General features: G+C 52.8%; 6 protein-coding genes across 19 annotated transcripts in view; 1 reads left to right on the forward strand and 5 right to left on the reverse strand.

Moving 5' to 3' along the window:
• Window positions 1-1930: 1930 nt before the first annotated feature.
• Plxna3 (plexin A3) lies at window positions 1931-17556 on the reverse strand. Of its 2 annotated transcripts, XM_020172189.2 has the most exons (34): window positions 17410-17556; window positions 15867-16018; window positions 14962-15584; window positions 14055-14594; window positions 13419-13601; window positions 12817-12945; window positions 12646-12746; window positions 12170-12293; window positions 11935-12091; window positions 11754-11853; window positions 11367-11481; window positions 11012-11212; window positions 10695-10791; window positions 10368-10558; window positions 10121-10266; window positions 9932-10052; window positions 9675-9811; window positions 9389-9559; window positions 8977-9070; window positions 8655-8894; window positions 8424-8567; window positions 8106-8340; window positions 7872-8014; window positions 7530-7786; window positions 7327-7393; window positions 7086-7232; window positions 6852-7011; window positions 6611-6714; window positions 6318-6414; window positions 5860-6050; window positions 5413-5582; window positions 4672-4884; window positions 4344-4494; window positions 1931-3012 (listed from the first exon to the last, which is right to left on the reverse strand). In XM_020172189.2, exons 3-34 carry the CDS (start codon window positions 15556-15558, stop codon window positions 2917-2919), a joined length of 5619 nt encoding a protein of 1872 aa, XP_020027778.2. In that variant the 5' UTR covers window positions 15559-15584; window positions 15867-16018; window positions 17410-17556; the 3' UTR covers window positions 1931-2916. The 2 variants fall into 2 exon arrangements, with proteins under 2 accessions (XP_020027778.2, XP_073918559.1); XM_074062458.1 differs by lacking the exons at window positions 15867-16018; window positions 17410-17556 and having other exon boundaries at window positions 14055-14218; window positions 14962-15090.
• Window positions 17557-22457: 4901 nt separating this feature from the next.
• Fam50a (family with sequence similarity 50 member A) lies at window positions 22458-28435 on the reverse strand. The gene is made up of 13 exons (XM_020172188.2): window positions 28232-28435; window positions 26937-27021; window positions 26739-26838; window positions 26158-26303; window positions 24765-24841; window positions 24599-24665; window positions 24355-24416; window positions 24087-24163; window positions 23676-23730; window positions 23429-23477; window positions 23260-23330; window positions 23005-23115; window positions 22458-22660 (listed from the first exon to the last, which is right to left on the reverse strand). Exons 1-13 carry the CDS (start codon window positions 28340-28342, stop codon window positions 22652-22654), a joined length of 1020 nt encoding a protein of 339 aa, XP_020027777.1. The 5' UTR covers window positions 28343-28435; the 3' UTR covers window positions 22458-22651.
• Window positions 28436-29254: 819 nt separating this feature from the next.
• On the reverse strand, window positions 29255-35541 carry Gdi1 (GDP dissociation inhibitor 1). Its single transcript, XM_020172191.2, has 11 exons — window positions 35194-35541; window positions 33893-34000; window positions 33647-33746; window positions 33359-33493; window positions 32606-32804; window positions 32241-32372; window positions 31649-31748; window positions 30922-31093; window positions 30504-30648; window positions 30326-30380; window positions 29255-30241 (listed from the first exon to the last, which is right to left on the reverse strand). The coding sequence occupies exons 1-11, from the start codon at window positions 35236-35238 to the stop codon at window positions 30089-30091; spliced, it is 1344 nt and encodes a 447-aa protein (XP_020027780.1). The 5' UTR covers window positions 35239-35541; the 3' UTR covers window positions 29255-30088.
• A 373-nt stretch (window positions 35542-35914) lies between these two features.
• On the reverse strand, window positions 35915-43758 carry Atp6ap1 (ATPase H+ transporting accessory protein 1). The gene is made up of 10 exons (XM_020172190.2): window positions 43552-43758; window positions 43179-43305; window positions 40975-41049; window positions 39977-40170; window positions 39400-39440; window positions 38487-38572; window positions 37977-38215; window positions 37311-37358; window positions 36995-37226; window positions 35915-36779 (listed from the first exon to the last, which is right to left on the reverse strand). Exons 1-10 carry the CDS (start codon window positions 43701-43703, stop codon window positions 36570-36572), a joined length of 1404 nt encoding a protein of 467 aa, XP_020027779.2. The 5' UTR covers window positions 43704-43758; the 3' UTR covers window positions 35915-36569.
• Window positions 43759-51209: 7451 nt separating this feature from the next.
• Tafazzin (tafazzin, phospholipid-lysophospholipid transacylase) lies at window positions 51210-58996 on the reverse strand. 9 transcript variants are annotated; one of them, XM_074062456.1, is made up of 13 exons: window positions 58583-58996; window positions 58295-58423; window positions 57113-57158; window positions 56796-56881; window positions 56440-56442; window positions 55912-55985; window positions 53643-53658; window positions 53314-53391; window positions 53193-53234; window positions 52951-53013; window positions 52732-52784; window positions 52216-52293; window positions 51210-52097 (listed from the first exon to the last, which is right to left on the reverse strand). In XM_074062456.1, exons 1-13 carry the CDS (start codon window positions 58689-58691, stop codon window positions 51996-51998), a joined length of 879 nt encoding a protein of 292 aa, XP_073918557.1. In that variant the 5' UTR covers window positions 58692-58996; the 3' UTR covers window positions 51210-51995. The 9 variants fall into 9 exon arrangements, with proteins under 9 accessions (XP_073918557.1, XP_020040768.1, XP_020040767.1 ...); XM_020185179.2 differs by lacking the exons at window positions 53643-53658; window positions 55912-55985; window positions 56440-56442 and having other exon boundaries at window positions 53314-53394; XM_020185178.2 differs by lacking the exons at window positions 53643-53658; window positions 55912-55985; window positions 56440-56442 and having other exon boundaries at window positions 52216-52311; window positions 53314-53394.
• A 1102-nt stretch (window positions 58997-60098) lies between these two features.
• Window positions 60099-65551, forward strand: part of Dnase1l1 (deoxyribonuclease 1 like 1) — a 7683-nt gene continuing 2230 nt past the window's right edge. Inside the window, exons 1-5 of one of the 5 annotated variants that reach the window (XM_074064351.1) lie at window positions 60099-60419; window positions 60576-60645; window positions 63716-64006; window positions 64353-64441; window positions 64524-64610. In XM_074064351.1, coding sequence (XP_073920452.1) covers window positions 63824-64006; window positions 64353-64441; window positions 64524-64610 — 359 coding nt within the window. In that variant the 5' untranslated portion in view covers window positions 60099-60419; window positions 60576-60645; window positions 63716-63823. Of the gene's footprint in view, window positions 60420-60575; window positions 60646-63715; window positions 64007-64352; window positions 64442-64523; window positions 64611-65551 lie in introns of those variants that run through there. The other 4 variants (XM_020180124.2, XM_020180125.2, XM_074064353.1 and 1 more) reach the window with 4 other exon arrangements.

Consider the following 65551-nt stretch of genomic DNA (forward strand, 5'->3'; position numbering starts at 1 on the left):
AGAAGGAGGACGAGAGCCACTGTGCAAGGTGCTGGTGGCTGTGATGTGAGGACAGTGAAGACTGTCACTGAATGCACGCAGGGCTGCACTGACTACAGTAAAGCCTCCCCTTTTTTTTAAATTGCTTGGCAATACGGGGGTTTGACTCTGGGCTCGGCTTGCGTGTCAGGTGCTCTCCTGCTGAGCCTCACTTCCAGCCCTTTTGGATCTGGTCATTTTTCACATAGGGTCTCACATTTTCACCAGGCCATCCAGGATTTGAGCCTATATTTTTCAGTTCCCAACATCACTGGGGTGACAGGCACACACCAAAATGCCCATCTTTTGTCCATTGAGATGGGCTCTCTGAAATTTTTTGCCCAGGCAGCCCTGGAACCATGATCCTCCTGATGTCAGCCTGTCATGTAGCAGGGATGACAGACACCCAGCTCTTTTTCCTTCCTTTTGTCTCCTCCTTCTTCTCTTTCACTCTCTCTACCTCTTTTTTCTTTTTTTTTCTCTACTCTGTTTTCCTTCCTGACACCTATTTTATAGACATTATTTGTTGATGGCTAGAGGAGAAGTACCTGCTTTACAAGACTCCTGCTACCTCTGTTGCATCTCCTCCTCCCATTAAAATTCTAGTAGATTCTATTCATTTCTGAGAGATTCCACTCGGGAAAAATTTCCCTTGTTTTCATCTCTTTGCCTTAGTTTGTGTGATCTCGCAAGGGAATATGTTAAGTGATCTGCCTTGTCCTCTGTCGTCTTCTGTCACTCACTGTGTCTTTCTGGACTGACAGACTGCCCAGGCGCCATCCTAGGATTTGTCCTGAGCTGGACTCCCTGTCCAGCTTCACATGTAGTTCTTTCCACTTTTTTAACTTACCTCTGGGTTAACTCAGAATGTTCACACTCGGTGTAAAATTGACACAGTTTGGTGTAAAGTCCTGTGCAGGTCAGCAGGTCTGTGTAGCCGGTCAGCAGCACCACAATCTACTCGGCCCCATGAATGGGCTTGCAAGGCTGCCCAGTGGTTTTAAACTCAAGTCAGGTCCCCTCATGCTCCATTCTGAGCCCTCCTGTGATGGGCTCCCCTCTCAGTAAGTCAAAGCAAAGCTGTGAGGCTGCGCTGTATGCAGCTCAGTGGTAGAGTGCCAGCCTAGCGATCATCCTGAGACCCTGGGTTTCACACCCAGCACAGCACAGTGGCCTGCGGAGTCCTCTGTGATCAGGCCTGCTCCCTCTCAGGCCTTCTCTGCTCCCATCCAGTTTATGCAGTCTGAGCAGGCCATACTAGTTCCCTTACCCTCCATAAACCACACCAGGTCCACTCCTGCCTCAGGGCCTTTGCACCAGCTTTGGTCTCTGCAGCTGTCTTCCCCAGCTTTCCCTCTGCCTCACTGAAGTGTCCCCCTCAGCAAAGGCTTGCTAGGCCACCCTATTTAAATCGCACACTACCTACTCCCCTCCTGCATCACTTACAAGTGTGAGGGTTAAGGTGTAGTTAGGTGCACCATGACGGGCGTTACGGACCAAACAGTAAGTGGATGCCAGGCCTTAAGAAATCTGTGTGCGGTGGAAACCACTGGGGGGCCTTGAGCACAGTGGGTACATCCTATGCCTTATACCTCCACAGGACCCCACTGCCTCCCACACCAACGATAGCTGAAGGGGGCCAGGGCAGAAGGAGAGGCTGGCATCCAGGGAAGAGGTAAATGGCACCTCGTGTCTGCGTGAGGACAGTGGAAACAAGAGGAAGTGAGCAGATTCTGCTAGAGCCACCAGGATTCACTGATGGATTGGTCCTGGCCTTGGTTCCTCTCAAATCCTCAGAAACCCTGTAAAGAGTTACCTTTTCCCCCAAAATAGAAGACCAGCTCATTGAAAGCCTAGCAGGTTTACCCACCTGTCCCAGTAACAAAACTGCACACTGGCCCCATTCCCCCAACATTTAATTATGAAATAAAATTACACAAACCAACAAACAAACAAACAAAAAAAACTCATGCAACAAAAGAAGAGAGAGGTGGGGGTCTGGGGACCATGAGACAGGGCCAGATTGCTCATCGGAGGCAGAAGACACAAGGCAGTAAGGCACTGCCACCTCAGCCCCTCAGGGCAGGTGTACAATAGGACAGCTGAGACTGAGGGGCTCCAGGGCAAGTGCAGACAACACTGAGGAAGTTTGGCAATCGGGCTGAAAGAAGGAGCCTTCCAGAGCAGGACCCCCAGCCCCAGGTCAGGCCCCAGCACAAGTCTGCTTCCAGTTCTCTGGGTGCTCAGAGAAGAGGTCCCCATGAGAGATTAGTCTTGAGTCCTGACACATTTGGAGAGGGACACTGGGCTGGGTTGTGACAGACAGTCTGAGGGCAGCTTCTGATGCACAGACCCACCCCAAGTGCTGCTGGTACCCAGGCCCCCTTCTTGGGATGGGTGGGATCAGTCAGTGCAAAGGCAAAGACCCAGAGCCTGGGCCAAGGCTGGCAATGTCACAGAGGAGCCAGGACAGGTGGCAGGGCCAAGAACGGCTCCAGGAGAGGAAGGTCAGTGAGGCTGACAACATCCCATGGGGGACACATATTTACAGCTCGAGATCGAGGTGGAGTTAAATTTAATAAATAAGTGGTCGGGGTATACATAGCAAGGAGGCAGGGGCTCTCCCAACACATGGGCACAAGGGCAGGAGGGTGGGGGTATTGCTGCTGCTGCTTGGGGCGGGGCTTGGTCCTGTGGCCCGCTCCCCCTGCAGGGCCCAAAGCAAGGCACTAATGAAGGGGGCCCGGGTGTGCTGGGGGCATCTTGGCCCACTGACCTCCCCCCTGACACTTGATCTTGGGCTCAGCCCCAGGGACCCAGGCTGTAGCTGCCGGCCACTCCCCTTGATGGGAGGACCATGAGGACCAAGCAGCCCCCTCCTCACCGATTGCACCACCCTCAGCTGTTGCTGGACACCAGGCTAACGATCTGCTCCAGCTTCTGACGCAACTTGTGTTTCCGACAAGAGGCATCTCGGTCCAGGGCAGTGAGGATCTGGGGAAGAAGGGTCCCTTGGTGCCCAGGTTCATGGGAGGGCCGGTCCACTTCTGCGCAAAGCCCTCAATTCCCAGGTAGGCTCTTTCCGTCCACTGCCTTCGTCCCAACCCCTTGCTCCCACGCTGCTCCTGTGTGCAGCTAATGGTTCAAAATTTTCACCTCTGAGCAAATGCTTCCCCCAGTCCTGCTTTCTTTAAATTCCAATCCCAACTACAGAACTGTCTTCCCCATGGCTGGCAGGCAGCCAAAGGGTGGTGTACACTTACTGCACCAATCACCCCTTCCTGTTCCTTCTCAACCCCCACCTCTTCCACGCAAATCTCTCCTGTTCAGGGCTCAGTGATCCCCTTGCCAGACCTTGCAAGCATGGCTTCCTTGACCAGCAGCATGGAACAGAACTGGCCACTTCTTCCTCCTTGACCTGTGAGGGGTCCTCACTCATGCTGCAAGACTCCACCAGGACTCTTGGGTTCCCTCCCACCTCTCTGCCAGCTCCTTCTCTTCTCTATGACCTCTGAGGGGCCCATGGGTCATGTGTCCCTGTATACCTACTTAGACTCCCTTTTGATGCTCACTCAGACCCCGGAGCTTTAAATGAAATCTACTGGCTCAGAAAGAGGTAGCTCCATCCCAGACTTTTCCCCAAACTCGATTCCTATTTCCAGCTGCCTCCTTGTCATTTTAGGTCTAGTTAGCTGTACAATGGTACTTGATCTTGACCTTCCCAGCCCCAATCCAAACTACCTTGGCACCACCCCTCCCAAGGGGCTCTGAGTTTTACCCAGGGCGTTACTACTTTTCATGGAAGGCCTGAGTGGTTCCGAAGAACTCCTGGTCTCTGTCCCCTAACACTCAGGACCGTTTCACGCATACCTTTCCTATCTATGTTTATGGCAATGGACTCCCTTCTGCCAGCTGCTTAGGCAAGGAACCCTGCAGTTATCCTTGATTCCTGCCGTGCCCCACACCCAATATCTCAGATGATAATAAATCCTGAAGTCCATGGACCCTGTGTTCACCTGCCATCTCCAATCATAACCATCACAGGCCCTGCAAATGACTGGTTCCACCAATCTCTGGCCCCGCCACACACCCCTTAGCCCATCCCTCCCTGTGCTCCAGCCAGTGACTTCTCTCCTGTGCGTCAAAGCCCGGCATCTAGAAGAGCGCATCACCTGTGCTGCTCCACAGTGCGGCGCAGGGGAGGAACTATAAACAATCTAAGATACATACGCTCTGTGTCCCCTGTCCTGTCCGCAGGGCCCAACCCCCATCAGCTCTCCAGCCTTTGTCCTTAGCTGCGCCCTCAGGGCTCAGCGTCAACACACCTCCTGACGGTACTTGGTGACATAGAAGTAGAGCTCGCTGAGTGCACTCAGGACACTGAAGTCATTGGCATGAAGGCGGGACTGCTCCACCAGATAGGCATCCATGTCCTGGTCACTGATGGATGCCATCTTTGCAATGTCTCTGTAGTACCTGTTGGGGCCTTGAATAAGTCAACCGAGCAGTTGTCACAAAAATCCAAATCCCTGCCCTCGGTGCCCAGCCAGCCTCTAGGGCTTTTTCCTGTAGCTGGCCAACCTCAGACAGGCTGCCCAGGGTAGGGCAGCTCCTGACTGCTGTCATGCACAGCAGTCTCCACTCAGGGCCCACCTCTCCACCCAGCTCTTGTAGTTGGGGATGTCCTTGGCATAGAGCAGCTTGTTGGAAGGTGAGTCCTTGCCCAGGCGGTGCTCAGATGTAGAGCAGGAGTCCATGAAGGTCTGGGCCACCACCGACAGGCAGGCGTCCGTGATACTGTTCTTGTGGATGTCAAACACGAACTGCGGGTTCTTGATCACATTCACCCAGAAGCGCAGAGGCAGGCTGAACAAGAGGGACACACACCCAAGACTCCCTAGTGGCCCTGTGGGCCCCCTCCCACCACTGCCCTCCTTTACACCTTGTTCCTATCTGGCCAGCTCATATCTTGTCCTGAGGTGGCAAGAGAGACACATCTAGGGTAAGTGACCTTTAAGCTTCTGTTGGACTTCAGGCAGTGAGAAATATGAATAAAATGGCCCTTCTGTTCTCCTATTATTTCAATCCCCTCTGCTGCTTCCACTGTCACCACCTGTGCCAAGCCACCAGCATCTCTACCCTGTGCAAGACCCCGGAGAGAAAAGGACCATGTCCCAGTGCTGGCCCCAACATCCACATCCCACCTGCCAGCAGCATCTACCTGCAGACTCACAGCTAGCCCCAGGCCATGCCACTGTCCTTCCCTACTTGGATGACTTCTCTAGCCCCAGCTCGTCACCCTGCTTCCAGAGCCCTGGACAGTGGCAAAGCAACCAGCCTCTTCTGCCCACTCATCCCCAGAGGGGCCAACAGAAGCCAGCCACAGGGCAGTACCAGTTACTCTTCCAGGTGTGGCGCACATCAGGGTCACTGATCTGGTGCTGGTCAGCTTGCTCATCCAGGAAGTCGAACATGTACTTGATGGCCAAGGGGAGGGCTGAGCCCCGGTGGGCTGTGCTGAACACAGTTTCAAAGAGGTCATCCACAAACTTCTGCAGTGTGCCCTATGGGAGACAGTGAGGGTACAAACAAACTATGAGAGAATTGGGCCAAGATGTTCTAAGACCTAACAGACAGGGTCAGAAAGGCTCAGTAAAGTGGGGCTTCCCTATAGGGCCAACTCTAAAATGGACCCAGCCTCAATCTCAGGACCAGGTATCTTATCGAAAAGGCTCTGAGAAAGTGGTCCCTGCCCTGGCAAAGCCAGGCCAGCCTCAGGGCGAAGGCCAGACCAGAAGATACTTGTGCAGAAAACCAAGATAGCATGAGGCAGGCACACACCTTGGTGGCCAGCAGCCGTGTCAGGTAGATCTCTGAGACCATCTTACTGCCACGGTCCCCCTCTCGGTGGTCAGCATGGTCATGGTTCTTCACCAGGTGCCACAGTTTGGTGCCCGTCTCCTGGTCAGGCGTGATCATGGGTGCCCGTGAGCGAAGGCTATCAGGGCTGCTGGCAGTACGGAGCAAGCTCTCTGGGACAGAGGACAGGCATGCCCCTTAGGCCACCGGGGCTGCTAGCCACTGCCCAGCCTCTTGCCCTACTCTCTTCCAGGAGCCCAGCAGCTCATCTGCTCTTGCTGACCCACCCTACTTCTAAGTGATACAGAACTAGAGACCTCCCCCCATGCACAACCCAGGAAGGCCTCCAGGCCAAGCCAGCTACTTGAGGCTTCCCAGAATGACTCACGTAGCCCTAAAGGCACAGGGCCGGCAGAGGCCGCCGTGCTCATGACACTTACCATAGCGGCTGAGGGAGCGGGTGAAGGTGAAGGAGTTGACCATGTTATAAGCAGACACTTGTTTGGGCACCAGTGCTACTAAGGAACCATCTGTCACCTGGAGGTCCCAGAGACAGAGAAGGGGCAGTACAGGAAGCCAGGGGCCCATCACCCACCCAGACCATTCGGTGTATACATGAGTAGCACCCAAGGCCCTCTGAGGAGGGCCTATGAGTTCAGGGATGAGAGCTGGGAGGAGCCCGGGCCACTGCTCCCAGGTTGCCCTGGGGGTGAATGGGTTCCCAGTCCCTTACCTGGTAGTGGGCCAGGGAGTTGACCCTCTTCCAGTCACACTCGATCTTGGTAGTGACATCCTCATCCTGGAGGATGATACGAGCCATACGGCCCTGGCGCCATTCTGTGGGCCACAGTCAGCTCTTAAGAACATCCCCCAAGACTTCACGCCCACTCCTCTCCAGGAACAGAGCTCAGGTGGAAAGCATGAGAGCCCCCTTGCAGTACTGGGGGGCAAGAGGAGACGGAGGGGGGCCTCACCTAAGTCCATGTCTTCAGCTTTGGGGCGCTGGGAGTACGGGATGCCTTTGTACACAGTATCCAGCAGCTTGTCCTTGGCCTGGGTGATACTGTCACAGTTGAGAACCTTCACTGGGACCTGAGTGCCACCCTCACTCTCTGGGCACACGCAGTGCAGGGTCTAAGGGTGAAAGGACCCAGTGTTAGTCTGGGGCAAGGCCTCTCCCACACACCACTGCTTCTGCCCATGCTCACTAGTGTCTTGTAGTCGATCTGCTGCCGGATAAGCTTGTCCTCACTCAGAGAGTAGCGGGCCTCGCCCGTGATGGCATCAATTGGGCCCTTCTCCATCTGTTGCTTGATGGCGCAGTACAGCAGGAAAAGTGGCTCCCCCGCACACTCCTGCAGCCAGGGGTTGGAGGCACAGCTTGCTGCCTGCCTGACAGCTAGCTATCCCCAACATCACTTCCCCTAGTGCCCAGACTACCAAGCGCACCTTCAAAAACTTATGCAGCAGAAATGTGAACCAGTTGGTAAGCATCTTCTCAGCCACTGATTCTGTCCTAGGACAGGAGAAGAATGCTCAGGTCTGGTAAGGGCAGGGCTGTGACAATGGGCAGGGTCAGCAGTGTGGCATGGAGCTGAGTGGGGCCTGGTCAGGGGCAAAGCAGAGGTGGGGCCAAGTGGGACAGTACATACCTGCGCAATAGTAACTTTGGGTGATTCTTGCTCTCTAGGTTTTTCTCTATAAGGTCTGCCAGCAGCTGTTTGAGAAGCCCAGTGGCATAGTCGAGCCGGCTCTGCAGGGCCACCATGGTCAGGGAAGCCACGGTGCCGCGGTCACGCATGGAGAAGCTGCTCTGGGCCTCCAGTGTGTGGATGAAGGTAAGCACAAAGGCACGGCTGTGTAGCAACTGCCCAAAAAGGCGCAGAGCCTTCTCAACATTGGGGGGAGTCTGTGGGGAACAGGGAGTCTCAGAAGGTGTGGTGGGGGTGGCCCTGTGGGAAATGAGGAGTGGACAGGCTTGGGGGGCAGCTCACATCCGGCTCCTTGAGCACTGGGTGGGCCTCAATGCCAGGGAAGAGAACGCGCACGGCGTAGGTCCGGTAGTCCAGGAAAGGGATCTGAACACCATCCATGTGGTTCGTCAGCTCGTTAATGTCTGTCTGCAGCTCTGCAAAAGCTAGGAAGAGGCAAAGCAGAGGAGTGAGCCGAGCAGACGGAAGACAGGCACCAGTTGTCACCCACTGCACCACAGCCCCGGCCTCAGGCACCTTCCTTGCACTCCAGGGCCACGCGGGACTCCAGGTTGTCCATCTGCAGCTGGAGCCGCTTGAGCGTGCGGTCAGCGTCCTGAGTCTTGCGCTTGTAGGCGACCAGCACAGCGGTGATGGCCAGCAGCAAGAGCCCTCCCCCTGAGGCTAGCCCCACCATGGCCGGCAGGGTTAGTGCCCGCTCGGCCGTGATGTGCAGTGTGCCCAACCAGAACTCCAGGCCGCCCACCAGCACCTGTGAGGACAGGCCTGAGGTGAGCCGACTCTCATGCCCACCCCAGCCTGTCCTGGTGGCCTCCCCCTGCCACACACACCCACCATGACAGGCTGCCGGCCAGTCTGACCGGGTGAGTCGCACAGGAGTTGTGTGTCTGAGACAGTGAGTGCACACGGCTGGCCTCCAATCAGCACTGTGTAGTTAAGGCGGGAGTTGCCAGCTGCTGCAGGGATCAGGTTCTTGCCCTGGAGGTGGAGGGCACGTGATCAGCCCAGTGCTCCCCACTCTCTGCCCCTCCCCTCCTCCGCGCTCCCTCCTTGCCCCACCGGCACCTTCAGCACAACATGGGAGCCAGGTTTGACGTCCAGCACACCAGAGGGCCCCAGTGGCTCAAAGCTGGGGTCAGGGTAGTACGTAAAGGAGGAACGGTTGAGGGAGCGGGCTGTCTGCACGTGGTCCAGCAGGAAGCCAAACTCGTCAGGGTGTTCACCTTGGGCCCGTGGCTGAGGCCGCCCAGGGAAGATGCCAGGGGCCTTACACAGCATTGCGGTGTCATTGATCACCTGGCACGTCTGTGGGTAAAAGGGTGGGCGCCTCAGTGCACGAAGCCATGGGTTGTAAGGGTGGGATGTGGAAAGGGAAGCTGGTACTCACATTGGTGGTCTCAATACCACGGTATTTGGCCCGAACCCGTGGCTCCTGGACAGTCAGTAGGTGAGTCCCACTCACAGTAATGGCCGTGCTTCCACTGCAGAAGAGGAGTAAGGGACTTCAAGGCTCGCTCCCCCACCCAGCCCTGTGGAGTTTATCAAAGTTGACATGAGAGCCTAGAGGCTCCCTGACCCTGGTGCCAGGTACTGTGTGGTCAGGACTCACTCTGCTCCCTCTACCAATGGGGCTCAGACTCAAAGGAGGTATCACTTGATGCCCAAGGCCCCAGTTACCAGGTGAGGCCCCAGGAGAGAAGTTTAGTGAGTTGACTCTGCCCCAACCCCATTCTCCCAAAGATCTTATTTGCTTGTTTTGCATTGCTGAGGATGGGGTCCCCAGCCCCCCAGACTCTTACTTGATGATGCTCCAGGTGGGCTCAAGGTGAGTGACGGTGGGGTCTTGAGTGTAGGTGTAGATGACTCCAGGACTGGAAATGTTGGCATGGTCAATGGCAAGGGTGATAGGTGCCTGGCTGGGACCCAGGGTGGAGACAGGCGAGATGCACACGATCGCTTCAGCATCTCTTCTACACGGGCAAGCAGGGAACTTGAAGCAGGTGGCCCAGGCCTTCAGCCACCCTACTCCCATACTCCTCCTCCAAGCCCAGTGTTCAGCCAAAGGCTAGTTGGGCCCTGGCCTACCTCACAAACTGGCACTCTCCATCTCTCACAGTCACAGTAACTCTACTGCCAGCATCCAGAGAGCTGCCAGAGATGGTAAGCCGGGTGCCCCCTGAAGCTGGGCCCCGAGTGGGACTCACACGGTCAAACGCTGGGGTCTGGGGAAGAAGCAGGCCTGAGGGGATGGAAGGAACCAGCCCAGTACAGGGCCTGCCCCACCTTCCCCTCAAATATGGGAGGAAGGGCTGGGAAAGAGAAGAACATAGCAGGCCACGCACCACAAAGCTGTAGAGCTGCTGAGACTGTGTACGGAAGTCAGCAGAACAATCACCTACACAGAGCTCAGCAGGCCCTGGCAGTGGGCTGGGCACGAGCGACTCCTCCATCTCACATACGATCCTAGGGGTCAGAGAAGGTCAGGGCCGTGATGGCAGACAGGGACAGGGTGCCCACATGGCCACACTCACCTCTCAGCGCTAACATACTCAGTGGGGATGGAGTTGCAACGTACACCAGCCACTCGCAGGCCCACCTCTCGAGAGGCCAGTCCCAGGTTCTCACCCACAATGGTGACCCGGGTGCCTCCTTCCTTGGGCCCCATGAGCGGATGGATCTGCAGAGCAAGATAGGAGGTAAGAGGGTCAGCCCAGACTCATGAGTGCCCAAAAGGCAAGGTAAGGGTGGAAGAAGGTAAGGGTGGTGGGTGAGGCTGACCTGGGTGATGCGGGGATGGCTGCACCGGGCGCCCTTCTGGCTTGGGTGCATCCAGTTGCTCTTGGGGGATGGGCAGTGGGCCCGCAGCTGGCACCTGTGCTCTGAGATGCACCAGCCGCAGTTGAAGCGGGGATCGGCCTTGAGGCAGAGGCCACAGCTGGGCCGCTGAGCCCAGCACTTGTACAGGAGGGCTGTGGGCACAAGAAGCACTGCTGATGGAGTGGGCAGCAGCAGAGAAGTGGGGAGCATTAGGGCCTCCAGACTTGCCCCCAGCAGTGCCAACCCCGCCCTGGGAGGCAGGCTCCTTGGACCCAGGTCACCTCTCACCTCGGAAGCTGGGAGGCTTATCAATGGGGAAATCTCCATCCCAGACCACAGAGAAGTCCAGCTCAGTATCACCAAACTCATCACCTTCATAGGAGTACTAGGGAAAATGGAACCACACGACCACGGATAAGTAGGAAGAACCCTCCCAAGATTCTTGCCAATTATTCCTCCAACTCAGGAATCCCCAGCAAGAGACTCAGAAGGTTCCCTGCCAGAGCTACCTGAGGCTTCAAGACTAGCAAGCTGGGCATAGACAAGAACCATCCCTGTTATGCCCCAGCCTGGCCTCACAAGGGGAGGCCCAGGGAGGGCCTCACCGAGGCATTCTGGCACTGCACACTGCTGCTGTTGAAGCGCACAGCAGGTACCCGCTGCTGCCGCCCCTGCACCCGGACCACGCACTCATAATTCTTCTGGCCCGACTGAGGCTGTGGCAAGTTCTTAGCCCGCAGGGTGAGAGGTTGCATGACACCCACGGGAATCAGGAGGTCTCCTCGAGGCAGAATCTCAGGGCAGCCCTGCAGGGGTTGGAGGGAGCACCTGTCAGCGGCACACTGGGCTACCACCACTCTCCAGATTCAAAGAAACTAAGCAGACCAAACACAGAAAAGTGAGAGGCCAGCCCATGAGGAGGAGCCCAGCCCCCTCACACAGTACCGGCACCCGCCTCACCTCAGGGCTGTGGACCCTGCCCTCCTGGAAGGAGCACTCGTGGGGGTGGCTGGTACACACGTGGCGGTACTTACACCAGTGGCAGGGATAAGGGCTGCCAACGCAGGACATGCACCTGGCGGGGGAAGCAGCTTCAGAAATAACAGAGGCCACACCACCCTGCAACACCCTCCCACAGGACACACTGGAAAACAAAGGAATAAGGCAGCCAGGGCGTGCTCAAGGCCAGCACTGCGCCTCAGGAGCACAGAGAAGTGGAGTTGGGGATCAGGAAGGCCTGACAGCTTACCCTTGAAGCCCCAGAGACAGCCACTCTACAGGTCTTGCCTATCCCAGAACACCCTTCTGTCCCCAGGGGTAGGGACAGGTGCTGGGTCAGGTACTCACGACTGGAGGGCACTGCAGTTGTAGAAGACAAAGTCAGCTCCAGCAAACCTCACACCAGTCTCCTTGGAGAGTAGCTGCAGCCGTACAGTGCGGTTGGCCCCTATAGCAAGCCCAAGAGCAGTCATGAACTAGCCTGGGTCAAGGAGCCGCTTCCCACCCAACCCTGCCCCAGCCCACTGACCATGCCCCCTGGTAAGAGCCTGGAGCTCCTGGAGGGAGGGTGAGGGGCAGCGCAGCTCGCCAGAAGGCAGCAGGACAGCCTCGTTCTCTGTCACCTCCTCAAAGGCGCAGCTCACACCCGCACTGAGGTCTGGCACGTTGTGCATGGCTACGGTCAGCTAGGGGAGGCAGAAGGCTCAGAGTAGGTGCACCACAATGCAGCACACCCAGACCCAAGCATCATCCATGCCACTTACCTGCACCCCAGGTGATGTCACCGACACGTTGTTGGGTCGGACTCGCACCTGTACACACTTGCTCAGCTCTTCTGCAAAGCCACGTGGGGCAGAGGCACCTGGACAGGCCCCTTCTCGGCAGCACCTGCCCCAAAAGGGCCCAGGTAGGGGGTGCAGTGAGAGGCTGGAGGGACAGGGGACAGTCTACCCAGCTCACAGTGCCAGGCAACAGTGTGCCTTGGCCTCATCCCCTGGGATCCAAGGGACGTCACTCAGGGTAGAAGTTCTGCTCATTAGCTGCAGAAAGTGGAGGAGCAAGGGAGGGGGAGGCTCAAAGGCATAGGTGGGGAAGAAGTGGGCAGGCAGGTGAAGGCAGGCATGACAGGTGTGGCTGCCTTCTGCCCAGCTGGTGGGGCCCTCCTATGTCCCTCTGTCTCCCCAGATAATGGTCCCAATGAGCCCGTCGCTGCCTGCCACTCTGCACCCACTGCTCTCACCTGTGCTGCAGCACACACCAACCACAGTGTGGGTCCCCTGAGCCCAAGCAGGCTGCACAGCTCAGATACTGCTCACAGGTCTCCACCGGGAGCTGGCTCACCTGGGGACAGCCACATCAGGACCTAGTCCACCCCCGCCCCACCAGCCACCACCACCCACCTCGGGCCCACCTGCTTCTCACTCAGGAGGTAGATGTGCTGGTGGTCAGGGCTAAAGAGCAGGTCTCGGAGTATGGGGCTGCTATCCACCACAGGGACCGTCTCATACAGGTGGGCATCCTGAGAGCCATCAACCCGCACCTGAATGACAAGACCAGGGCAGAGAGATCATAGGGATTATAGGTCAGCCTGATTCCACCATAGTCCCCCTGCACCCAAGGCATCCTCTTTTCTTTCTTTTTTTTTATTTTTTTTTGTGGCAGTATTGGGGTTTGAACTCAGTGCTTCATGCTTATAAGGCCAAACGTCCAGCCTGGCATCCTCATCTTGCCAGGGACTTTCTAGGTTGTGGCTGAGCACTTGGCCTGAGGTTCCCACACCCTCAGTCCTGGGCCAGGAAAGCAGGGTGCAAAGGCTAACTCTGGAGTCAGCCAAAAAATGCTGGTGGGGGTAGGTGGCTGAGAGGCCACCTAAGGAGCTTGGCTGAGCTCTTGGGGATTAGCCTGGGCTGGGAAGTCACCATACCCTGCCCAAGGTGTCTCAGGGCTCATCTGCACATTCCCACTCCCACCCCTTCCCATAGCTCAGAGATAGGCCAAGGGTTTCGGGCCCACCTTCTTCAGATTCCCACTGCGTGTGCCAATGAAGACCACAGAGTGCTGATGGTAGGTGTAGGCAGCCACACTGGCCATGCCGTCAGTGCTATCAGCCAGCAAGGGTAGCCCCTCAATCACATGTAGGCCACCCAATGGTTGATTCAACACCAACCCACAGAAGTTTCCATTGATCTGCATGGGCTGGTGAAATAGGAGGGGTATATGAGAGTCCAAGCTGGACAGAGACCTTCAGATCTCATGTTCCACAAGGGAGAAGGATCTGAAAGCCACTGCCCTCCAGCCACATTTGATAGTTTGCCCTGGGACCCTACAGGAAACTGGGGGCTAGGGAGGGTGAGTAGGGAGAGAAGAACGAACCCTGGGCCTATAGGACTTGAGATGGAGTGAGGAGGAGTACGCTGGGAATAGGTAGAAGGGTAGGGAGAGGAAGGTGACAGAATGTAAAGAGGGCACTGGCAAAAGACAGTGAGAAGAGAGGAAGACAGAGGGTGGGGGTCTTGAGAAGGGAGAAATGGGTGTCACTCCCAAGGTCATTCCAAGCCAGAGACTGGATGGGCACCAGAAAAGGGGCAGAGGGCCAGCAGAGCTGTCAGGCCGGGCCTGGGGACAGCATGGGGTAGGAGAGGAGCTCACAGTGTTGATGCATGGTAGCTCCTTGTTCAGCAGCCAGGGCAGGGACAGTGTGCCCTCCCCACGATAGCACGACTGGATACGGCGCCGGATGTGGGCATTGATGTTGCTGAGGGTGAACAGGCAGAGGATGGTCTGCCGAGGAGGGCTGGCCCGGTTCTTCTGGCCTTGAGAGAAGATGGTGAAAAGGACATCTTCGTCAGCTGGCACACCCAGGGCCTGAGCCAGCAGCAGGCCAGGCTTGGCCAAGTGGGCACTCTGCACCAAGCGGTACTCTATGCCTCGCCAGGAGCAGCCGATGGGAAACTCTACATATGAGTAAAACTCTGAGTCTCCTGCACACATGCGCACAATCTTGGATGTGAAAAATTTTTCTCCTGCTGTGTCCAGCAGTGTCTGCTGGGTGTCCAGCTGTAGAGTCAGGAAGTACACGAAGGAGGCACTGACAAAGCCGTATATATAGTAGATGTCAAAGGCAGGGTACAAGGACAGTGTGTCTGAAGGGATCTTGATCTGAGAGGAAACAAACTCATCCTGGTACACCTGGGGAGCGGGGCGAAGTACACAAGTGTGGGATGAAACCTGGGGTCCAGTACCCACCCCACCTTCATCTCCCGACCCCGCTCCAACAATGCAGCCCACCGGGGGCTTCCCTCACAACCCCACACCTGCGCCACCTGGACAATCAAGGAATCTAGGCCAGAAAGGCCACAGAGAGCAGGGTGACCAACCCCCCTGAAACACTTCCCATCCTCCCATCTGTAGTAGTTTATCTACATCTCAGTGGCAGTGAGGGGTCTGTCAGACCAGGGCTCTCTCCCAAGAGGTAGATCCAGGACCGAATGAAGAGGAGCTAGGCTCATGAGAAGCAGGGGACGGAGGGCTGAACAGACGGGCACGGCTCACCTACCAGGCTGAACATGTCCGCACCGTCCTCGTCACCGATGAGCTTGCGGGAGCTCAAGGTAGGAAAGTACTCCGACTTGCCATCTACAGCAGTACCCACAAACAGCTTGCTGGGCCCCTGACCCTGCTCTACAATGACACCAGCCATAGAGTCAGGCTCCTGCGCCCCTGAAAGGTAGTGCTCCTTGCGGTGGTGGGGTTCCCCCAACTTAAAGAGGTCATCTAGGCGCAGGAACTGGCAGATGCCCTGCCAGATGCTGCCACAGGCCACGAGGCGACGAGCAGCGTAGTCTATGAGCAGCAGCTTATTCACGTTGTCTACAGGCACCAGGTGGTGGGCGCATACACGCATGCTGGGGGGTGGATAGCAGCGAGCGTTGTCCTCAACAGGTCCCGTGACATGGGCCCGCAGCTCAGTCAGGTTGGGAGCCAGCTTGAAGACTCGATTAACTGCACCCACAAACACCTCCCCAGTCACTCGGTGCACAGCCAGGTGGGTGAGTGTAGTGTCTGTCACCACAAAGGCACGGAAGGGCCTGCTGCTGCCCAGGCCCCCCCCCACAGCAAGGAAGAACAGCGGGAGGAGGCAGACAGCAGGCATGGCCAGCAGCTGCGCCAGGGACAGGCCTGAGGAGAGACAGCAAGTGGGAGTCAGAGGCCCCAGGCCCAAGCTGCCCACCCTCCTCCTGCCCTGCCTGGCCCAGGGTCCCTGGCAGGCTAGGCTCCATGCCATAGGGAGCCAGGGCCACTCACCCAACACCAAGACAGAGCCCCAGATGGTGACTGTGGCTGGGAGAGAGGAGGGGGCTCTGGCAGGACAAATGAGTGAGCGGCAAGCACCAAGCAGGCATGGGGGCCATCAATCATCCCCCCACTCCCCCATACTGGAAGGGAGTCAGGAGGTCTCACCTCAGCTGGGCCACGCCCAAGGGGCAGAAGAGCCAAATGCTTGGGAAGACAGGGTGAGAGGCCCTCCCAGGACTGAGGGCTGCCGGCCCCACGGGAGAGCAATCACAGGGAAGCTCCAGGCACCAGATACCCCATTCCTGAGCCAGGAAAGGCTGGGAGAGAACAAACACGAACCCAAGGAGAGGGTGGGGATGCCTGCCCAGAATGACACTGCCACCAGGAGCCCTGGGACAGAGCTCTGGGGCATCAACGCCTGAGGCTGGCTTCAGCTCTACCATCTCTCCCTGTCCTGGCCCCAGGTGCCTCCTCCCTCTGAGGGGGCCTTGGCTGACTGTCCAGGAGCCTGCCGTCTGGCCTCCCAGCTGCAACACAAAGCACCTTCCCCCACAGCCAGGCACGGAGACAGACATAACTCAAGCTTTGCTCAGGCACAGCCAGGCGGAGCCCAGGCAGGCCTATGTGGCTCTCCCTGCGATCCAGAGGCTAGCTGAGGAAGGGTAGGGACATGGGGGCCCAAAACCCACACCTGAGAGCCCCAGCAGCATTCTAGATGGGAAGCAACAACCCCAAATACAGTTGACACCTTGGGGAGATGGGGCAGGGGCCATAGGGACAGGGCCAAGGCTGGCACTTTGCCCCCAGGCCACACCCAGCCAGCCCCAGGCTTCAAAGACAGCAGAGCAGTGTTGTGGCCGCCAGTGGGGCAGAGCTCACTGCTACCCTCTCAGTGCCTAAGCCCCAAGGGAGACGGGAGGTACTCGGCATGGTGTGGGGTGACATGTTTGAAGGCACAGAGGAGAGAAAGGAAAACATGCATTTGCTAGAACAAGGAGCAAGCCCAGCTTGAAACTGCAAAGTTTCAGATCAGACTGATCATCTCTCTGGGGTTCTTTTGTCAGGTCTGCATCCTGGAGCCCTAATGCAACAGCCAGAGAAGAAAGGAAGGCAAAAGAGAAGAGGGGCTGCATCCTATCCTCATCCTCCACACCCTGCAGGAACAGGGGTCTAGGAACAGATCTGAGACAGGTTGGGAGGGAGACCTGAAGAGGCAGGATTTGCAACCCGAGACCCCACCCCAGCCCCTACTTCGAAGTGGGAACCTTGGGCATCACAGGCACACCCAATCCCTGTGTTACAGCTTTGTCAGCAGAGAGCACGATGCTAGGGAAAGCCCCACACAGACATGTGGGTCCAAAGCCCACTCCTCAAGGCCCTCCCCCGTGCTGCTGGCCCAGCTAGCCCTGCCCCCACCAGGGACACCCCTCAGTCGACCCGAGGAGACCTTAGTGGATGGAGGTGCTGCAGCAATGCTTGAAGGCGCTGCTCCTCCGCTACAAAGGGTCCTATATCGGGCAAGGGAGCTAGAGTCGGGGTGGCCGTCCCTAACTGTTGCTCAGGGCACAGAGGGCCTGGCAGGCCGGCATTCAAGAGGCAGGGGCAGGGCCTGATCCTCGAAAGGCCGAACTGGACTCCCAGGCTGCCTGAGTCCCGGACCACGGAGCAGGCTGTCCCCGCACGGGCGGCGGGGTTAGCGGCCACCTACCTGCCCCTCCGCCGCCGCTGGCTCCGGGTGGCCGCCCGCTGGCCACGTGGACGCGCCTCCGTACCCCACACGGGCTCCACTCGCGCGCCCCCGCAGCCTCGCCCCGCACACGGCGCGCGCTGCAGCCGCCGCCGCCCACACACTGGGCTGGCCCGCGGCCGCCGGGGCCTTTTAAACCCGGACCGTACCATCGCGCCGGGCGGGGGCGCCCAGGGAGGGCCGACCGGGGAGCCCGAGCAGCAGAGCGCACAGGAGGAGGGCCGCTCCTCCCCGGGATTGGGAACCCCAGTGAGCAGCGCCGGGGCCCCCATGAGCCGCCGGGGATCCCGCCCCGCAAGCAGACCCCCTTCGCTCAATGGCCGCGTCCGCGGCGCGCGCCTCCCAACACCCCGCTGCTCCCCGCCCGCAGCCTCCGGCAACCCTGGGAACCCGTGCGCGGCCGCGCCACACCCCCTGGCGCCTGGGGCGCGCGCCCGCTCCGCCCCGGCGTTCGGGGGCGCGCCCGGGGCCACCTGCTGCGGTACGCGATCTCCCTTGCCCTGGGGCTGGTCAAGTGCACATCTGCGAAGGATTCGCGGCCCGGGCTCAGGACGCTCCCCTGACTGTTCTAACCCGGAGGGCCTGTGGCTAATAAACTGACAAAACCCAGCACATGGACTCTAGAGGCTTACAGCCATTTACATCTGGCTCCTTCCCCAGCGGGCCACCACAATCCTGAATCACCTCCCTCGCTTTCTTTTTTCTTCTAAAGCAGCTTTATCGAGATCCAATTCATCTATCATATAAGTCACTCATTTCATGTATACATACAATTCAGTGGGTTTTTAGTATATTCACAACCACTACTAATTCCAGAATATTTTCATTACCCCCATAGGAAACCATCACTCTCCACTCCCCCCAGCCCCTGGCAACCACTCACCTACTTTCTTTTGTGTCTGTATGTACACATTTAGTTTTATTTTAACAAAATAACTTGGACACGTTTAACGTTTAAAACTAATCATCATCAACCAGGTGCCAGTGGCTCACATCTGTAATCCCAGCTAGCTACTTGGGAGGCAGAGATCAGGGCGATCATAGTTCAAGGTCAGCCTGGACAAATAGTTCGTGACACCCCCATCTCCAAAATAACCAGAGCAAAAATGGACTGGAGGTGTGGCTCGAGTGGTAGAGCACCTTCTTTGCTAGTTCAAAGCCCTGAGTTCAAACCCCAGTCCCACAAAAAAAAGAATTCTATTTTATTTATTTATTTGTTTGTTTGTTTGTTTGTTTAGTGGCACTGGGGGTTTGAACTCAGGGCCTACACCTTGAACCACCCCACCAGCCCTCTTTTGTAATGGATTTTTTTCTAGATAGGGTCTGGAGGATTATTTGCCTGGGCTGGCTTTGAACCACAATCCTCCTGATCTCTGCCTCCTGAGTAGCTAGGATTACAGGTGTGAGCCTGTGGCACCCGGCTTTTCTTTATAAATTTATATTTGGAAGGTGTTTCTGTTTCACTTGACCGATTTATCGCCTGGTTAAGGATCACATATGTGGTATACCTCCATATGTGGCTATTTTTATTATATGCTTGACATATGGCTATTGTGTAGTTGAGTGTCTGAATTTGTTGTCATCCTTAAAAGAGTGTTGGACTTTGACAGGTGCTTAAGGTACTTGGGGACCAGTGTGGTTCTCTGGCAGACTATTTTCAAGCTTCCTCAGGGCAAGATGAGAGAAGTCTTTACTGTACGGCTAGTGTAGCCTTATTGCTAGGGTGTGACCTTCTGGATTTTCATTGACCAACATCCTGGATTCTCACCCTGTGGGTTTGTAGCTTAGCACACAGCGTAAAACCCAAGGGGACTTCTATGCAGAGGTTTGTAACAGATACTCCGGAGTTATTGTTGGGTAACTACGGAGGAGTAAAACTGCTGGTCATAGATTCTGTGAATGCCCAGCGTTTTTATGTAAGTATAAGGTCAAAATACTATTGGCCACCCATCACACCGTTTCTTAGCTCCATTTGCCCCATCTCACCCATTCGCTCAAGAGATCCCCATGGTGATCTCTTCGAGTTCCAAAGCATCAAATAAAGTCTGTGTTGACGGCTCTGTAGTTTCTCTCCAGCCTTCTACAGTCTTGTGGGAACTGCAGGTTTTAGGTCCAAGCCTCTGCTTGGCAGCCCCACTGGCTAATCTACTAGGAGTTTCAATGTAATAAGTCCACAAACAGCTCATTGCTCACCCTAAACTTGCTTCTAATCACAAGTCCTCCATCTCCATGAAGAGTTCTTTTGGTCAAGAAAAAACCTTAGCGTTGTCCTCGATTCCTCCTTTCTCTCAACACCATGTCCAGTCCATTGACAAATCTTGTCAGCTCTCCCTTCAAAATCTCCCCAGGAGTTGAGCGCCTCTCCCTGCCTGGCCAAACCCCCGGCCTCTCATGTCAACCACTCCCTTTACAACGCCAAGCTGCAGAAGAACTAGGAAAGCACTTGCATTATATGGCATAAAAGGGTACTCTCATGTATGGAAAATACCCTAGATTCTAGATTTTAAAAAAATACAATTAATGAGCAAATAACAGGATTAGACAACTGAAAGAAGTACATATGGTTTTTAAATATATAAAAAGAGAAACACAGCCAGGTGCCAGTGACTCACACCTGTAATCCTAGCTACTCAGGAGGCAGGGATCAGAAGGATCATGGTTTGAAGCCAGCCCGTGCAAATAGTTCGAGACCCCATCACATCACAATAGTAGGGCTGGTGGAGTGGCTCATGGTTTAGGCCTTGAGTTCAAACCCCAGCACCACAAAAAAAAAAAATACTCAACACAAAAAAGGGCTGATGGAGTGACTCAAATGGTAGAGTACCTGCCTAGCAAGTGTGAGGTCCTGAGTTCAAACCCCAGTACCAAAAAAAAAAAAAAAAAGAGAGAGAAATGCAAATTAAAATCACACTGAGCTCAAACAAAAATGTGTACACAGTGTTCATAGCACCATTTACTTAGCTAAATAGTGAAAACTCTCCAGCAACAGAGGAATAGATAAACATGATGTGTTGTATCCCAACAATGGAATATTATTTAGTTATAAAAAGAAATGTGGAGCTGGAAGTGTGGCTCAAATGGTAGAGTGCCTACCTAAGCAAGCATCAGGCCTTGAGTTCAAATCCCAGTAACTCCCCCTCCAGAAAAAAAAAGAAATGTGGAAATGTGACTGAGGGTGTACCTCAGTGGTAGATGAACACTTGTGTAGCATGCACAAGGCCCTGGGTTCGACCAGCACTACAAGAAAAGGAATGAAATTCTGATGCATGCTACTACATGGACAAACCTCAAAAATATTAAGCTCAGGCCAGGTGTGGTGGCTCATACCTGTAGCCTAAGCGCTTGTGAGGAAAAGACAAAAGGATTGTGATTTTGAGGACAGCCTGTGTTACATAACGAGACCCTGTCTCCAAAAACCAAAATTAAGAAATAAATAAAACTTCACACTGAAAGGCATGTCTCCCATCTCAGGCACCCTGCGCGTGAGGCTCAGAGGAGCCCTCCCTCTTACACTGCTGGTGGGGCTGCACAATAGGACGGGCCCTGGGAAAAGGAGTTTGCCAGTACCTGCAGTTTTTATTCTGCGGCCTAGAAAAGAAGGACGAGTCTGTATGTGTGTGATAGTGACAGGCGGGGAGGATGTCCAGAGATCAAGTGGCGCTATGTAACCAGGTATAGAGCAGCATGCAAACAGGCTACGTTTTGTACAAAAAGATAAGAGGCAGAAGTATTCTTATGTGAGCTTGTCCTTGCAAAGAGAAACAGGACAGAGAACCAGGAGGTGAATAAAATGGGATCTTGGCTTGGGTCATTGTGGGAACATTGCCCTTTTCATGCTGATGTGTGAACTATGTGAATACAACAGGGCCTCTGCTGGACAGTTCAAGGCAAAAGAAAAGTACCATTCACCAGGTTGCCCTACCTCCCTCCCTCTCTTTCTCCTTTCCTCCTCCCCTCTGTCTTAGCCTCTCATCTCCAACCTGCTGTTTCCTCCACCTGGAATGTTCCCTCCTGCCTTGGAATGGCTGACTTCTTGTTCATTTGGACGACAGCATCAATGTGCCTCTGTACTAGAAAGGCTTCATCTTGCTTCATTTTTTTGTACTCTCTCTTTTACAGTACTGGAGATCAAACCCAGGACTTCATGCATATTAGGCAAATACTCAACAACTGAGCTACATCCTCAACCTTTCTCTCTCTTTTTGTCTACACACACACACACAGAGGAATGCGGGAATAGTGGGGGCCTGGGGACACAGCTCGGATACTGAGGAACTCTCTTCCCACCTGAGACCCACCATAGCCTCGCCATAAAGAACTGCTGCGCTACCTGAGTGCCCCAGGGAAAGCAGGGCTGGCTGTTTCAGCTAGGCCTTCCCTTGCAAATGCCCTTTCTCCCTTCAGACTCATGTTCCCACCCCATCCCCTTCCACTTCCCAGACACATAGGAAATGTGCAGAACAGGCCAATCCAGAAAGAGAAGTAGAGTAGGGATTGCCAGGGGCTGGGCAAAGGGGAGTGGCGAGTGGCGGCTAAATGGTGTTTGGGATAATGAAAATGTTCTGGAACTAGATGAAGGTGATGGTGATAGTTGCATGACATTTTGAGTACACTAAATGTAACTGAATTATATCGTTTCAAATGGTGGAATTGGGGGTTTGAACTCAGGGCTTCACACTTGCAAAGCAGGTGCTCTACCACTTGAGCCAAGACTCCAGTCCAGTTCTTGGGATCTCAAGAACTATTTGCCCAGGCTGGCCTTGAACCTCGATCCTCCTAATGGAGCTCAGCCTCCCAAGTATCGAGGATTACAGGCATGAGTCACCGGTGCCCAGCTGAGGAATTTTTTTGAGACAGGGCCTTGCTGTGTAGCCCAGGCTGTCCTCAGACTTGTGATCCTCCTGCCTCAGCCTCTGAAGCACTGGGATTACAGATGGATGAAATGAAGAATTTTATGTGAATTTTATCTCAAAGAGTTTATAAATAGAATCACTGTCGCACGATGCAGGTACTCCAGCTGTGACACGTACACTTCTTTATTGCAAAAGAAAAAAGCAGTAATGACAATGGCAGGAGGCCAGGTGGCGAGCAGCTACCATCTTCACAGAGTACTGTGGCACAATCCCAGGGGAGCTGGGCGCCTGCACTCCTGGAGATGTGGGGTGTGTAGGGGAGAGCTGAGGCCATGCCACCTCCTGGATGCTCACCGGATCTGGTATGAGGACAAGGGGGCACAGGGGACAAGGAAGAAAAGCCAGGAGATAAGCAGGGGCTGGATGGCATGTCATTTCTGGTTCTTTTCTTTATTCTGAGACAGGGTCGCCCTATGTAGACCAGGCTGGCCTCAAACTTGTGATTCTCCTACCTCAGCCTTCCAAGTGTTGGCATTATAGGCCTACACCACTACGCCTGGCTAGTCACCTCTGGTTCTCTAGCAGGACAGTCCTGCCCACTGAGAGTCAGGATGGCTCCCACTCCCTACCTTGGGCTGCCTGCCCCAGCACCAGGGCCACCATGGAGGGGTCTCCTGGTGGCCCAGCCTCCCCATCTTCTCACCGTGTACTTGTCCCACTTCTTCTCGGGGTCGTAGGGCTCCCAGCGGCTAGCAGGGAAGATGTGCTTATTCTTCTCATACCAGCTCCTCAGCACCACTTTGCCTGCATGGGACTGAGGAATTGAGAAGGCTGGGCCTTGCTGCTTGAAGCCAATCTGCCTGACCTCCCCTTCCTGAGACTTCTCCCCAGCCTAGGGACACCTGGCCTGCCAGGCTCAGGGCACCTTTCTCTGCCGAGTGCCCTGGGACCACCATACCTCATCCTTTTCCACAGTGGCATCACTCAGCAGCCGCACATCATCGTGAACATCAAAGTTAAAGAGTGGCCCTGCAGGGGTGAAGCAGTCATCCCAAAATCACGCTGCTGCCCCAGCCAAACATACTGGGGCAAGTTGGGTGTGGAGGGCCTAGGCTGGAAGCACTCACCACTCTTTCCTCGCGCCTTGGTGACGATGAAGTCGTAGAAGCTGTGATGCTAGGAGCCAAGGGGCAGGAAAGGTCAGCTTGATAGCCCACCTTAGCCTCTCACCCATCCCCCGCCCTCCCACCTGCAGGCTGGGTGCAGGCCCCTTTGTGCCCACTAGCCTCGGAAGAGCACAGAGTGCTGTGGGGACTCCTACAGAAACCCAGGGGTGTGGCACCTACTGCATGAGCCGGGGCTGAAGGAACTCACATGGGGGATGATTAAGTCCTCCTTGATGTACATGAGTTGCTCCACCCCTGCTGACCTAAGGGAGAAAGATAGGAGGGTATGGGCAAGCAGACAGCATGGGTAGCCCAGGCAGGAAGGAAGCAGCCAGTCACGGAGACTCAGCAGTAGGGGCTGGGAGGTGGCAACCACAATACTTTAGTTCTGTGGTTTAGCAAGCCTGGGACTGACATCCCACTGTCTGTCTTTGCGCCATGGCTCCAAGGCAGGGCACTCCCACCTAAGTGCTCGCTCTACAGCAAGAGGGGGCAAAAAGGAGACTGACGACTGTCTCCTCTCTAGGAAGCACAGTGCCCAGCATGCCACCTTCCTAGCTGGGGAGGAGCAGTGGGGCCATAGGCTGTGCTCATGTGGAGAGGCACACACGCCCGTTACCTGAGCTCACTGAAGTCTTTACGCAGGATCTCGAGTGCTTTCTGTAGGAACTGCTGCATCGTGTTACCCTTTTTCATCTATAGAAGTGGCCCAAGAGGTGGCATCCGGGAATCCAAGGAGTTAGGAAGAGAAGACAAGAAGTCTGAAGCAGCGCTCAATTAGGCAAAGGCCCAAAGGCCCTCGTTCTCCCTGCTGCCCTCAGAATCCCCAAGGACTTCCAAAGTCAGTTCTTTCCCACTGAACCCAAAGGAGGTCCCCCACTGCCTACCTTGACTGTTCGTCGGTGCCCAGAGCCATCCCAGTAACTGAAGGTGATTTCAATCTCCTCGCCTACAAAGCAGAGTTGCTTCTTGGGCTCCAGACCCAGTCCCCACCCCCAGGGCTTCCTCAGAGTGCGGCACAAGGCCAGGAGGACTGGTAGCACAATAGCTGCTCAGGCCTCAGCCCTGTGCTCTCCTAGGGCTCCAGGGTCCAGAGTCAAGCACCACTTGCCCAGCTCTGCCAGTACTCACTCTTGATCTTCTCCTGCTTGGCTTCCCACTCCTGCCGCAGCTCTTCCCGGAGCCGATTCTCTTCCTCCTGGGAGAGGAAATGGGTGAGGAAACGAGGCCCAGGGCTACTCAAAGAGCATGCAGAAGTTCAAGGCCAAGGTCAAGGTCAGGGCCAGGCAGCCTTTACCTCCCTGTCTCGGTCAGGCAAGAAGCTTGTATCCACGTCTGGGTTCTTCCCCAATTTCCTTTTCTTTGTGGTGATCTCTAGAGCGAAAGGAGTAAAGAATGCCTTAGTATTATTCTGAAAATGGTTTTGGCCTCGTGAACCCCTATAAGGGTCTCTCAGACTCCTGGGATCCCTATGGCAGACTTTGATAAACACTGACCTAGAAGAAGCATAAACAACAAAAACCAAAAAGATGCCAGGGTCCCATTGCTCAGGCCTCTAAAATGAAATCTCCAGAGGGAGGGAAAAGCCCATCAGACAGTGTTTTATAAAAGCCCCAGTGAGCATGCTGTACACCAGTGAACCCTCACAGTGAGGTTGACAACCTTTCCGCAGGCCTGTGAAGTCCAAAGCAGTAGCTCCTAGGACAAAGAGCCCTGAGCACCTGGGGCTCAACATGCAACTAACTCAACACAAGCTAAAATGGTAGTACTGTGGGTATGGTATCTGGGTTAAATACAATATATAAATTTATGGTGAAACTAATCAGAGTTCAAAATTCAGTGTTCAGTGGCTCCTTGCAGCAAACTGTTACCACCCTGAGCAGGGCAGACAGGAACATCTTCATTATTTCAAAAAGTTTGAGCAGCCAAGCCTGGTCCAGACTATCTTCTCTCCTCCCTCAACTACTACATGTACCGGTACCTCTACGGGAAGCTTCTGGATCCCTCTAGACCACAAGCCAGCTTCACTCTGACAGCCTCTCACACTGGTGGCTCCAGTCCAGGGACAGTAGGCCAGGCTCTGACTCAATTTGCCAATGACAGTGAGACCCCTGGCTTTCAAAATGGTTCAGTCCACCAGGATGCCTGTCATCCCAAGCTCCACAGTAGGTCAAGATTGGGAGGATTGCATTTCCAGGCCAGCCTGGGCAAAAAGGTTCTTGAGACCTTATCTCAACAGAAAAAAAACTGGGCAAGTGGAAGAGCACCTGCCTAGCAAGCATGAAGCCCTGAGTTCAAATCCCAATTACTGTCAAACAAACAAAAAGAACAAAAACAGTGCAGCTGGGCACAGGTGGCTCACACCTGTAATCCTAGCTACTTCGGAGGCTTAGATCAGGATGGTGGTTTGAGGCCAACCTGGGCAAGTAGTTGAAGAGACTCCATCTCCAAAATAACTAGAGCAAAATGAACTGGAGGCATGGCTCAAGCAGTAGAATGTCTGCTTTACAAGTGTGAGGTCCTGAGTTCAAGCCCCAACCCCACCAAAAAACAAAACAAAAGCTCCCTGTCTTCCTTCTTGCCCCAGGAGAGATCCAGGACCATGAGCATAGCCACTGAGGCTAGCTGGAGAATGTGCTTCTTCCTTTAGCCCAAAGTTAGGATGGAGCTCTGGTGGGCAGGGCCCTCACCTTCCCTTTCCAGTTCCTCCTCATACATGGCCATCTCTTCCTCCTCTTCACCTCCCTCCTCTTCTTCCTCCAAGGTGAAGGACAGGCTAGAGATCTTCCGCTTGGCCTCCTTCTTTCGCTCCTTCTCTCGAAGCTTCTCTAGCTTCCTACGAAGGCATGGGTGGTCATGATACCCCATGTCCCTTCCCCACCCTGTGTGATCAGTGTGGGGCCCACCCAGCACAGGCTGGATCTCTCCAGTACACCAGAGGGATCCTATTGCCCTGGGTCACTTCAAGCTCATGGACAGGGCTGATTACAACAGGTACAGAGGGACGCAGGGGTCACGGGACAGAGAGGAATGGGGACAATGCAGGCTTTTCAGGGCACAGAAAGGACTCACCACTTTTACAGAGGTACAAAAAGAAGAATAAACGGTGACGGTGAGAAAACTAGTGTGGATTCAAACTAATGCCACATCTGTTCCCAAAGGAGGAAGTGGTGTTACCCTATGGAGCAGGAACAGCCTGACTCCCCAGGGAGTCCCCATAGCTGCATCTTGAGGGGAGGGCTGCCCCCTGAGAGACAAAGGAGGAACCTACAGCTGCAGCTCCTTCGACTGCTCCTTCTTAGCCAGCTGCTTCTCTCGCTCCTTCACCAGGGCCTCCTGTTTGGCCTTCATATCATTCAGGGTCACGAGACCTGTGAGTTAAGGAGACCCGGGGGAAGGGTGGTCACCCAGGGCCAGTGAAGGAGCAGCCCCTGGGCCTGGGAGAGGGTGGCATGTGTGTCCTGCTCACCCACAGTGCTGGACTTGAGCTCCGCTTCCACGGCATCATAGTGTGCAGAGAACTTCTTGTCAATGTTGGATTTCATTATGTTCTCCTGCAGGGGAGGAGGCGCACCAGTGAGGGCCACCCACCACCCCATGATGGAAGTGACAGGCCAGCTGTTGGAGACCTGAGTTCTCGTTCTAGATTGACCCCTTTGCTTTGTAGGTAGAAGAATCCACGAGGCTGGGAGGGCACTGCCAGTGCTAAGGGAGCCAAGTGAGATCATTTCCCATGGATCCCTGCACCACTCTGGCCCCTGCAGTTCTCCTTCTGAGAACCAGAGCTCCCTCAATGGACTGCAGCCACAGTCCCTACCCACCACCTTTGTCCGTTTTCATGCCCCACCTTTACGCTGAAGCTCCTGAGACCCAAGTCAAGGGCTGTCAGGAGAGGATAAAGGAGAAAAGAATGGTTGGAGGGCCTTGCCCTTCCCAGAAGGGCTTCCCTCTCTTCAGCTCAGCCCCATCCCAATGGGTATCATGTAGTCCCGCGCTCCAAAGTCTCCAAAGTGGCCAGCAGAGAAATATACCTTCAGCTTGCCAGTGGAACCAGAGCTGGAAGACTCTGTGTCAAACACAAAGCATGAACCTGAACGCTGGTTTCTTAGGCCTGGCTTCCCACTTACCTGAGGTAGGAGCCTGATCTGCCCTGGAGCCCTAAGCCCCTGCTCTTCTGATGAGTCTCCCGCAAAGGGTCCAGCTGAGGGCTTCTTGGTCCTGCATCCTGAGCCAGCTAGCACTAGCCACTCACTGAAGCACTAGGGGAACCACTAGCAGCCCAGAAGCTTGCGCCTGCCCCTGTTGTGGGTGCAAAGGGTGCTGAGATGAGCCTCAGTGACCTGCCTCTGTGCCTCTCCTCTCCAGAGGAAGAGCTTGCCCTTTCCGGTATACATTGGATCTGAGCAGAGCCCTAGCTCTGAGGACTGAGAGCCTGAACCTGGAACCTCTGTGCTCAGGAGAGGCGCCAGGGAGGCCCGCTCACTCCAGTACCACCGACTAGAAACAATGACTGTGGCTCCCTTCTGCTGTCTCAGTCCCTGACACGGTCTGCCTCTGGGCCCATTTTACAGATGGACCGTCGCCAGCTTGCTTCTGTCAACTGCCAGAGGTCTGCAAGTAAGGGCTCCGCCCCCGGCGCGGGGCCCGCCCTCCAAGCGCTCAGCCAGTTGCCCGCTGCCCGGGATTTCCCAGAGCTGAGTGGAGCTGGGCCGCCAGGGGGCCCGCGCGGCACGCATGCTCCGAGGAGCCTGGGCCCTCCCGCACCTCTGCAATCCGCTGCTTCATCTGCTCCATCTGCTCGCGCTGCTTCTCCCGCTTCTTCATCAGGTGCATGGCGCGGCCCGCCTCACTCGCGGCGCCCTTATACTGAGCCATGGCGGCGGCGGTGGCGACAGCGACAGTGACAGCGACCTGGCTGAGTCTTGGCGGTGGCGGCCGTTCAGTCAGCTGACACGTGACGTCAGCCGCCAGGGAATGCGCGGGCGCCCGCCCCGCCCCACGGCCTCGGCACTGTCACGTGACTGCAGCTCGCTCCGCCCCACGGAGGCTGAACCCCCAGTCCCACGCACTGACGCCGGTGAGACGCCGGCAGGTTGGGCCTTATCTGCCTGCTAGATGGGCACAGACGCTGGGTGCCCCGGTGGCCTGCGCTTCGACGAGTTAACCTCGACCTCAAGCTGAGATTCCGGTTCCCCTACTTCCTTTTTCTTTTATTATTCATATGTGCATACAAGGCTTGGTTCATTTCTCCCCCGTGCCCCCACCCCCTTCCCCTACTTCCTCTTGACCCTAAGGCTAGACGCCGCTCCTCCACTTCCATGTTGAGCCGGCTCAAAGCCACACCCCAATTCCTGTGTCTCTTCTCCCCCCAACCCGAAGTTGAGCCTTGACCAGGACTCACCGATACCCCTCTTCGGCGGTACTCCGCTTTTGACTCTCACCTGGGGTTAGGGCCTGGGTCTCCTTTGCCGCCCAAGGCCCCGAGCTGGATGGACCCTGGTCTTTTTTTAACTTGAGGCAGTGTTGCCATATAGCTCAGGCTGGTCTCCTACCCACTCCGTACTGCTGGGATTTCAGGCGCACACCACTATACCGCACTGCCCCGTCCTCTGGATTCAAGAGGCTAGTGTGCACACTGACCTCCACGAATAGACCAGCTGCTCGTTCCCATACTTCTCTCCTGCATGGAACCCTGAGGATACAGCCCAGTGCCATAAGCTGGGCCAGAACCCCAACCCAGGCAACCAAGGCTCTACCAGGCACACAGCTTCTGGGAAATGAACCAGCTCAGGTTTCAACAGTTTTATTGGGAGGTTTTGTTTTCTGTGAAATACACTAGAGGTTGGGGAAGGAGACACAGTCACTTTGCAAGATAAGGGTTTCCCACCACTAAAGGAAAGGTATGGGGCGGGGCACACTGGGGTTTGGATCCATTTTCCCACCTCCTTCTGCTTTGCTTACATTTTTTTTCTCAGCAAGTACCAGAGAACACAAACACAAAGACAAGGAATAAAAACATAAAGATCAACCTCCAAGGGGCCACACCTGAACCTCTCCTTCCCTAGGCTTGGCTAGGGCTGGGAGGGCCCAGTGTGGCTCATTCTACAGCCTCCAGGCTACACCAGAAGGCTGTGGGCTCAGACAGGGTGGGCCAAAGTTAATAAATTAGAATAAATTAGGGGGGAGGAATGCAATTTTGTGCTGGGAGGGCCCCTTCTCTCCAACACGCAAGACTTGGTGGGGGAGGCAGGGAGCATCTCCAAAGGCCACTACAGTGGGGGTAAGAGCAGTGGGGGCAGAAGTCAGCTTTTCCTCCACGTCCTTCCCAAACTAGAGCAGAAGAATTGGGGGCGGGGGAAGAGACACACACAAGGAGAGGAATCCTCTTTTCCTAGGATAAGGAAGGGCCAAAAAAGAGGATGCTATCCAACTCCCATCTCCCAAACCATCGCTAAGGTTAAAGATTTGGTCAGTGAATCAATGAGGTGGGTGATGGGAATGTGGTGGGGGAAGCAGAGGATGCTGGAAAGAGGGGTGCCCAGCCATACCATCTCCCCAGCCCTTGAGAACAGACACAGGTCAGGGAGAGGGCAGCAGGGGCTGGGGGAGGGCAGTCAGCAATCACTGGTCAGCTTCTCCAAAGACATCATTCTGTTTACGCTTCATGTTCTCAAAGTCAAAGGCAGAGCCAGCCATGCGTTTATAGATGTCTTTGATGTCATTGCAGGTTGTCTCAAAGTGTGTGGTGGCATCATAGGAGCAGGAACAGAACACCTGGAAATAGAGCCAGAACCCAGGGCAAGTCAGGCAGGGACCCTGGGTGGGCAGCCAGAGCCAGGGCTGGGACAGGTTTCTTACCTGGCTCTCAGAACCATCGTCAATGGGCTCGTACAAGTCACTGATAGCCACAAACCTGAGGAGAAGATAGAAGGAAGGGGAAAGGAGAAGCCTCACAATGGGCCTTGCTCTTCCTGGTCTCCACCCCCACTTCAGGGGCTGGCTCACCACCCCCATCAGGTTCAGCCCATCCCCTCACTTCTGGTCAATGGGCTCCAGCAGCTCCAATGCCGGCTCAACTTCTTTTTCAGGCTCTGCAGTCTCCACTGTGGTGCTGGCAATGGCGATGTACTTGCCCTGTGCAGCTACATTGTGCGCATAGGAGATCATGCACACGTAGATGTCTGCTCACAGAAAGGGCGCCGTTAACGTGAGCCAGAGGGAATAGCTACATGTGAGAAGGTTCCTGGGGGCTGCACATGATTCTGGCCCACCTGCCCCTTCCCTGCCCCAAACAGCAGGCAGCATCCAAGCTGTCACCCACAAGGAGGTGAAAAGCTCAAGCCATCCAATCTCTAGGGACCCAAGCTGTGGTGACTACTACTAGTTCCCATTTGTTTCATGACAGGATAGCTCAGCAACCCCACAGGAAGTAGTCGTGTAGTAGCCTGGCCTACCTGACTTCCTATTGACCTGGTTCTGGGGGATGATGATTTGGCAGGAGTTGGCATCGCTGGTGCTCTTGATGGGGTGGCTGAGGATGCAGATGATACGGATGACCTGCCCAGCTTTCCGAACGCGGTCGGGGATGTAGCTGGGGTCACAGATCAGCTGCTTGCAGCGTGCCACCTGTGAAGGCACCAGAAGGTCTTGCCCCTGTCAGATCATTCTTTGTCCCAGGTGGTGGTGGGGTGGCCCTACAGTGAGGGCAGGCAGAGCTTCTGAACTGTTGCCACTGCCCCGCCCATAGTGCATGGCACTCCCTACAGCTCAGGGAGGTGAGCCCCAACACACAGAGCTGGGCAACTCTGCTACTCACACACATGATTAGGACCACTCCAGGTTTCTGTCTATTTTTACAACAGTGTCTAGCTATGTAGCCCATGCTGGCCTCAAAGTCATGATCCTCCTGCCTCAGCCTCCTGAGGGCACATGTACTATTTATACCCCACCTCATGAACACTTTCTGGACCATAGACAGCATGTGGCTTTTCAGGGATACCTTTTGCCAACAGGACTGGCTACGTAGACTTCTTTTGGAAACCCCAGTTTCCAGTTCTGAGGCCCTTGGGGCTGAGCAGCAGCAAATCCAGCAGCTTTCAGGCTCCCTGGGAACAGAGCCCCTAAGGAGCTGACCAAGCTCTGTCCTAACCACGGTAACCCCACGGCACAGGGAAGGCTTACCTCTCCCTCAGACTTCACGCCCACCACCTTGCCATTCTCCATGATGATGTCATCCACAGGTTTGTTCAGCATATATGTTCCCCCATAGATGGCACTCAATCTGTAGTAAGGAGAGGGAGGGTAAAGTCCCTCCTCCCAGGACAAATAGGGACGGACCAGTTCCACTGCATGCTCCCCAACCCACTGGGGTACAGAGAAGATTGCCCCAGGCAAGTGAAAGTCAGAGGATTCAACAGTTCATCCTAGTTCTAATAGTGCTATAAACTCAGGACCCATCTCAGCATGTTCCTTTCTTCTGCCCAGAATATTCTGCAAAGGGCTAGTGAGGGTAGTATGAAGGAGCAGCTCCACATAGAAGTGACCCAGTCCTGGTGCTGCCAGGAGTTGAGCAAGCCTTGCTCATGAAGATCTCATTTTTTGATTCCATACTTCAATGCACTAGAGCTTTGTCCCTATCACCCAGAGATGGAGCAAGGTAAATGAAGAGCACTGATAGCAAAGAAAGAAATGCTACAGAAACGCTCAAGGTAGCCATTTCCATTATTGGCCTGTCCTACCCAGTAATGCCAACTGAAAAAAGCCTTGTCCTCACCTTGCAAAGCCCTGGGGCAGCTCACCCAGGCCATAGAGTGGGTATAAATATGGACTCTTGCCATACCGGGCCAAGGACTCGCTGTATAACTTGATGCGATTGATAGTCTCGAGACAGGGCTGATCCAGGTAGCTGGGGGACAGAGATGAGAGAAGATGCTCTGACACCAGGATAGCCTTCCTACCACCCTCCGTATGGCCTGGGAAAGATATGGGTCAAATGCAGGGGAAGGACCAAAAGGCAACAGGTGAGCCTGTGGCTGAGTACAAGGGACATGCAAGGTGACAAAAAGGTACTACAGAAGTGTGGGGAGGGCAGGGTGTGGGTTAGGAAACAGGGCTCCCGCCACACCATCTTCCCCTCACTCATCAGTGCGGTAGAGTGCCAGGGCATGGCCAGTGAAATCGATAACATCCTGGCCCAGGTCAAACTTCCGGTAGACGTCACGCATGCTGGTAGTCTGGGGGTCAACACCCTCGAAGGTCTTGGGGTCATTCTCATCAAAGTTTGCCACAAACACCAGGAACTTGCGGAAGCGTCGTTTCTCAAACATGCCCATCAGATCTGAGGAAGGCGTCATGAGGAGACCCTTTGCACCACTGGAACACAAACTCCCCTTTCCACCTGAGTTCTGTCATGTAACTTGAAGTTAATCCCTCCATTCTTTTTTTTTTTGGCAGCACTGGGGTTTGAACTCAGGGCCCCGTGCTTCCTAGGTAGGTGCTCTTAACCACTTGAGACACTCCACCAGCTCCCTCTACCCTTCTTGGCCTGTTTCTCCATGTGTATGAAGAGATGATTGGGTAGGACAAGCTCTACCACTTGGGGATGTTTTGAGGGTCAAGTAGATCCTCTACCAAAAGCGAAAGTCTTTCAAAAAGGAGTGTTCCTTCATGCCCCCTCTACATATAGGCTTCCTTCATGGCAACCTGCTGTAATGGATGGCATGGGGCAACACAGGGACTACAAAACAAGTGGTCTCTGGCACTATAAGCAGAATGTGACCTTGAGCAAAGGGAAGCTCTGCTCTGAACAGCTACCTTGCCACCCATCCTGAAGACAGCCTGCCTTCCCCGCACCCACCCTGTCATTCTCTGTTTCAGGGGACCCACACTCACTAGAAGCCAAGGCCTCAGTCTCAGTGGATGGCACTTTGTAGATCTTTCCTCCCTTGTAGACAAAGCTGCCCTCAACCACCTTGAAGTCCAAGTAGCGAGTCACTTCTGTATACAGTAGCATCTTTACCAGCTGCCCTGTGGTAGGGAATGATACTGTATCAGCATGGCTCCCTGCAGAAGCTCCCGATGGTCTGGATGCCTTTGCTCTGGTCTGTGTATCCCACCACCCACTGCAGGCCATGCCCACACCTACAACACCCACACCCACACTATCTCCATGTCCCTCACCATTGGCCATGAGGAATTTGGGAATCAGGTCAACGTTCCAGTCTCGGCCCCGGCCCATTGATTCAGGGGGTCCCTCCAGCAACTGAAAGCGCTTATATAGCTGTAAGCAGAAGGGAAAGAAAGAAAAACCTCAAGGACTACCCCTCTCTCCCCCACCTTCCTGATAAGAACCTGGGGAGCTGCTTCCACCCTATGTCCCTCTGTGAGAGGCTAACTAACTAGGGGCCTGGGTCCAGGCAGCCTTACCTCCTCCAGAGGTGTGATGGAGGAGCTCTCACCCCCATAGTAGGGGTTCCGGTCCATGTGCAGCACCTTCTTCCCGTTCACAGACATGATGCCTGACAGGATGCATTCCTGCAGGAGGGGCAACAATTGCTGCTGCACTCCCACCTGCCCACACTTTCCACCAGCAGCCCTGATTTGTTTCTCACCCCAAACCTGCCAAATGGACAGTTCCTTTGACACCCTTCCCCAGCATGTTGCACTGCCTAAAATTGGGGGTGATGGCTTTATCTGACCACAGTCTCCTTTATAACCTTGCTGGGCAAAGAGGCAAGCAAGGAGAGAAATAATGGAAGCTCTGAGGGAGCCATGTCCAACAGACACAAGGACAGTCTGCAACCTGCCAAGAAACTCATGTATCACGAAAAGGCAGATAAGACACAATGAGCCATAGAGACTATCCAACTCTACCACCAAGGACATGTGAAAGGGAAGCAAAGGTTAACTCAATCCTTGTAAATGCAGGCCCCACCCTGGGTTGCTCTTTCTTCAAAGGGCAGAAGCCCCTGACTCTGAGCGTTGGCAGCTATATCCACAGAAAGGGTGTCTAGGTTCAGACTGAGGGAGATGAGTCTCAAGAGAGCAAGCCAATGGGGTTTGGACGAAGGGGGAAGATAAACACCCTCACCACTAACTGTCACTAGCCCAAGGACAAAGGCTGTAGATACTACTCAGCCTGAGATCTCCATAGGAAACCAGGGTGGGGTAGTGGGAATGTGGTCACTGCCCCCACTTCTGTTGCTTCTGGAACATTCCCTGCATCCCCTTTTCCCAAAAGTAGTCAGAGAGGCAAGATGAGGGCCCACCCCAGCAAGCCCCCCGAACCCCGTGACTTCGTACTTCATTTCTAGTGAGATTAACAAAAGATGGGAGGGGATGATGGGAAGGGATGCAGAGCGGGTGATGGGTGCAGGCGATGGGTGGGGGCTGGGTGGGCGGGGTCGGGGGGGGGCATCGGCTGGAGTGGGGGTTTTCCAGCTCATCGAGCCAAGGTAGGAAAGATGGGAGAAGGCTGGGGGTCGGGACCTGGCTTGGGGGAAGGGCAGAGACGAAGGGGACCCCCCTTCGGGGAGGCGGGGACATGACAGCTGAGCAAAGTAGGTATCTTAGTAGGGAAACAGTGGGGTGGTACGGGGCTGGTTTTTCCGGGACCGGAGAGGAACATAGCAACGACGGGAGGATGGGGCCGGTAGCCGGGGGCTGCATCACCGCAGGGGGTGGAGAAGGCATAATGCCGGGCCACGAGCATCCAAGGCCGCACTTACGGTAAGGCCGGTCCCCAGCACGATCACATCGTATTCCTCATCCATGGTCAGGCCTCGGTGCCAGCGCCCGCTCGGCTCCTCCTCCTCCTCCTCCTTCACCACAGCAGCAGCTACAGACGCTGCCGCCGCACTGAACCAAAGATGGCGGCGCCTGGCCGTCTTCTGACCCCTCCGCCGCGTCAAAGAGTCCCGCCCTATCCCCGCGCCCCACTACGTCCCGCTGGGGCCACCACTTTCCCGGATCGCCTCCCGAGAGAACTGCTGGCCACCAGTTTTCAGCCCCAGCTAGACTCCGCGGGCGACGCAGCTCGCAGAGGGCGCAGAGAGGTGCGGGGCGGGGCGGGTCGACGGTTAGTGCTGCGTCCTGCGAGAAATCCTTGCGCGGGAGCCGCGCGCGCCCCGCCCCGCCCCGCCCCGCCCCGCGCGCGCTCGTTCCGCCCCCCGGGAGGCTCGACACGGCCCCGTGGGCCGGGCGCGCGCCGCTGCAGCAGCGGGGAGAGGGGGAGGGGGGAAGAGCTGCCATTGTCACGATGAGCTCCTCCCGAAGCATCGAAGCACAACAGGAATGGACTCTGCCCCAACTGCCCCTCTGTATCTTAAGGGCTCAGGGTCTCAGCTTGATAAAAACCCTCCCAGCCTCTCCGCGCCTTGGTCTGGCTGGCCTATATCCAACGCCTCCTCCCTCAGTCAAGTGCAGAAATGAGCAACAAGAGGCCCAACGTATGGCGACCCGTCTTTATTATTTTATTAGGAAGGAAACGGAGCACTCCAGGCTCCTGCCAGGTACTCCTGGTGGGAACATGCCAGAAACCCAGTAAGCATATCCAGTCCACCTGTCATAAAGGTCTTTTCCTTCTAAGGACACAAAAATAAACCCCAGCGTACTGCTTATTCTTATCACATCACACACACACCAAAAAAAAAAAAAACCCACCACGGTGACAGTCAAGCTAGACAGACAGTTAAGTAATATTTTCCACCCAGTCCCAAACTCAAGAACCTCAAGCTCCTGGCTGCAGGGAGCTCCATAAAGCTTGGGGAGAGAGCATTTGCCACACAAAAGCTCTATAAACCGCAAGGAGTAATGGTGGAGAGACAAGAATAAATAAGGATAAAGGGGAGAAGGGGGACCCCTCACAATGACTAAGTCTGGGAGACTTGTCTACTATCTATGTAGAATATGTACACCTTGTTGGTAGAGATGTGGGGAGCAGCCCCAGGGAAGGCCCTTGCTGAGGAGGGACCAAGACAGGCTGAGGGGAATTTGGGTTTCATGCTATGGTAGGAAGAGGGGAAGCCCTTGGGTCCAGTGTGCCACAAGGTGGGAAAATGACAATCTGCACACCGTCACCCCCTCAAACCCTCACTGGCACAGGTTACACAATCTGGGTCAAAGAGATGCTGGGGCCCTTGTGGTCATCAAAGCGATCCATGGTCTTGAGGCTGAGTATCATGTGCAGGCCGTAGGTGAAGATGAAAAGCATGAAGAGGGAGGTGAGCAACCCCATCCAGATGCCCGGGGAGAAGAAGCCGGCACAGTCGCTAGCATAGGAGAACTGATCACCCATCACATTGAAAGCCTGGATCTGGAGGACACATGGACACAAGTCAGAAGGTACCACACAGCCCCACACAACAGGAGGCCCAGCAAGGGATAGGTAGCACAAGGACGGCCTCTCGACCACATGCCCAAGCCATGCTGAGACTTTTCGGGCCCTTCCTCCCTTTCCCTCTACCAGTACCCTGCTACCACCAACCTGGGTGGGTCCCACCAGAAGCTTAGCCCCTCCATGTTCCATACCTGGAAGTCCTGAAAGGTCATCTGCCAGAGGGAGGGCTGTGTGCCAGCCACAAGGAGATTGCCATTCTTGCTAAGAGTGCTGACATACTCGCAGTGGAAGGAGTAGATGCTTGGCCCTGTGACCTGGGACGCATTGAAGTAGGCAACAGAACCATTGCTGTGGATTTCGAGGCGCTCCATTGTGAACCAGTGTCGGGCAGACACCGGGTAGAAGTGGCTAGCCAGAATGAACCTGCAAGGATGGCAAGGATGTGAAGCAAGCAGGGGAAACTGGCCACAGCAGCCCACTCACACCTCAACCACCTTCAAGACTCACTTGAATGTCACTGTGGTACCAAAAAGCTGTTCGTAGGTCAGCGAAAGCCTGTGGAATGAGGCAAAGGTGTGTTGTCAGGCTCTGGGAGGGCCCTGAGTGGTAAGTAGTAAGTTCCTCACCTAAGCTTCCTTAGGTCCTCACAACCACCTTGCAGGGGCAGTATCCCCACTTGCCAGATGGGAAAACTGAGGTTCCTGTTATACTAAGCCAGGAACAGAGCTGGGAGCCATCACCCAGCTCCTGCAGCTCCAGCTTAGGTCTCCTTCTTCTGGTTCCCCGACTCCACTGCCCTTCCTTCTTGGAGCTACCTCTTGAGGTCAATGAGCTGCCTGGTTTGGGCTTTGGGGGTGAGGTCAAACAGGAGGATACAGGAGCCCCAGAACTGACTCTGGAAGCTGGTCTGGTATTCACCCATGTGCAGTCCCAAAGGTTGTGCTCAAGGGGGAAGTGATAGGTTCCCAAGGGCTAGGGAACATAGGAAGGCAGAACTCTGAGAATCTTCCCCACCAGCAGCCTCCAGCAGCACCACCCTGTGATACCACCTACATCTCACTGATGACCATATGCACACCCCATCCTACAGACTTGACTCCGGCTTCCAGCCTTGTCCCTGACCTACAGTAGCAACATGTGTTGGCATGGTCCTCCCTAGCCTAGTGCCCTTACCTAGCAATGGATTCATTCCAGGAAGAGCCAGTCAGGTTGAGCTTTGGCACCCCAAAGGTGAGAGAGGTCAGATCTTGCCACTGCTCCCTGTATGCCACAGAGAAGTTTTGGGCCCAGAACAGGATCCTTGGGGCAGTGTCATTGTAACTGACAGGAGGATGGATCACAGCTGATGCTGGCTGTTTTTGAAGCAGCTGGCGACCTAGCCCACCAGCCACCATGGCTACATCACGGGTCACCTGTGGAAACATCCAACAAGCCTTCTCTCAACAGCCCTGGGAACAAGGCCTGACCCACTGTCCCACCCTCCCTTCTCTTCCCACTGAGAAGCCTTCCACCAGCTGAAAGTCCCACCAGTCAGAAGAGACCCTTCCTCACAAAGCGAGATGGAAAGCTGTCCCTGCACGGACAAACAGGACTTGACTGCTCCTCTAATTCTCCCCAGAGATGCCCCATAGGAGTCCTCGCCTGTCCCCACGTGCCCCAGAGCCCTGCTGGAAGGGCGCATACCCTGGAAGGGCGGACTGCTGTGAGTGCTGCTGTGTAAGGGACATCTTCAGACTTGAATGTGCTCAGCACCTGCCCGATGACCTCATCTAAAGGGTGACAAAACAGAGAACCAGGTCACCAAGGAGCCCGCTTAAAGAAACACTCCCCACCACCTGCTTTAGAAACCTTCTAGACTGTGTGAAAAGCAGTGCTTTTAGTTTTCACTGAGGATCCCTAAAAATAGCTATTTCTCCTCCCACCCCCTCTACCTGCCTCCCTGGGCAAAAATGGCCTCAGTCATTGGTTCCCTAATGCCAAGTCCAACTTAAATGAGAAACATCTATAGAGAAAACTCTGGCTTATTGTTTTGTTTTGCGGTACTGGGGCCTGAAGTCAGGGCCTACACCACGAGCCACTCCACCAGCTCTTTTTTGTGATGAGTTTTTTCGAGATAGGGTCTCATGAACTATTTGCCTGGCTGGCTTCAAACTGTGATTCTCCCGATCTTTGCCTCCTGAGTAGCTAGGATTACAGGCGTGGGCCACCAGCGCCCAGCTTAAGGAGAAGACTCTATCTACCCAACTAACTTTCCATGGGGAATGACTGCCCTTTAGAGCAAAAGCAAGTCCTTTTAATTGTTTTTTCTCAATGTTATTGGTATATTAAGTCCAAAACTCTCAATGTTACTGATGTATTAAGTCAAAAACTCTGCATTCACTCAGCCTGAGCACAGACTGGATCCCTGGGCTCTTGCACAGTGGGACTCGTATGCCAGGTGGGGCTGGTTACAGCCATTTCCCTGCCCAGCTATCAGCTGCTCTCAGAAGCAGGGGTCCACCCTGGGAGTGAGGAGGGGCTAAAGAGCTGTGGGCCAGCTTTCTGGTCCTGGCCCAAGGGTGAGATGAGGACATGTATCCACCCTGACCCCACTCACCATTGCCTGTGAGGACTTCCCTGGGTGCCATCAGTCCAGAGCTATGGATGAGACAAAGCATTAGAACCTTGTTTGAGGCGCCACCCTCAAGTCCAAACAGTTGGTTTACAGGAGCTCTCCACAGCCTAGCAACCTTCCCTCAGTCCCTCCAGCTTCTCCTTCTCCACTATCCCCACTCACTGAGCTGGTGCTTTGACAGCCACGTAGGGACAAAGCTCAGCACTGTCACTTACCTCATCCCACTTCTCCCCTGGCTTTACAATCATGCTCAAGTCCCTGTTGCCTGCTTTGCGAACAGGACGTAGGTAATAAAGAGGCTCCCCACAAGTAGGGGCCATGTCTGCCTCATCTCTGGAGGCCCAACAGGCCTTGCTCAATGCTGGGCACCTACTCCTAGATCATAGCCTGGCAGGAGGTCCTTCCTACCTCTTTGGGGCATACAGGGAATCTTCTGGAAGGGTGTCAAGGTGGTGAATAAGGGAGTATGGTCATCTTTGGCTTAACTATGCCACCAGAGTTCAGAGCCCATCTGTGGATCCCAAGGCTAGAGGCTGTGGCTGGGCCACCCAAGCCATACCTGGCCGTGTAGGGCAGGCGGATGAGCAGCAGGGCAGGAAGGCTGGCATTGAGCTTCAGCTCCCGCAGGGTGGCCAGGTCCACATGTAGGGGACTGGCCCCAAGCTTCTCTTGCAGGTAGGTGGTCAGAGTGCTAACTGCATACCAATCAACAGCAGGTAGCACAAGTGAGGAGGGGGCCAGGTCCAGGGCATTCTGGGGGCAGGGTAGAGGCACAAGACTGAGTGAGCAAGAGACCAGAAAACCTGAGATAGCCCCCCAAATCTCCCTGGCAAGGGACACCCACACAGGGGTCTCACAGAGAGTCAGAAAGAAAATGTTCTCCCTTTGCCCAGCTCCTGACACTCAGGCCCTGGGCCCTTCTACCCTCAAAGCCAGCATCTCTGATCCTGAAGGGTACAGTTTCTTTATTCTTTTGCAGCACTGGTGACAAAACCTAGGACCTCACATATGCCAGGCAAGCACTCTACCACTTGAGCAACACCTCTTTCCTCTTTTTTTGTTGTTTCGTTTTGTCTGCGGTGCTGGCATTTGAACTCAGGGCCTACCCCTTGAGCCACTCCACCAGCCCTTTTTTGTGTTGGGTATTTTCAAGATAGGTCTCTCGAGCTATTTGCCTCAGCTGGCTTTGAATTACAATCCTTCTGATCTCTGCCTCCTGAGTAGCCAGGATTACAGGCATGAGCCACCAACGCTCAGCTTGTTTTGTTTTATTTTTGAGACAGAGCTGGCCTCAAACTCTCAATCCCCCTGCCTCTGTCTCCTAAGTAGTTGTGATTACAGGCATGTGCCATCACATCCAGCTCCAAAGGGTATAGTTTCTTTTCTTTTTTTTTTTTTTCCCCAGTGTTGGGGATCAAACCCAGAGCCCTGCACATGCTAGGCAAATGCTTTACCACCGAGTTACACCCCCAGCCCCAGGTACAGTTCTTATTTGGCTGGGAGAGGGGGCGCAGGATGTCCTGTTCCCAAGGCCTGGGACTGGGAGAGGACTCTTACCTCCAGGTTAGAAAAGGCGCTGTCCTGCTTATTTCCAAACACACCACCGTATGCTGTGAAATCCTCAATGCTTAGCTAATAGGGAAACAGAGGAGACATCTTAGGAGGTTGAGCAAGGAACAGAGGCCTGTGCATTCTCCCGGCCAGTAAAACCTCCTTTAGAGTCAGATGTGGTATAGGGGAGGAGGGTGAACTACAGGCATGTTTGTGTAGGGATGGGAGTGGAAAGTTCATTCTCCTCCAGCGCTCTCAGGGCAGGATGATAACCAGAAGGTAGTCATGGGTTGGGAGATTTGTGGGCAGCTGGCTTATGGTAACCTCAGAAAGAGTAGTCAGCCTGCAAAAGGAACTCGGGAGGGAAGAGGGAAGCTGGGGGAAGGGAAGTGGACAGGCAAGAACATTTACTGCATGTCTCTCGAGAAGAAAGTGGAAGTCAGAGCAAAGGAGAACCAGCTATGTCCAGTCTGGACAGGATCCTTTTCAAGGAGGTTGAGAAATCTCTACCCGACCATGTTTTGGTGGGAGGGGAGAGAGATGAAGATCTTGGAGTACTCTGGAGGAAGCACTGAAGTCTTTTACACTCTCAGGACCACAGTAACCCCACCCCAATCCACTTCCCTCTCCAACCTACATGTGTCCTTTAACTCCTGCCCTCCACCCCAACCCCCAGCTTCCTCTGGCTTCTCCCAGTTAGGCCCAGAGATGATCTGAATCAGCTTCCCTAACCTCATTCTGTTTACTACACACACTTGCCTAGCCTCCCCACCTTTCTGGGCAGGAATGCTGGCCATCTGGCTGCCTGTGCTGTATCTACTAGGTTTTCTTTAATCAAGATATCACACTACTCCCTGGTCCACATTACCCAAGGCTTTCTGTCATATTTGGAACTGCAACAGACTTTCCACCTCACAGCCTACACAGCCCTGCCTCATCTCCTGGCTACCTGGGAGACCATCTCCTAACCCTTCATCTTACTCATTATGCTCCAGCCACACCAGCACTTCCTTAAGCTCACCAAAAGCACTCCTTTCCCAGGGCCCTTGCACCTGCTGCTCCCCTGCCAGGAATGTGTTTTCCCCAAAGCCACATGGCTTCATCCCTCCCTTCCTCCCTCCATCAAGATGTCGCCTCCTAACTGAAGCCTTGCCCGATCACTCTTATCTAAAACAGTGTTCCCATTCACTCTGTCCCCTGTCAGCTTCCTTCTCCAGACCGTACTACTGATATATATCATACGCCAACTTACTATTTACCAGTTGCCCTCAAAAGAAGGCCAGCTTCCTAGGGTAGGGGTTTGGTTACCTAACACATGCTAAGCACTCCAATCTGACAAATGAATGAATGGAAGAATGTCCAAAGACTGGAGGTCTTATGTAGATTTCTTCTCACAGCCCTCTGACGTGGGTAAGTGTTCATTTTTCACTTGCATGTGTCCAAAAGTAGGACTGCGTTCCAGTCTGAGTACATTATTTACCACCTCCTGGAGGGACAACAGCATGGTCACCACCACCTACCGACACAGCAACCCACTGAGACCAGGCAGGCCACTAACGAGGCAGGGACAAGCAGAGGCTTGACAGCCTCCCAAACACCAATCCTGTGCTGCCTTAGAGTCTTCCTGTGGTCTCTACACCTACTTTGGGGGCAGAGGCCTGGAGAGGAGGGAAAATAGCATACTGGTTTTGAGCACAAACTGGGATGCAGGTCTAACAGACTCAAGTTGGAACCACTGTGCTGTCCCTAACCTTAGTTTCCATGGTCGTAAAACCAATTTAGCACAGTGCATATGGAACGCTAAATGACAGATCTCTTTCTAATTATTCAAGTTATGATCATTACTATTAGAATTACAACTCTGCCAACCATTAGCTGTGTGACCTTGAGCAAGTCACCTCCTCCAGCATCAGTCTTCTCATCTGCAGACAGGGATGATAATCCCCACCACAGCAGAGTAAGCCAGAGAGTATCTAAAGTGCTTGGTGCTTGGTAGGTTTGTGGCTTCTCACCCCTTGTTTCCCTCCAATCAAGTCGATGCTCTCACCATTCCCACTGAAGCTTCTCTTCAGTCCTTCCCAAGAACCCAGTCTCACCTCCCTACAATTGGGACAAGGTCACTGAAGCTTCTCCTGGGGAATGGTGTTGGGGCTGGGGGGAGTCTGCTTGCCTCCCGACGACCTGGACAGAGCAGGCTGAGGCGGGCGTACCTTGTCCTGCAGGAACAGCAGCACATTCCGGGGGCCCAGTTCCAGGGCGGGGTCTAAGTAGGTAGAAAGCTGCATGTCGCTGGTGATGTGACCCTCGTGCGTGTCGGCCACAGGAGCCCACAAGTCCCTGGCAGGGGACAGAAGAGGTGCTGTCATGCGGGGGCGCATGGCTTGAGATCGGAAGCCCGTGGGCTCCCAGCTTGATGCCCGCCGTCACGGAACGAGCTCCTGAGCAAGGGACAGTCCCCGTCCGGACCTCGCAGCCCCTCGCCCAGGACAACCCGGGAGTCGGGGAGAGGGCAAGTCAGCCGCTGCGGCGCGCACCGCAGCCCGCCCCAGCCCGGCCCTGCCCGCCCCGACCCGGCCAGCTCACCGGTCACTCGACCACAATACCAGCGGCACCTGCTGCTCTGCAGCCGCCGCCACTGCCACCAGCAGCATCAGCGGCAGCCACGGCATTCGGCAGAACGCCAGGGCCCACCGCGTCCCGGCTCGCACCAGAGCTACCATAGTCGCCGCCATCATAGCCTCAGCCTTCACTGCCTTGAAGGCGCTGCCGCCACCGATCAGATGACCATCGCCCCCGCCCGAGTCCCGCTCCGTCCCGCCCCACCCCACCATTGGCCCGGGAGCAGGCCGTCTCTCTAGAGTCGTCCGTGATTGAGCCAAGCACCTGGCACTCACGGGCACTCCTTTAGCCTGGTTGGCTGTGCGTGCCTCCGGGCGCTCACGCTACTGGTGAAAAACGAGGCGGGTCCAGCTCCACCAGCTCCGACCCGGCTGGGCTGGGCCCGGGGCCCACAGAGCCGCACGCCTCGCACCTCTGTTTTAATCATTTTTATTAAAATTGTAAAAGTGGTATCTTTTCCCTGCAGATAGGCCCTTCCTGATATAGGTGAGAAGAGAATGCGATCCCTTAGAGTGAGGAGAGGAGACGACCCAGGATAGCATCTGAGGAACACCAGCTCTTACAAAGCGCAAGAGGAACAGGACCAGAAAAGTAGATGCTAAAAAGCATCCGAAGAGAAGAATCAAAACCCACAGGGAAGCGTGGTTTCAAGGACATCACGACTAACAATGTCAGCGTCACCTGCCAATAAATGGCAAATAAGATGAGGACAGAAAACTATTCCTTGTACTTAGCAACAGCTGGTAACTTTGACAAGAGCGATCTCAGTGTGAGTTAGTTGGCGACACAGTAACGGGTTTATCGTTTCCTGTGATTTTGCCTTAAAGAGAGAAAAGAGAATAACAGCCAGAGTCAGAAAATGGAAACCAAAGCCTCCAAGGGCTCCTGTGGCCGATACGCACGAGGGTCGCTGCATCACGAGGGTCACATGCAGCGAGATTTTTTAAAATCTTTTTCTGTGTCATTTCTTATTTCTCAGATGGTGATCATTACAAACAAAATGATAAATGCAACCGAATCTTCAACTCTCTTCAGGATGTGTGTGCTGATTGATTTAGGAGGACGCAAACTGATGTCTGCAACTTACCTTGAAAAGCACCAAAAATAAAATGGAAAGAGGGTAGGTGCAAGGATCTAAAATGTTAATTAATGGCAGAATCTAAAGGAAGTTGGTATATACACATGTTCACTGTAATTTGGTGGGAGGAGTAGAACCCAGAGCCTCCTGCATGAGCTCTACGACTGACCTGCACCCTTACGCTTGTTAAACTTTTTTTTAAAACCTTGCTATATGCACTGTATTGAATGATGTCCTCCCCAAATTCATGTCCACCAAGAATCTGTAAATGCAGCTTTATTTGGAAATAGGGTCTTTGTAGATATAATCAAGTTGTGATAATGCCATACTGGACAAGTATGGGCCATAATCTAATGCATGGTGTCATTATAAGAAGAAGGAAATTTGGACACAGACGAACAGGGAAGGAGGCCAGGTGACAATGGAAACAGATTGTGGTGATGCAGCTGCAAGCCAAGGAAACCCAAGGATTGCTGGTGACACTGGAAGGTAAGAGAAAAGCCTGGAATGGATTCTCTCCTAGAGCTTTCAGAAGGAGCTTAGCCCTACCAACACCTTGGTTTTGGACTTGTAACCTCCAGAACTGAGAAAGAAGAGATTTCTGTTGTTTTAAGCTCCCTAGGAAACTAATACACTGTATGTTTGACATATATACAATAAAGGGAGAGGAAGGTTTGATGATGTCCCTTGTCAGCAAGGACGTTAGCAAATAGTGCCTCCAATTGGTACAGCCTTTTTGATTTTTGATACACATTTAAAATGTGTATGACTCTTAACCAAGCAGTTTCACTCTTATGAATTCCATTCAACCGAAACATTCGTTTGAGCTCAGTATACACATGTCCATTTGTAGTTGTGAAAACTTGAGAACTTAGCACTGGACACTGGGACACATGCCCAGCCACTGCTGCTGCCATACCTGCCCCTCACACCAGGATGTTTGTTCTTGAACCAGAAGGGTGCTGAAAAACCCAGCATCCTCAGGGATGTGCACCTCATTGGCAGAGTTTAATCTGCATCTTGTGCCCTGGGTGTGAGAGAGCCAGGGGAGCTGGAGGCTTGTCTTTTTCCTGCCTCTGCAGTGCAGGAAGGCACACCAGAAGGAGGTGGGAGGAGGCGTTAGGAGCCTCTGGCCTAGCTCTGTTGTCTGAACACAGCCCCATGCAGCTATAGTCTACTTAAAAATCCACTTGTCAGAGAAGCTAGTTATAAGGTTAGTCATAATTGTCATACATGTTTTTGACTGGGACAATGGCAGTTGACCTGAACAGTGGAAGTGGGCCTGTTAGGACAAGATAGTGGCCAAAGGTGGCTCTTAGGTCTCTGAGTTAGAGACTGGGAGATGAGTTCAGTTAGGGACATGTTAAGTTCAGGGTGCTTGTGGAACACCCCCCCCCCAAGAGCCAATGTCCAGGTCTGAGCTGTCTGACATGAGAGTTTTACTATCCTCAGAAACCATCAAGTGAGAGTTTTTAAGCCTTAGTGACGTGAGTGACAAGAGGAGCCAATACTCACAGGCAAATTCTGCAGAAGAAAGAGTCCAGAAAAACTTGGAAACATGTTTCTTGTGTTTAGGAATAGAAAAGCCACCATTTAAATAAAGTTTCAAGGCCAATACTTTCTCCCAAACTGGGGGTGGGCCTAAGGGTGTTAGCTCAATCCATGTGCTTAGTATGCACAAGGCCCTAGACTGGATCCCTAACACACACACAAAGAAACCCACTGTCTCCCAACTGTGATCCTGCTAGCCAGCATGTTTTTGCTGAGCTGCTCCTATCTGTGGGGAAGGAAACTGCCTGTGGCTGCTTTTATTCTTCCCTGAGTTGCCAGTGTTTCTTGAAGTGGTGACCCTGAGGCTTCCTGAAGCACTGAGTGACACTTGAACCCTGCCATGCCCCAAGTTCACAATAGGATCTAGGGGAAATGCAGGACAGCAAGTCACAATACAGAAAGATAGATGTTTTGAAAGGGAAAGACACAGGTCTGAGAGGAGGATGCAGAGAGGAGCACCACCTGAGGCCACTTTGACTGTGAGATGATGTCAAAGCTGCGTCTAACTGAAGGCTGACAGGACGTATGAGCACCTTCTGTCCTGGGACCTCAACTTTAAGGTACAAGCATTTTGTCATGAAAATCCTTGTGCGCCATCATCATCCCATGGCTTCTTAAATTATCCTCATGTACTATTGGACACATACCAAAAGGTGTGTAACTTTTAGTTCACATGTGCAAGGTGTATGTTACATGTGTGTTCACCTGTAGATGAGGTATGATCTTCCCGACAAGTAATTTCTATCCTGAATTTGGTGTTATCGTTATCTTTTTTGTTTGTTTGTTTAGCAAGTTGACTACCTATGTAATGTGCTTCTCAACAGTCTAATGTTTAGTTTGATTGTACTTGAGCTTTCTAAAATGGTGTCATCCTTCCAGAGACCTCTGCAGCCTGTGTGTTCACCCAGCAGATGAGGTGGGGGGTTATTTGCTCCTGCACTGTACCACAGCTTCAAATTCTAGCTTGTGTATGAGCCTACTACAATTGCTAGATCGTTCTGTTGGCAGACACTGGAATGGCTCCCATTGTTTGCCATGATTCAAAATGCAAAATGTCTCAGACACTGTAACAGACTGAATCATTGTTCGTCTCCTCTGTCCCTTTAAGAGCAATCCTCCTTGCCCATTGCCAGGCTGGAGACCGGGTAGAACAGGAAGTAGCTGTGATTCAGAGATCAGGAGACCTTCACAGCCACCATGGGAACCTTTCCACAGGTGCGAAATGAGTAACTAATACTGGAAATTCCAGCCCCTGCATGCACACTTCCTCCTGCCCCCGAAAAACCTTCTGTTGTATGTTATAATCCCTAAAAGACAAAACAAAGGTGAATAGCATAATGACATAAAGTAAACAGTCCTGTGGCATCACTAGGCCAAGAACTCAAGTGTCAGAGCTGGCCTGCAACTGGAGAGCCTTGGCTTCCCGAGTGCTGGGACTATAGGCATATACCCCATGCCTGGCCCCCATGCTGTCTTACTTACCACAGCATTGCTAGTAAACTTCGATAATTGGTAAAACAAATCCCCTCACCTTGTTCTTTTTCTCCTTCTCTGCCTCCTCCCTTCCTTCCTACCTCCCTTCCTGCCTATGCAGTGCTAGGATTCAAACCCAGGGCCTTGCACATGCTAGGCAAGTGCTCTACCACTGAGCTGTAGCCACAGCTCTGTTCTTAGGCTATTGTGCTTCCACATATATTTTAGAATCAACTTGTTTGGTTCTTCCAAAAACCTTAATTAGACTTTTTTGAATCATGGAAAAATATACATGAGCCCCGCCCCAGCCTTCTTGTTTTGTGCTTGATTTTTTTTTGAGGGTGTCCTGGGATTTGAACAAATGGCCTTGCATTTGCCAGGCAGATGCTCAACCTCATGAGTCTCACCCCCAGCACTTTTTGAATAGGGTCTTGCATTTATGCCTAGGCCAGCCAGGAATGTGATGCTCCTATTTACACTTCCTGAGTAGCTGGGATGACAGGTGTGCACCACCATGCCCACCTTGTTATTGGTTGAGATGGGCAGGCTGGCCTCGATCCTCCATCCTCCCAACCTCCACCTCCCAAGTAGTGTCCAGCCTGTTTAATTTTGAAATAGGGTCTTGCTAACTTTACCCAGGCTGTCCTCAAACTTGAGATTCTTCTGCTTCCACCTCCTGAATAGCTGGGATTACAGGTGTGAACCATCACACTAGGTTTATTTTTCTAACTTTTTAAGTTAAATGCACAGCTCATTAGCTCATTAATTTTTTTAGCCTTTCTTCTTTCCTAACATGAGCCTTAAGGCTATAAAATTGCACTTTGGAAGACAGTTTAGTGGCTTATTACAAAATTAAACACATTGTTGCCATATACTCTAGCAATCACTCCTTGGTATTTACTCAAATTAATTAAAAATTTACACCCATACAAAAACCTATACACAGATGTTCATAGCATCTTTATTCCTAATTGTCCAAACTTACAAGCAATTGAGATGTCCTTCAGTAGGTAAATGGATAAATGAACTGATACATTCTAACAATGGAATATGATTCAGCGCGAAAAAGAAACAAGCTATCAAGCCATAAAAACACATGGGAGAAACTTAAATACATATTGCTAAATGGAAAAAAATCTAAAAATGTTACAAGTCTGTACATGACATTCTAGAAAAGGCAAAACTATGGAAAGTGTAAAATCAGTGGTTGCCAGGGTTTGGTGGGAGGGATGAGTAGGGTGATGAAACATTTTGTACAATATAATACTGGTGGATACATGGCATTACACATCTGTCAAAATCCACAGTCCCTACTACACTGACAGTGACCCCTTAGTATAAGCAATTGACTCTGGGTGATAATGATGATTCAGTAGGTCCATTACTGTAGCAAACATACTGCTGTGGTGCAGGACTTTGGTGACAGGGGAAAAGGTATGTGTTGGTGGCAGAGGGCATATGGGAATTCTACTTTATACTCAATTTTTCTGTGAACTTAAAGACTGCCCTGAAAAATATAGCCTACATTTGAAGGCTGGGGTGTAGCTCAGTGGTACAGTGCTTGCCTAGCATGCAGTGCCTACGCGTACAGCCTATATTTTAAAAATCAAGTTGCAGATATACCTACAATGCATTATCATTTATGTAAAGTCTAAAAACCTGTGAAACAGGAACTGAGTGTATCTTGGTGGTAGAACATTTGACTCCCATGTGCAAAGCCCTGGGTTCCATCCCCAGCACTGAAAAGCAAAATACCTGCAAAATAATATTCATATATTTATAGAGACTACTATGTAGTAAAAAAAAAACATGAACATGAACAAATGGAAGTGTAACATAGGATATAAAATTAGAACTGTTCATGAACCACAGTTGAGGTTTGCTCAAATGGGTACAAAATAGATACATGAACGTGGAATGTTACACTTGCACCTGTGGTGCAAAGCGGCCAATGGTTAGCTAGTCACTTTGCACCTTGTATTTACTTACAAGTGATTTTTTCTCTTTTGGTAATTTATTTTTATTTATTTGTTTTTTGGTGGTGGAGTTTGAATCAGGACCTTAGGCTTACTAGGCACGCACTCTACCACTTGCCTTACTCTGCCAACCCATTTTTTTTTTTTTTTTGATACAGTGTCTTGCTATGTAGGCCCAGGCTGGCCTGGAATTCTCAATCCTCCTGCCTCAGCCTCCTGAGTGCTGGGATTATAGGTATGTACCAAGACACCTGGCCCTTTCGATAATTTTTTAAAAACCTTTGTTTTGTTTTGTTTTTTGGCAGTACTGGAGTTTGAACTCAGGGTTTTGCATTTGCTAGACAGGTGCTCCACTACTTGAGTAACACTTTCGGCTCTAAAACCTTTTATTTTGAATTAGATGCATATATAGTTGCAGTTCTGGTCTCTGAACATTCTCCTCTTGCTCCATATTGTTACAGTATTAATGTTGTATCTAACCTGTCCTTGTTCCTGCTGACCGAAATACAGCGATTTGTTTCTTTATATGTGTGGTGACTTTTTGTTTGTGGTATGGCATTTGAACTCAGAGCCTACACCTTGAGCCACTCCACAAAGCCCTTTTTTGTGATTTTTTTTTCAAGATAGGGTCTCCCGAACTGTTTGCCTGGGCTGGCTTTGAACCCTGATCCTCCTGATCTCTCCCTCCGGAGTAGCTAGGATTACAGGCGTGAGTCACCAGCACCTGGCTGTCTGGTGACTTTTGTGAGGTCTTTTTTTTTTTTCATTTTTCTTTTATTATTCATATGTGCATACAAGGCTTGGTTCATTTCTCCCCCCTGCCCCCACCCCCTCCCTTACCACCCACTCCACCCCCTCCCGCTCCCCCCCCCTCAATACCCAGCAGAAACTATTTTGCCCTTATCTCTAATTTTGTTGTAGAGAGAGTATAAGCAATAATAGGAAGGAACAAGGGGTTTTGCTGGTTGAGATAAGGATAGCTATACAGGGCATTGACTCACATTGATTTCCTGTGCGTGGGTGTTACCTTCTAGGTTATTTCTTTTTGATCTCACCTTTTCTCTAGTTCCTGGTCCCCTTTTGTGAGGTCTTTTTAAAATTTTAGTCTATGGACAGAGAGTAGGAGCATACTTTTCGCTACAGAGAATTTGCTTTTGCTTCAAGAAGCTCAGAAGTACTACCACCTTGGATCTACCTGATCCCACTTAGATCCTCAGCTCAATCTAGGTGTCCCCCTTCCTACCTCCTGATTACAGCACTCGATGCTCACAGTTGGCAGCACTCCACCGGCACCTGGCTTAGCTTTAGGTTTTGAAGCAAGTCTATTAGCCTCACACTGCCTCATTTGCAAAATTAATCTCCCCTTTTGCTAGGTTTTCATTTATTAGACAGTAACTGAAAACTTAAGTCACTAGTGCACAATGAGCACTCAATATCTATCTGCTTAAGTGATCTCAATGTGTCCAGGGCTCTAACAGTCTTGCTTTCTTGTCCAGTGGGTCACCTCCATCCCCATCTCTACAGAGAAGCCAGAGGTACAATGGTACAATACAGATGGTTTATTGTTTAAAAACATGAAAACCCAGACCCCATGACATGAGGGATGTCAAGGCAGAAAAGATGGAGAAGTGGGTAGGCCCTGGCATGGGGATGCATCAGGCCCTTGATGCAGGGTCTGTTCAGCTTGGCTTGACTGCTGGTCAAGGACTACTCTTCCTGCTTGTAAACCACCCAAGGATAGGCCCTGCTTAAGGGCAGGTCCTGCAATGGGGGAAGCTCAGGCAGAAGGAAGACATGGCTGACAGCCATCCCTGAGGAGGTAGTGAACAGCTCTTAGATTGGCAAGGGTGGGCAGGTAGGAGCCAGGCCAACAGGCCTTATGGCCTTCCAGCCACAGCTCTGGCCAGGCCACATGTCTCCCCACTCAACTAGTTGCTCACCTGCCTACTTTGCTCCCTTCCAGTGCCAGCTCTGGGAGAGAAAGTTAGAAGGCAGGAAGGAAGGAGGTCTTTCTAAGCTGCTTCCTGCCTTCTCAGACAAGTGAGAAGAATAGTTGAGGCCCTTCTTTTAACTGAAGAACCACAGAGGAGCTGATGCTCACCAACTAGAAAAGAGCATCCAGTAGGGTTATGAGCAAAAACCGTATCTGAGCTAAAAGCATCAGTCCATCCTCCAGCCCCAGCTTTGTACAAGACAAGAATCCAAAGGCAGCACTGAGATCCAACTGCGGTCGGCCTGAGGTCTCAGCACTGCCTCTTCTCCAAGCCTTAGGGGACCCAGCTGGTCCTTGGGGCTAAGGAAGCCAGGGCCAGGAGCTGGGTGGGGCAGACCTATCTCCCAGGCTCGAGGTGATTATGGAGCTGCTCCGCCTGGGTCTTCAAGTGCTGGAATTCCTCCTGAATGAAGTCTGTCAGAGCTTTGCGCATCTCCACCTGCAGACAAGGAGGGGGCTGGCCTGCACCCCTCATGGACCTTGGCCAAGGTGCCCTGGGAGTCAGAGGGGACTGGGAGGACTGAGGACAGCTTTGGGGAGTCAGGGAGGAAACTCACAGCTGACTTGTTCTCTGCCCGGAGCCGCTCAAGCACAGGCAGTGCACTGAAGGGTTTCCCAATTAGCACAGTGATTTTCTGTAGGAAGGCCAGCCGCTGAGGGTGACAAGGAGCAGGGGAGTGCCCACAGTCCCAGCCCAAGCAACCTGGGGAGCCAGAGCCAAGTCCTACCCCAATGTGCTACATGCCCCCTCAGGCCACTTCTCCCTCTTTAAAAAAGCAGTTGGACTTGCTGGCATCCAAGAGATCCATCCCAGTCCTGGGACCCATCCTATGGCTGACCTGTCGGATCACAACCACAGAGCCTGTCCCTGCCTCTGCCTGATTTCCTGTTCTTATTCTAAAGATCCTTGTGCCAGGAAGTCCTTTTCTGTGTTCCACTCAGTCCCCCTACTGCAGGCTCAAGCTCAGCTACTCCTGCCTCTGTCCTCTGTAGTGTAGAATGGGAGACACAGGGAAGATGGCAGGCAGGCAGGCAGGCAGGCAGGCAGACAGACAGACAGACAGACTACCCACCTGTCCAAAGCGGGGGAAGTAGGGTGGGCGGTTAGGAAGGACGTCATTCATTCCTGTAGCACAGTGGACAGAAGGCCAGCCATCGAGGGGAGCAGGGCAGCCTGGGACCACAGGGAGCCCCAAGCCCTCCACCCCATATGCCCTCTCTCTGCCACCCAGCAACCCCCCTCGTACAACATCTAGGGAAGCCCCTCTTCCTGCCCCCAGCTCAAGGCTCACCAACATGCCACAGTGGCAGAATGATGGGGTTCAGATGACATTCAGCAATCAGGCGCCCGATTCCTGTCCGGGGAGAGACAGAAGCATTGGTATGAACTAAATCAAGCTTCTCTGCCAGCCTCTGGCCAGTACCAACCCTGCTGTCTCCTAATTAAAGCTAGCTCACTCGACTAATCCTTACCTATCCCCTTCTCACTGCTCACAACACATACAGTCAGAGGGGAGGGGCCAGGAGCACTTACCCCACTTGAAGCGTAGGAATTCAGAACTCATGTTCACTTTCCCTAGTGAGAGAATACAGAGGCCAGGCTTGGGAGTTGTTCCCATACACACAGGGTCCTCCACCCAGTCAGCCCTACTGACCTTCTGGGAAGATGTGTACCCAGTCTCCATGGTTGAGCTTCTCTAAAATGAAGTCCATCCCCTTCTGGTAGACACCATCTCCTGCAGAGAAAGGTTTGTTCCCTTCTGTCTCCATTTTCTAGGGGAGGAGAGCCTGCCTTCAACACTCTCCAAACAAAACAGGCCCTTCTCCCTGAGGCTCATGCATTGGTGACTCCCCCCACCCCTGGGATCACCCTCATTGGAACAGAGGCAGTAGCTCAGGGTCTGACTCATCACTGCACCATCCACAGACACCCTCCAGTGACTATTTCCAGGACCTGTTCTATTTGGTTATGCTGGTCCTTGACTTCCTTTGTTCAATCTCTAAGTGCGTCTCACATACAAGGCAGCATCTTTTCAAACCATCTCCTACTGAAATTATGACTTTGGCCATTCCTCTGTTTCCCTATGCGCCCTGCCCTGCTCCCTTGCTGAGCTGTTCAGTAGCTCACACTTGTAATCCCTCACAGACTTCTAGGTTGGCTCCTGGAGCCTCTCCTCTTTGGCTGTGCTACCCTGCCCAGAAGGCACTGCTGCAACAAACTAAGTCTATTTGTGATATCCGCCCTTGCTTGAGCCCCAGATTCTGGGCGACTCTTCTTTGAGATCTTGGCCAGTTTCTGCAGCCACTCCTCACAGGGCAATGGCCTGAGGTCCCAGAACTTCACCATCTCTACCTCCTGCTCACCCCTTTCTCTTGGGTCTTCCTTGAAAATTAGACCCTCCCTTAGGGAGGCATCTTAGGAAAGATGGAATCAGCAAGTGGTTGGGGAAAAACTCAAACTCACTAGGCTAAAAATAGTGGAGCTGAGCTGCCTCTGATGATAGCAACTTTCCTTCTTGGGGATGTCCTGAGACCATGACACTGTACCCAAGAGAAGGCAATGCAAATCTAGACCCAGGTGGCTCAGCAGGCAGCCACAGCCCTGTTGTGAAGGCCAGCACTGTGTGCTGGCTTACAATATAGAATCTCCTGGACACAGTAAGAATCCCCTCAATCTCAATTATGGAAAAGTAACCATAGGGTGGACAGAACCAGGAAAGAGGCAGAGGGGCAAATATCCTCACCTTGTAAGGTGGGGAGTAAAGAAGTTCTGTCACAGAAGGAGACAGACAGATAGTGAGACTATCTATGGCCAATGCACTAAAAAATGGACTTTTAACTTTTTCTCTACAACTGGGTGCCAGCGGCTCAGGCCTATAATCCTAGCTACTGGGGAGGTGGAAATTGGGAGGAACACAATTTGAGGCCAGCCCACGAATAAAGTTCATAAGTCTCATCTCAACCAAAAGTTGGGTGCCGTGGTACATGCCTGTCATTACAGCTACATGAGAGGCTGATATCAGGAGGATCAAGGTTCTAGGCCCAGCCTAGGCAAAAAAAGTTCACGAGACCGTGCCTCAACAGAAAAAGCTGGGCATGATGGCATGCACCTGTCATCCCAGCTATGGTGGGAAACATAAAATAGGAGAATCAAGGTCCAGACTGGCCTGGGCAAAAAGTGAGACCCTACCTCAAAAACAGCCATAGCAAGCTGGGCACTGGTGGTTCACACCTATAATCCTAGCTACTACACAGGAGACAGAGATCAGGAGGATCGCAGTTCAAAGCCAGCCCAGGCAAACAGTTTGGGAGACCCTATCTTAAAAAAAACCCTTCACAAAAAAGGGCTGGTGGACTAGCTCAAGGTGTAGGCCCTGAGTTCAAACCCCAGCATCACACACGCATACAAAAAAGAGCTGGAAGCATGGCTTAGTAGTGGAGCACCTGCTTCTCATGATGTGAAACCCTGAATTGAAACCCCACTGTGGGGAGCAGGGGGACACTTGTTCTCTGCAAGGCTTGTTCTTTGGATGGTGCTCATTAGGGATCCGGGAGGCTCAAAACAACCTAAAAATGACGCAATCCAGCAGTTCACTCAGGGGTTACAGGTGGTGAGTGATTACCCACAGGTTTTCTCAGGGTAGAGAAAGAGCAGGAGTTTTCCTACTTGGGTTTGCAGTACACATCATAGGTCAAAGTGGTCATCATGGGTACCAGCTCCTTCTCTACCAAGATCAACTGGAGCAACCTATCCGTTGAGCTTGAAATTGGGATATAAAAATAAAACCAATATGCCTTTGGAGCAATATTGCACACTTTTTAGCTTTTGCAAATGCTATTTCTACTCACTTGTGTAACTTATGTAAAATCACTTCAGAACTTAAACATCATATTTAGAGTCTTATGCTTAGGGAAAAATGGAATTTTTTTTTAAAAACACAGAAGCAAAAAATATTCCAAATACTTCCTTTGCTTCAGTCATATGTAATTAGGTCTTTGCTATACTTGAGATTAAGATTTCACTTTCTGTTTTGCTTGGTGATGCAAGCAAAGCAGGTGCTATATCACTGAGTATACCCCCATCCATCACTTTCTGTTTTTAACTGCAATAAAGCTAGATGCAGAACAAAAAGAATGAACACAGGACTGGGAATGTAGCTCAGTGGTATAATGCATGCCTAGCATGTGTGAGGCCCTAGGTTTCGTCCCTAACACTGCAAAAAAAAAAATTGCTTACAACTAACATTTTCTACCTTTCCAGCATCTGGCACATGTTTGCTGGTGTTTAGAACACCTATCCCTTCATTCTCTGTTTGGAAAAATTCTGCTTTCCCAGAGGAAAAAGCAATCTGGACTTGAATCTTGAGTTTGCCACCTCACCTTATGACCTTGGGCCAGCAATTCATTCCCTCTGAGTCCTGTCTGGAGGATGGGGATCAAAGAGGCTCCTGCCTCCAGGGTTGTTTTTTTGTTTTGTTTTGTTTTTTTGGTGGAACTAGGGTTTGAATCCAGGACTTTGTGCTTGTAAAGCAAGTACTCTACTGCTTGAGTCACACCTCCACTCCATTTTGCTTTGGTTATTTTGGAGATGGGGTCTTGCAAACTATTTGTCCCGGCTGGCCTCAAACCAAGATCCTCCTGATCTCAGCCTCCCAAGTAGCTTCCTAGCTACTTGGTGTGAGCCACTGGCACCCACCCTCCAGGGGTTCTTGAGAGGTAGTGAGTAGTCAGTCTCAGATCTCTGACCCCCACAAGCCTGTTTGTTCTCCCAGAAGCAAAACCCTCTGGCCTTCCAGGATACATCACTGCCATCATAAAATGATGGCAACTCACTGCTATCAGTGAATCTGTATCCACATCCCTGAGAGAAGGGGCCGTGGGTAATGCCTCCTTGAATTCTCATGCCAGAGTTCTGGGTACACACAATCTTTGGGCAGCTGCAGATAATCAAGCTGCCAAGAAGCCATCCTTCCTCTAGCAGTTCCCTGCTACCTCTGCTGCCATGCAATGGCTTGCCTGGATCCCATGCTCCCTGTCCCACGTGGGTTCCTCCAAGACAGAGTCACTGGTCACCAGCCTCCTATCCCAACTGAGGCCTGGACAGCCCCTAGAAGTGCCTCCCAGAGAAGCCGCTCACCTCGGCACACGGGCACGCACTTGCCCAAGCTGAAGAAGTGAGAGTGCAGCTCCTTGGTGAAGCAGATGTCTGCAGCCGCCGGGGTCCTAGGACAGGGACAGACCCAGTCATCCCTGCCTTACAGGGTCTCTGTTCCTTGCCCTCCCCCTGCACAATGCCTTCAATAATCAGCATGCAGAATGGGGCCCCAGAAGAAGGACCTGAGGGACCCCACATGCCCTGCCTGGGCTGCTGGATGCCACCTCCTGGCCAGAGCCGGAGAAGGGCAAATCTGGACAGAGATGGGTGGCCACTGCAAGGGGCCCATTCCTCCTCACCAACGCATCAACTTCAGGTTCCAGATGTGGCGGAGTTTCAGGATCCCTAGAGAAGGAGAGGAAAGGTTTTGTGCTTCAAGTCACTTGGTTCAAACAAGAGCACTGTTTTCTGTTACCCCATTTAAGGGAATGTGGGTCAGTGGCAGCAGCACTATTTTTCCCTACAGGCCAAAGTGGCATCTTCTAGACCTTTTGGTTAGACCCTCAAGTTCTCCCTGGCTCCCACCTCTCCCCCACCCTCCATACCTTACTTATCACCAAGTCTGTTCTACCTCCCTGATACATTTTGACAGTGCCCATTCTTCTAAACTTCTCCCTCTACTGTCACTGTGACCACCCTAGTCCCGGTTGCTGGACAGTTCCAAGGCCTCTTTCCTCTTTCCAGGATCCACCTATGGCATCCTATAGACCATTCTCACTTGGCAGCCAGGGTAAGTTTTAAAGGCTCCAATTTGATCAGGTGGCTCCCTAGGAATGCTAGGATAGTCTAACCCCTCCATTCAGCAGTGCAAGCCTTAGGTACCCTTCCATCCAGCCATCTGGTAACTGGAGCCAAGCAAAACAGACATTTCTAGGTGGGGCAACTGGGCTCCCAAATGGGGCTAACTGAAGGGTACAAACTCAGTCAGGGGCAAACCTGGAACCAGTTTGCAGGTATTACAGGCACTAGCCCAGAGCTCCCTTTCAACAGTTCAGAGGACAGAGCCAGGTGCTGGTGGCTCACGCCTATAATCCTAGCTACTCAGGATCAAAGCAGGACAATCTTGGTTGGAATCCAGACCGGGCAAATAGTTCATGAGACCCTATCTCAAAAAAACCCATCACAGAAAAGGGCTGGTGGAGTGGCTCAAGGTGTAGGCCCTGAGTTCAAACCCCAGTACTGCAAAAACAAACAAAATTTTAAAAAGTTTAGAGAGTGCTACAGGTGTGACATCAGAGTTAAAAAGCTGACAGACCTTGCTGTGTAGCTACTTTCATATTCCTTCTAAATTTCTCAGACCCTCCCCAAATCCTATTCCCTGAAGGGATCCCAACGAGGTCACAAATCAAACTTCCATCCCTGAGGCAGGACACCCCAGAAACAAGAGTACTCGGGCTATGCAAAGAGCCCAGTGAGAAGTGAATTTGTTGTTTTCATATGGTCCACGTGGCTTCTTTCCCTGCCTCCCTGTGCCCAGCTACCCCACAGATGAGGATCATCCATGCAGGACTGGTGATTGGAGACGGTGATGAGGGGGGTGGCTGGGCCTCGGTTTTCGATGAGCTCGTAGAGCACCTCCTTGTTGTGGACGGTAAGGTGGTTCATATACTCTGAGGAGAAAAAGGTGTGGGGGGGGGTCCTTGGTCTTCGCCAGCCCAAAGCTTGCCTCTTCCAGGCTAGGCCCTCCCAGTGCTTCCACACCCCAACCCCAACTCTGGCCAGGCATGGGGACCCGTGACAGAGCCTGCCTCGGTCTCTGGCCAACTCACTGGTCCAGAAGCAGCTGTAGGTGCCCACCAGGCCCATGACGACGCTGCTGGCCAGGGTCCACGTGAGCGGCGGCACCGTGGGGAATGGCCATTTCACGTGGAGGGGCATCTCCTTCCGCCCGCCCCTGGCCCCGGCCCCCCCCACCCCCGCTGGACAGCGTGTGGGGCCGATCTGGGTCTGTGTACTCAACCGCTGAAGGGACGGGGTGTCTTTGACAGGCCCACGGACTGACGGGCGCCGCGGCTCGGCACCACAGAGTTACTGGACCAAGGTCCCCTCGCAGGTCAGGCCGGAGCCACCTCAGACCAGCTTTCTCGTCACTGGGGACACAAGCTACACTTGCGAGCAGGAACCGCACAGACCTAGAGAGCGGCCGCTGGTAGCCGCAGGGCCCGCACACCCGCCGAAAAGCGAGCCGGCGACGCCGCTTGTCGCAAAACGTGCCTAAACCGCTGCTTGACGGCAGCGGAGGCGGGTCCACTCCGGTCCCGCCCCGCCCTGCCGGGGTCCGGGCTGGAAGCCGAGTGTGGACTGCGTTTACCCTCTCGGTCCTGCAGTCCAGTGTCTGTAGGCGACCAGCAGCGCTACCGGAGGCAACTCAAAATGTGGGTTGGCGGAGCCTTTTTACGTTATCCCCCCCCCTTTATTTTTCTTGAGGGAAAAATATACACAACATAGAATTAACCATTTTATAGTTATTACATATAATGTTTATGACACATACAATGCATACATATTGTATTACAATATGTATGTATACATATTGTATTTTGCAACTTTAGGCAGCTACAATCTTACATAATTACAACACTGCACGATTGTACTATGCGATGTGCATATGTAAGAGGGTGTAGCCTGTGACACCATGAAATGTGTAACAGTAATACATGTGTATCTATGTGTGTATAAGATGATATTTTATGGCATTTAGTGCATTCACAATGCTGTCAACGTCTGGATCCAAAACATGGTCATCGCTCCAAAGTGTTCCGTCCCTGTTAAGCAGAGTATTAATTTTTAAACTGTAATTTTATTAATTTAAGTTTCTTTCCAGGGGACTGGGAGAGCTTTTGCCTATTATGCGTGAGGTCCTGGGTTCCATCCCCAGCACCGCAAAACAAACAAACTTCTCAACCTGCCCAAAAGGGACGTTGTCCTGCGGCGGTCGCATTACAACCGTCCAGTGGGGACCTGAGCTGACGCGGTCCGGCCGCCGATCCCGCGCAGACTGTGCCTTGCTTTGGGTTTGCAGAGCACTCACATCGACGCACGTAACCCAGGTGTGCACGGCGGCTCGGGACCCAGGGCCTGAGGACGTGGGATGCCCTCAGGGCTGCCCAGTCTCGCCGCGGGGCTCCGGCCGCCGGCGCGAGTTCCAGCCCCAGGCCTTCCCCTCCCTTCCGCGTCCGCGGAGGCCGGAGGCGGCCAGGGGCCGGGCTGAGGGGCGTAGCTCGAGGTTTCATTCGGCGCCAGCTTCTCCTCGCCCCGGTCGCTTGGCCCAGGTTAACTGCGGCTGCTCCGTCCCGGCGGCTCGGGCTGGCCACGCTCGGTGACCCAAGCCCGGCTCAGCCAGAAGGAGGGGCCAGAACTGACGGTGGGCGGGCAGGTCGCCAGTTCCCAGGCCAGGGCCCGCCCTCTGCCCGCCGCCGGGCGGAACCCGGGCCGCCTTGCGGGTCCGTGAGGGTTGGGTGTCAGGCCGGCCCGCTGGGTGGATCGGGAAGACAGCTTCCTCTTTTTCTCTCATCCGGTCCCTACTCAGGCAGGCGCTGCGATTCCGTCGGGTGTCATGATCGGTCTAAGGCTGAGGCAGGCGTGGAGACGAGCGGGTCTGCACAGGTACGAGCCCTGAGGGCATAGGGGCATAGGGAAAGAGGGAGGAGGGTGAGAATGGGAAGGAGACCTCAGGGCCGGGACCAAGGCTGGTGCTGGAAGCCCGAGTCGGGCTTTGAGCTGAGGCCAGGAACAGTAGCTCTTTCTGGTTCCTTCCCATAGATGTGGTGGGAGCCCTTGACCTCAGGACCTCCAAACCTGTTGGAGCCAGTTCAGTGCCGCACACACACCCGTATGTATCCCAGAATAGGCACCAGGGCCGAAGACCCAAATTAGCATGAGTGACAGAGCAGGTGGTCAGTGAGAAAACAGGCGTCAAAGCCAGCCAGGAGGAAGACACTGACAAAGACACGGACAGCGGGAGAACAGTGGAGAGCAAACAAGACACACGGGTAGAGTCAAGACAAGCAGAAAGTGAGAGACTGAGAAAAGCAGGCAGACAGAAGAAGCCTAGGCCTCATGTCTGGGAATGTCAGTGACATGGACAGGAAGATAAATCAAGAGACATGCTCAGAAAGAAAGGGGCTCCAGCTGGCAAGATGAACAAAAAAGGCTTGCCAGCAGTGACAAGGTCATGGGAAGAGGCCCCATCCATCACACACTGCAGTGGGGATGATGTGGCCCTGTCTGGAATCATTTTTGAATGCATATGCCCTCGAACCCAAGATTTTCACTGTTGGAACTTTATCTTAATGAGAACATCTCCCAGGTAGAACGTGGGACTAACTGCATCTCCCATAGTCAGGGTATCTAGAAGGAAAATGCTATGGAGCAGTTTAAAAGAATGAGGTCACCAGGCAACAGTGGTTCACACCTATAATCCTAGCTACTCCAGAGGCAAGAGATCAGGAATATTGAGGTTCAAAAAAATAATTCATGAGAACCTATCTTGAAAACTATCCAACCAAAAAAGGCCTGGTGGAGGAGCTCAAGTGGTATAGCACCTGCTTAGCAAGTGTGAGGCCCTAAGTTAAACCCCAGTGCCATGAAAAAAAAATGTGGTCAAACCTTTGTGCACTGTGAGTAGGAAAGTAAAATAGTACAACAGCTATAAAAAATAGTGGGACTGGGTACAGTGGCTCATGCCTGTCATCCCAGCTACTTGGGAGGCAAGGATTGCAGTATGAAGCCAGCCTGAGCAAAAAAGTTAGTTGGACCCCATCTCAAGCAATAGCTGGGCATAGTGGTAGACAGCTGTGATCCCAGCTACTCAGAAAGTATAAATATGAGGGTTGAGGCCCTATTTGAAAAATACCTAGGGGCTGATGGAGTAGCATACGCAGTAAGAGCGCCTGCCTAGCGTGAGGCCCTGAGTTCAAGCCCCGGTGCCTCCAAAAAAAATTAGTAAATGAAAAATACCTAAACCACAAAGGGCTTGGGAGCATGGCACAAGCGGTAAAGCAGCTGCCTAGCAAGCACAAGACCTGACTTCAACTCCCAGTACCACCAACAAAAATAAGAAAACGAAAATGAAAAAAAAATGATATGGTGGTTCCTCAAAGATTTAAAAATATAGCTACCATATGATTCAACAATTCCACTTCTAGATACATACCCAAACCAGAAAACTGAGATATTTCTATACCAGCATTATTCAAAACGGCTAAGCCGAGTGCCTGTGGCTCATGCCTATAATCCTAGCTTCTCAGGAGACAGGAGATGATCAGGAGGATCATGATTTGAAGCCAGCCCGGGCAAAATAGTTCATAAGACCCTACCTGGAAAAAAAACCTGGGCTGGTGGAGTGGCTCAAGCGGTAGAGCGCCTGCCTAGCAAGCATGAAGCCTTGAGTTCAAACCCCAGTACTGCCAAAAAAGAAAAAAAAAAGAAGAAAAGAAAAGTCACTGGAAAAAAAACCATCACAAAAAAAAGGGCTGGTGGAGTGGCTTCAGGTGTAGGCCCTGAGTTCAAACCCGAGTACTGCAAAAAAAATAAATAAACAAATGGCCAAATGGTAGATGCCCTAATTAATGTTCATTGATCATTGATGGATGAGTTGATAAGTTAAATGTCTGTGCATACAATGGAATATTATCCAGCCTTAAAACAAAAGGAAATTTTGCCGGGTACTAGTGGCTTACATCTGTAATCATAGCTACTTGGGAGGCTGAGCTCAGGAGGATCACAAATGGAGGCCAGTCTGGGCAAATATTTCACTAGACCCCCATCTCCAAAATAACTAGAGCAAAATGGGCTGCAGATGTGGTTCAAGTGGTAGAGAGCCTGTTTATTAGCACAAAGCTGCGAGTTCAAATCCCAGTCCTACCAAAAGAAAAAAAGAGTAGGAAATTTTGATACATGCTGTACAAGAATGAGCCATGGGATGTGATGCCCAACGAAATAAGACAGTGGCAACAAGTCCACTAGTGTGGCCAAATGCATAGACAGACAGTAGGACAGTGGGTGCCAGGGCTGGGGGTATGGCTGGGGAGTTGTTTTTTTGGTTCGTTCTTCTTTTGGGTTTCTTTTCTTTATTAAATTTTTTTTCTTTCTTTCTTTTTGCATCACTGGGGTTTGAACTCAAGGCCTCACGCTTGCGAGGCAGGCACTCTTACCATTTGAGCCACTCCATCAGCCCCCTAAATTATTTTCTTGTTTGGGGTTTGAACTCGGCCTTGCACTTGCTATGCAGGCAGGCACTCTACCACTTGAGGTATATCCCCAGCCCCAGAAAGCACTTTTTTTTGGTGGTACTGGGGTTTGAACTCAAGGCTTCACACTTGCTAGCCAGGTGCTCTACCACTTGAGCCGCACCTCCAGTCCTTATTTGTGGTGTGTTAAAACAGAGTCTTGGGCTGGTGGAGTGGCTCAGGTGGTAGAATGCCTACTTAGCAAGTGTGAGGCCCTGAATTCAAACACCAGTACCGCCAAAAAAAAAAAAAAAAGAGAGAGGGAGAGAAAAAAAAGACAGAGTTTCACTGTATAGCTGAGGCTGGCCTGGAACTCCCTATGTAGCCCATGCTGGCCTCAAACTCATGATCTTCCTGCCTCTGTCTCTCAAGTGCTGGGATCACAGGTGTGCACCACCATGCCCTGCCTTATTTTTGTTTTTTAAGAGATAGGGTTTTACTATGTTGCCGAAGCTGAACCTGAATTCCTGGGCTCAAGACATCTTTCTGCCTTAGCCTCCTGGGAAAGGAGTTGTGTTTAATGGGCACGGAATTTCAGTTTGGGAAGAAGAAAAAGTTCTGGAGACGGAAGGTGGTGACAGTTGCACAATAGTGTGAATGTGCTTAATGCTATTGGACTTAAATGGTTAAGATGGTAAGTTTTATGCTACATGTATCTTATCACGTGGTCAGGTCAAGCCATATGTTCAGAGATTGACAGGTGTTCCCAGGGAGAGAGGCAAGAAACTGCACAGCCAGCAGCAGAGCAAACGCCACTTAACCAAGCCCAGTTGAGAGTGCATGGGAAGCCTGGATTCTTCTGGAGGGACCCTACAGCCATACGCAGCCATGTGTGGCCTAGCTGTACTCCTGTTCATTTTCCTGACTGGCGGAACTGAGGCTTTTCGCATCTGTGCCTTCAATGCCCAGCGGCTGACACTCGCCAAGGTGGCCAGGGAGGAGGTGATAGATGCCTTAGTTCGGGTAAGTTTTGGTGCTGCAGGAATCCACGCGCCTAAGGATTATGACACAAAGCTCCCAACCCTCCCTGACCAGGGACATATTCCAGAGTAGAAGGGACATCTACTCTGTGAATGCACAGATGCAGAGAAAGTTCTTTCATTGGTGTCTGTCTCCTCCTGTGTGAAATGGGTGTGGTCTGGATGGGGGTGACACTCAGTTTTCCCCCAGCTCCTTTCTAGTCCCACTGCTCTCTGTGGGTTGCAACCAGTGAGCCCTGTCACTCTTGGCCATATCAGTGCCAGTTCCTTAGGTAACCCCCATTTGGTGGCTGGCTGTAAGTAGAGCTAGCCTCCTTGGTGTCGCACAGATCCTGGCTCGTTGTGACATCATGGTGCTGCAGGAGGTGGTGGACTCTTCCAACACTACAATTTCCCTGCTGCTTAGAGAGCTCAAACGGTGAGGAAGACTCTATGGGTCTAATCTGGGGCCCACTCAGAGCCTCAGGGGCCCTGACCTTGAGCTCCTCTTTTCCCAGCAGACTTGACAGCGCTAGGCACTATAGCTTCCTAAATAGCTCACTGCTGGGACGAAGCACGTACAAGGAGAAGTATGTGTTCATCTACCGGTAAGCACAGGGGTTGGGAAAGACAGGGCTAGCCCTTGGCTTGGGAGATGGCTCATTAGTTTCAAGGGCCACAAGACCCTCCCTTCTGGGGATAGCCTCGCTTTCTCACCATGCTCTTTCGCCACAATGGTTTTATTCTGGGATCTTCCCTTCATCAACCCCAGCCGGCATGTCCATATAATAGGAGGCCTCTCTCCCCATGCACAAATGTAGGGCCCTTCTTCCTCCTTCCTATGGAAGCCACTGGTGCTCTGAGAGTGGCTGGTCCCCTCTCTGGGAGTGGCCAACAGTAGCCACAGCTTCTGGAAAGAGGATCAATGAATGTTGGCATTGGTTGAACTAAATTTCTAGAAAGTATTTTTTTCCCCTCAATACTGAGGATTGAACCTAGGGCCTCACGCTTGCTAAGCAAGTGCTCTACCACTTCAGCCATGCCCCAGTCCTTTCGTTTGGACTTTTTTTTTTTCGGGAGGGGTATGGGACTGGGGCTTGAACTCAGGGCTTTGCTCTTTGAGCCACACCTTCAGTCCATTTTGCTCTGGTTATTTTGGAGATGGGATCTCTCCAACTACTTGCCCAGTCTGGCCTCCAACTGCCATCCTCCTGACCTCAGCCTCCCAAGTGGCTAGAATCACAGGTGTGAGCCACCAGCACCCGGCTTATATTTTGAGATAGGGTCTGGCTAATTTTGCCTAGGCTGGCCTTGATCTCTTGACCCTTCTGTTTCCTCCTCCCAAGTAGTTGGGATTACATGTGTGCTCTACCATGCCCAGCTTAGAAATAGTGTAAGTCTCTGGGAGAATAGGCTGGGCCGGCTTATATTTTGAGATAGGGTCTGGCTAATTTTGCCTAGGCTGGCCTTGATCTCTTGACCCTTCTGTTTCCTCCTCCCAAGTAGTTGGGATTACATGTGTGCTCTACCATGCCCAGCTTAGAAATAG

The sequence above is a fragment of the Castor canadensis genome, chromosome X, assembly GCF_047511655.1.
Source record: "Castor canadensis chromosome X, mCasCan1.hap1v2, whole genome shotgun sequence".
NCBI lineage: Eukaryota > Metazoa > Chordata > Mammalia > Rodentia > Castoridae > Castor > Castor canadensis.

Coding starts and splice junctions, on each gene's coding strand:
- Plxna3 (XM_020172189.2), bottom strand. CDS start 15,558: ATGCCTGCTGTCTGCCTCCTCCCGCTGTTCTTCCTTGCTGTGGGGGGG. Junction 12,092..12,169: donor TGACATCACCTGGGGTGCAG/GTAAGTGGCATG, acceptor TGCCTCCCCTAG/CTGACCGTAGCCATGCACAA. Junction 8,895..8,976: donor GTGGTATTGAGACCACCAAT/GTGAGTACCAGC, acceptor TTTTACCCACAG/ACGTGCCAGGTGATCAATGA.
- Fam50a (XM_020172188.2), bottom strand. CDS start 28,342: ATGGCTCAGTATAAGGGCGCCGCGAGTGAGGCGGGCCGCGCCATGCAC. Junction 23,731..24,086: donor AAAGACTTCAGTGAGCTCAG/GTAACGGGCGTG, acceptor TTTCTCCCTTAG/GTCAGCAGGGGTGGAGCAAC. Junction 23,116..23,259: donor CCACTGTGGAAAAGGATGAG/GTATGGTGGTCC, acceptor TCAATTCCTCAG/TCCCATGCAGGCAAAGTGGT.
- Gdi1 (XM_020172191.2), bottom strand. CDS start 35,238: ATGGATGAGGAATACGATGTGATCGTGCTGGGGACCGGCCTTACC. Junction 32,373..32,605: donor GCACTCTACCGCACTGATGA/GTGAGGGGAAGA, acceptor TCTGTCCCCCAG/CTACCTGGATCAGCCCTGTC. Junction 30,649..30,921: donor CCAGGTCAATAGGAAGTCAG/GTAGGCCAGGCT, acceptor TTCTGTGAGCAG/ACATCTACGTGTGCATGATC.
- Atp6ap1 (XM_020172190.2), bottom strand. CDS start 43,703: ATGATGGCGGCGACTATGGTAGCTCTGGTGCGAGCCGGGACGCGGTGG. Junction 43,306..43,551: donor GTATTGTGGTCGAGTGACCG/GTGAGCTGGCCG, acceptor GTCCCCTGCCAG/GGACTTGTGGGCTCCTGTGG. Junction 36,780..36,994: donor TGACCTTTCAGGACTTCCAG/GTATGGAACATG, acceptor TGTGTCCTCCAG/ATCCAGGCTTTCAATGTGAT.
- Tafazzin (XM_020185176.2), bottom strand. CDS start 58,691: ATGCCCCTCCACGTGAAATGGCCATTCCCCACGGTGCCGCCGCTCACG. Junction 57,159..58,294: donor GGATGATCCTCATCTGTGGG/GTAGCTGGGCAC, acceptor CTCCTTCTCTAG/GGATCCTGAAACTCCGCCAC. Junction 52,312..52,731: donor ACTTCCCCCGCTTTGGACAG/GTGGGTAGTCTG, acceptor TGTCACCCTCAG/CGGCTGGCCTTCCTACAGAA.